This window comes from Notamacropus eugenii, chromosome 2, assembly GCF_028372415.1.
Source record: "Notamacropus eugenii isolate mMacEug1 chromosome 2, mMacEug1.pri_v2, whole genome shotgun sequence".
Taxonomy (NCBI): Eukaryota; Metazoa; Chordata; class Mammalia; order Diprotodontia; family Macropodidae; genus Notamacropus; species Notamacropus eugenii.
Window position 1 is genome coordinate 533760956 of NC_092873.1, and position 72089 is coordinate 533833044.

The following is a 72089-nucleotide window of genomic DNA, read 5'->3' on the forward strand; positions in this document are numbered from 1 at the left end:
GCAATACTATTGTGCTATAAGAAACGATGAGCAGGCAGTCCAGAAAAATCTGGAAAAAATGTATCAACTGATACTGAGGGAAATGAGAAGAAACAAAAGAACCCTGTACACAGGAATAGCCACATTGTGCAATGATTAACTTGGATATACTTAGCTCTTCTCAGCAATATAAGGATGTAAGAAAATTCCAAAATATTCATGATGCTCTTCATATCCAGAGAAACAACTATGGAGTCTGAAAGCCGATCAAATCATACTATGTGCTCTCTCTCTCTCTCTCTCTCTCTCTCTCTCTCTCTCTCTCTCTCTCTCTCTCTCTCTCTCTCTCTCTCTCTCTCTCTCGTCTGTTTTTACTAATTCTTTTTTGTGCTTTCTCCCATTCATTGTAATTTCTTCCTTACAATATAACTAATGTGATAATATGTTTAATGAGAATGTATATGTAGAGCTGTTATCAGATCACACACTGTCTTGGGGAGGACAGGAGAGGAGTGAGGTGGAGAAAATTTAAAACTCAACACCTTATGTAAGTAAATGCTGAAAACTAAAATTTAATTAACTTTTAAAAAAATGAAAAGGAGCAGGCTGAAATAATCTTTAAACTGCTTCTAGCTCTTACTATATAGTATACACATGTGTGAGGTTGGCCCTGGTACCCTGTAACTGGGAAAAGTCAAATGACTGCAGAGCATTTAGACACTAAAGCAGATGATTTAGAATCACATCAGCTTATGTGTTTCAAAAACATATCAGGACAAAAAAACACGATGAGGAGGAAAACTGTTATTACCAAGATATGCATCAAAACTCTAGTCACCTCTATAACAAACTCTCATTTGGGGGCTCAAAAGAATTGAACTAATAATAATTCGTTTCTCAACCTAAAACATGTTGTATATGGTTTCCCCCTGGGGAAACGGATGTTAGGCTAATAATTGAATAGCCTAAGAGGAAAAGGGATGCTTGTCCTTTCATTGTACACCATTACTTTTCCAGTGAAATTTTACTTCTCTCTTTGTTCCTTGTTCCAAATGTCCCTATGGCAGTCTGATGAAATCTATGGATCCCTTCCCAGAAAAAAAAAATTAAATGGATGAAATAAAATTCATAGGGATTTCAAAGAAATCCAATTTTTGTTAAAATGTTTTCAGTCATAGACACCAGATTAAGGATCTGTATCCTCAAAGAAAATAAAATTTAAATGAAGTCTAGGTAGGATAGTATAATTTCATCTGTTCACTTGAATAATAGCTAAATTTTATCTTTCTATTCAATTTTTTTCTTTGCTCCCTTTATCCTGACAATATCAATTATGAATGTCAGTTTTTCTTCATTCCTCATCCTTTCTTTCTACCTCTCTCGCAAAAGAAACTCTGACTCTTTAAAGAGCCAGAGAAACTCTGACTCTTGAAATATTGGTACTCCAAGAATGGTACACTAGATGCCTTTTTGTTAAAGTTCTTAATTGCAGAACACAATACGATGGTACTAAATTTGATCAAAAGGTGCAAGGAATATCTGATTTTGTATTTGTGTGGCTATTTGTTCACAATTCCATAAATTTTCATTTCGCAATTTGGAATTGTGCTTAGAAAGTTGCTTAGTTGTCCATATTATTTGACCCATACATCATATTGCTGGTATACACACAAGGGAGGTGAAAAGTATGGAGATCTCATAATTACCTTAGAAATCTCCTCTGCAATTGACCCAACAATGGACAGAAAGCCTTTATTTGAATAAGTGCTGGAAGAAAGAATATACTACTAGGCATGACCATTGATGCTATACGTTAACATCACTGTTGAGAAAAATTTATTTAGGTCCAAATTAAATCTCTCCTTGAAAATATAATCCCATTGTCACTCCTTTGTCTGTCAAACTAATCCAGTTCTTCTATGTGATCAGTCTTCAAATATTTGAATGGAGTTTTCTTGTTCTCTCAGTTCTTCTCTTTAGAGTCCCAATTTCCTTTATCTAATTATCACATGATGTGATTTTAAAGTATTTCAACATCGTAATGTGGTCAAATTATATTTTAATTAGTATCCTTTCTAAAGTAGAAACCCAAACTTAAATACAATCTGTCAATATATTCTAAGGGTAAGAAGATATGAACTGTGTCTGTATATGTATGTGGTATATATATTCATATATATGCATATGTATATGTACATGTGTATATGAATATATCTATATAATTTTGAATATATGTATATGTGTTTGTCTCTGCATCTATATCCATATCCATTTTTAAATTTACATGTGAACATATAGATATAGATAGAGAAACATAGATATGTGGATAGAAACAGGATATCTCTAAAGAGATACCTACTTATGTATGGATAGAGGGATAAAGATAGATCTATATATGCATAAATATGTACATGCTTATATGTATGATCTATCCATATCTAAAAGTGCATTTATTAGTATGTATATTGATATAAAAACATTTCTCTATATGTATTGATTTAGATATCTCCTTCAATGTGGTACAAAAGATATCTATTTATATTTAAATATGAGTATACAAGTAGAGATATAGGTGCATTTGCATCAGGCAGGCAATCATTGAAATTTTATTGAGCTGCTAAACACCGGAGATATAAAAATAGGCAAGAAATAGCTTTTGCTCTAAAGGAGCTCACAGGCAATTGAAGGAAACAACAAGTAAATGAAAATGTAAAAACGACCTATATGGAGGATAAATAGTAAATAATTATGAGAGAGAAAATACTCAAATTAAGAGAGATTTGAAAAGTGTTCTTATAGAAGGTAAAAATTTAGTTAGTAGTTGAAAGAAACCAGGGAATTCAGGAAGTAGAAAGGAGAAAAGACAGCATTCCAGAAATGTGGGATTGCAAGAAAAAAATGCTTGGAGCTGAGAAATGGACTTTTTTGCTAACCCAGTTTAACTAGATAGTAGGGTAAATGGAAATGGCAAAGTCGAAGGTGTATGAAGTTTGAAAAGGTATGAATTATGAGGGGCTTTAAACACCAAACAAAATATTCTGAGGCTGATTCTGAAGGTTGAGAAAAGCAAATATCAATTTAGTATTTTATATTTGATTTTATTCTGTTATTTCTTGAGCCATGTTTCTTTGTCTGAGTTAAGTTCATGAAAATAGACACTCCTCTTTTCATTTTAAAAGTTATTTCAGCATAAATCACTTTAATTGAATGCAAAATTATCCTTGGACCACTAACTGCCCTTGTACAGTTACAAGATATCTGCTATCCATAGAGGGTGCAGGTGGATGCCAGGAAATCTGGGCTATTATCTCTTCGAAACTAGGGGTCTTTCAAGAAAGTTTGGCCTTTTATTGTTTTGACAGTAAGTAGTCCCACAGGTGGATTGGGCCATAGCAACAAGTCATGCACTCTAGACCTCTAGCTCATGATACTGCTTTCCATCATTTATGACTCTTCAGACTTTGTAACCAATCACATGGTTGTCTGTGATGTTCTTTATTCTCTTGTACTTCCCAAAACTATATAAGGGCAAACAAGTCTCACCTTGTGATCTTTTTGCTCACCAAGACAAAGAGAGGCCTCATTATTGGTAACTGTTAACATTACTAATAAATCGATCATGTTACAATCTTGTGCCTAAATCTGCCATAATTTTAATTGTGACAAGATGATAGGGAGTCACAAGAGTTTACCACACAGAAGGAGTTACATGTTTCAACACCTACTTTAGGAGTATCACTTTGGAAGCTGAATGGAGGATAGATTGAAGTGAAGAAAGATTTGAGCCCATTAGGACATTGAAAGAACCAAAGTGTGAGATGAGAAGACCTATAACAATGTTGTGGAAGTGTTAGAGGAGAGAAGGCATATTTGAGATATATTCGAAGGGTGAAATAATCAGACCTTGATATGAGATTGGATATATGGAATGAGAGTGAAGAGTTTTTGATGGCACCTAGTTTTAAGTGTGAGGGCCTGGAAGGACAATGTTGCCTTCATCAATAGTAAGGAACTTCGGAGGTAGTGGAATTGCATGAAAAGATAATAAGCTCTGTTTTAGATGGGTTGAGTTTACAATGTCTCCTAGACATTTATTTTGAAATATCTGTAAGGTAGCTAAAGATGTGAAATCAGAAGTAAGTCAGACAGTTTAGGGCTGGATAGGTAGATATGAGAATTATCAGCCTAAAGATGGGAATTAGATCATGGGAGCTATTAATATAACAAAGTGAAGTGTTAAAAGGGGAGAAGAGAAAAGGGCTTAGAATCTACATATTGGAAGTCCATAAGTAAATACACACACATATGTATGTGTGTGTATATGTGTGTAAGGATGGATGGATGCATACATATATGCATATATATATATATATATAGTGTATGTATGTGTATATGTGTGTGTGTGTGTGTGTGCGTGCATGTATAGGTCATTGGTTAGGTGGTTAGAGAGCAAGTTCCAGATAAGGATCGAAAAAAGAAGATGCGTAATGAGTGGTCAGGTAGGCAGAAGAAGTATTTGGCAATCGGAAAACATAGAGAAAAATGACAGCAACAATATCAACTATGGTAAAACGTTCAAGACCAACGAAGATTTATAAAAGCCCTTGAAATGGACAATGAAGAGATCGCTCTTAACTTTAGATAAAGTATTTTCCATAAAATCATGATGTTGGAAGCCAGATTGTAAGTAGTTCAGGAGAGAAGACAAATTGAAGGAACCTAATGTAGATTATTTTTTCTAGGATTTTAGTCAGAGAAGGTAGAAAATATGTGAGATAATAATTAGCTAGGATAGAGGATTAAATAAGAAAGTTGTTTTTGTTTTTTGAGATTGGTTGATAGGAGTGATAGAGTGGGAATGAGTGAGGGAGCAATCTATTGAAGGAGATGGTATGGAATGTGGTCACTTGAAGAGGTAGAGTTCTTATCCTTGGTGGTAATCAGGCCGTGCTCTAAACTTTTCCATAAAACATAAGACAAAATTCTCAGCTAAACGAATGGGGAGGGGGGGATGACTCATGGACCATTTGAGAAGGGATGAAAAGGTTTGGCAGAGTCACTGTGGAAAATGGGATGATGAGTTCATTAGGGATACATAGAAGGATTGATTCACAGTAGAGAAGGTATAAATGAGCTTGTATAATACATATTCATAGTGAATCCAGTCACAATGGTTACATTGTTTTATCGATCTTAATGAAGCACATGTGTCACAGGGAAGATGACCAAAAGGCAAAGACATTCAAGGCTGTCTTGAGAGGTAGAATTAAGGATATGATAACAGTCCTCAGGACTCAAGAATGGAGGACAAAGTAGAGCTAAACTGGATTACCAGGGGGTCAAATTGAGAAAAAAAGAGATATAATGGCTAGTGCTAGGTAGAAAGACTGGAAGAGAACTGAGAGGTTGAGAGATTGGAAGACATGCTGTAAATGAAGAGTAGTATTTGATAAGAAAAGGCAGAAAGAAAGATAAAAATGATCATAGTAAATCTGTGATCAGAAAAGGGGATTTTGGTATTTTTTTACAGCCTATTATTATTATTATTATTATTATTATTATTTTATTTCTTTTCAGTGTTCTACAATCATTTTCATATAATTTAGATTTTTTCCCTCCTGCCCCCCTCCTTCTCCCCTCCCTCCCTGAGACAGTATACAATTTTATATGCGTTCTACACACACTTTCCTATTAAATAGATTTTCACCTTAGTCATGTTGCATAGAAGAATTAAAATGAAAGGGAGATATCATGAAATAACCCAAAACATAATTCAAAAGAAAATGATCTGCTCCATTCTGCTGTCGTATTCCATAGTTCTTTCTCTGGATGTGGAAAGCATTTTGCCTTAAGAAACCACTGGGAATTTTTTAAGTCCTTTCATTGCCATGAAGTACTAAATCTACCAGAAAAAAATCCTCACACACTGTGGTTGTTGCTGTGTACTACGTTCTCCTGGTTCTGCTCCTTTCACTCAACATCAGTTCATATAAGTATTTTCATGCCTCTCTGAAGTCTTCCTGTTCATCATTTCTCATAGCACAATAGGATTCCATTACATTCATACACGAAATCATATTCAGCCATTCCCCAATTAATGGGCATCTCCTTGATTTCCAGTTTTTGGTCATCACAAAGAGAGCTGCTACAAATATTTCTGTACATTTTTTAACTTTTTTCATTTTTATAATCTCTTGGGTATACAGTCCTAAAAGCGGTATTACTGGGTGAAAAGAGATGCACATTTTTATAGCCCTTTAGGCATAGTTCCAAATTGCTCTCCAGAATGGTGAGATCAGCTTACAGCTCCACCAACAATGACTTAGTGCTCCAACTCTCACACATCTTCCCCAGCATTTATCATCATTCTGTTTTGCCATGTTAGCCAATCTGAGAAGAGTGATGTTGTATCTTAGAGTTGCTTTGATTTGCATTTCTGTAGTCAATAGTAATTCAGAACATTTTTTCATATAATTATAGACGGCTTTGATTTATTCCTCTGAAAACTGCCAGTTCATATCCTTGAGCCATTTATCAAGCAGGAAATGACTTGTATTCTTGTATATTTGACTCAGTTCTCAATATGCCTTAGAAATGAGATCTTTATCACAGACACTAGCTGCCAAAATTCTTTCCCAGTTTTCTGCTTCCCTCCTAATCTTAGTTGTATTGGGTTTGGTTGTGCAGAAACTTTTCAATTTAATGTAATCAAAATTATCCATTTTGCATTCATAATGTTTTCTATCTCTTCCTTAGTCAAAAATTCTTCCCTTCTCCAAAAATCTGATAAATACACTATTCTTTGCTCCAATAATTTGTTTATAGCATCAGTCTTTATATCTAGATGGTGTATCCATTTGGATTTTATTCTTGTGTACGTTTTCAGGCATTGGTCTATGCCTAGTTCCCACCACACTACTATCAAGTTTTCCCAGTAATTTTTGTGGAACACTGAGTTCTTATCCCAGAAACTGGGATCCTTGGGTTTATCAAACAGTAGATTGATATATTCATTGAATAACGTGTCTTGAGTACTTGTATATCCTTCTGTTTCTTAGCCAGTACCAAGTGATTTTGATAATTGCTGCTTTATAATACAATTTGAAATCTGATAGAGGTAGGCGACCTTCTCTAGCACTTCTTTTCATTAGTTCCCTTTATATTCTGGACCTTTTGTTCTTCCAGATGACTTCTCATATTATTTTTTCTAGTTCAAGAAAATAATTATCTGATAGTTTGATTGGTATGGCACTGAATAAGTAAATTAATTTAGGTAGAATTGTCATGTTTATTATATTGGCTCAGCCCACCCACAAGCAACTAATATTTTTCCACTTATTTAGATCTGATGTTATTTGTGAGAAAAATGTTTTGTAATTGTGCTCATATGGTCCCTGGGTTTGTTTTGGTAGGTAGACTCCCAAATATTATATAGTATCTACTGTAGCTTTAAATGGGATTTCTCTTTCTATTTACTGCTTTTGGGCTTTGCTAGTAATACATAGAAATGTAGAAGATTTGTGTGATTTTAATTTGTAACCTACAACTTTGCCAAAGTTGCTTATTATTTCAAGTAGTTTTTTACTTGATTCTCTGGGATTCTCTAAGTATATCATCATATCATCGGCAAAGGGTGATAACAGTTTCTTCTTTGCCTATTCTAATTCCTTCAATTTCTTTTTCTTCTCTAATTGCTACAGCTAATATTTCTAGTATCATATTGAGTAATAGTAGTGACAAAGAACATCCTTGTTTCACTCCTGATCTTATTAGAAATGAATTAAACTTGTCCCCATTGCATATAATGAATGCTGAAGGTTTTAGTTAGATACTGCTTATTATTTTATGGTAAGTTCCATTTATTCCTATGTTCTCCAGTGTTTTCAATAGGAATTGATGTTGTATTTTTTCAAAAACTTTTTCTGCACCTACTGAGATAATCATGTGGTTTCTGTTAGTTTTGGTGTTGATATGATCAATAATGTTGGTAGTTTTCCTAATATAGAATCAATCCTGCATTCCTGGTATAAATCCTACCTGATAATAATGTATTATTGTTGTGCATCTAAAAAGTTTTGCATCTATATTCATTAGAGAAATTGGTAGTCTATAATTTTCTTTCTCTGTTTTGGTTCTTCCTGGTTTAGGTGTCAAAATCATACTTGTATCATAAAAAGAATTTTGGAGGACTTCTTATGCCCCAATTTTTCCAAATAGTCTATATAGTATTGGAATTAACTGTTCTTTCAATATTTCATAAAATTCCCTAGTGAATCCATCTGGCCCTGGAGGTTTTTTCCTAGGGAGAACATTGATGGTTTTTTCAAACTATTTTTCTGATGTGGGGTTATTGAACTATTCAAATTTCTCTTCTGTTAATCTGGGAAATTTTTATCTTTTAAAATAATCATCCATCTCATTTATATTGTGGAATTTATGGGCATATAGTTGGTCAAAGTAATTTCTTGTTATTATTTGAATGTCCTCCTCATTCGAGATGAGTTCATCCTTATCATTTTTGATACCCGTAATTTGGTTTTCTTCTTCTTTTTATTCAAATTGAGCAAAGGTTTATCAATTTTATTGGTTTGTTCATAAAACCAACTCTTAGTTTTATTTATTAGTTCAAGAGTTTACTTAATTTCAATTTTATTAATCTCTCCTTTGGTTTTCAGTATTTCTAATTTGGTATTTACTTGGGAATTTTCAATTTGTTACTTTTCTACCTTTTTCACTTGCATGCCCAATTCAATAATCTCCTCTCTCTCTATTTTATTCATATAGACATTCAAAGATAGAAACCTTCCCCCAAGAAATGCTTTTGAATCAAATAAGATTTGATAGGTTTTCTCATTTTTGTCATTCTCTTGAATGAAGTTGTTGGTTATTTCTGTAATTTGGTGTTTCACCCACTCATTATATAGAATTGAATGGATTAATTTCCAATTAGTTTTTCATTTTTATTTCCATGGGCTTTGATTATATATAATTTTTGTTGCTTTGTGCTCTGAGAAGGATGGATGTACTATCTCTGCTTTTCTGCATTGTATTGAGAGGTTTTTATGGCCTAGTATATGGTCAGTTTTTGTATATGTGCCATGTACCACTGAGGAAAAAATATATTCCTTTCTATCTCAATTCAGTTTTCTCCAGAGGTCTATAATATCTACCTTATCCAGAGTTCTATTCCTCTCTTTAATTTCGTTATTGTTTATTTTGAGGTTAGATTTATCAGGTTCAGAGAGGGTGAGGTTGAGTTTCCCCCAGTAGTATAGTTTTGCTGTCTGTTTCTTTCCGTAACTCCCTTTATTTCTCCTCTAAGAATTTGAATGCTATACCACTTGGAGCATATATGGTTTGCAATGAAATTTCTTCATTGTTTATGATACCTTTCAGCAGGATGTAGTTTCCTTCCTCATCTCTTTTGATTAGGTCTATTTGTGCTTTGGCTTTGTCTGAGATTAGGATTGCTACCTATGCTTTGTTTACATCAGCTGAAGCAAAAGATATTCTGCCCCTACCTTTTACCTTTACCCTATGTGTCTGCCCCCATTTCAAATGTATTTCTTGTAAACAATTTATTGTTAGATTTTGGTTTTTAATTCATTCTGCTATCCATCTCAGTTTTATGGGATAGTTCATCACATTCTCATTTACTGTTATGATTCCTATCTGTGTCCTCTCCATCCCCTTTCCCCTTGTTTATGCTTTTAGTTCTCCTTTCTCCCTTCCCCTCCACATTGGAGTGCTAATTTTTGATGACCACCTCCCTCAGTCTTCCCTCCCTTCTTTCAGTCCCTCTCCCTTTTAATCTCCTTTTACCTTACTACTTCTTCCCTCCTTTTCAGGCCCCTCTCTTTCTTCTTTCCACCTTCCCCTCCTACTGCCTATAGAGCTCATTGTACTTCTATACTACTCTCCTTCAATTCAATCAGATGAGAGTACTTCTCGCGCAATGCTCATCTCCCTTCCCTCTTTCCCTTCATTGAAATATATTTTTGTACCTCTTCCTATGATGGAATTTACTTTTTTCTGCTTCTTCCTTTATACATCTCCCATTACAATCCCTTCTCACCCTTAAATCCCATTTTTTATCATCACATCATTTAATTTATACCCACTCCCTGTTTGTATGTATATCCCTTTTACAGTTCATAATAAATATACAATTTTCAAGTTTAAAAGTATCATCTTTCCTTATAGAGATAAAAATAGTTTACCTATATTGGGTAACAAGTTTCTTTTTTTTTCCTTTGTTTACCTTTTATCCCTCTCTTGAGACCTGCAATTGAAGATCAAATTTTCTATTGAGTTCTGGCCTTTTCATCAGGAAGGTCCAGAATTCCCTTATTTCATTGAATGCTCATCTTCTTCCGAAATATCATGCTCATCTTTGCTAGGCAATTAATTATTTGTTGTAGTCCCAGTTCCTTTACTTTATGGAATATCATATTTTTGTTATTTCGATCTTTCAATGTAGAAGCTGAAAGGTCCTGTGTGATCCTGACTGTAGCTCTTCGACATTTGAATGGTTTATTTCTGGCTGCCTGCAATATTTTCTCCTTCACTTGATAGTTCTGGAATTTGGCAACGACAGTCCTTAGTGTTTTGAATTTGGAGTCCCTTTTGGGAGGTGAACGGTGGATCCTTTTGATGACTATTTTGCCCTCTGCGTCTAGGAATTTTGGGCAATTTTCCTTGATGGTTTCTTGGATGATATTGTCCAGGCTCTTTTTATCATCGTGGCTTTCTGGTAGACTAATAATCCTTAGATTTTTCTATCATGGATCTGTTTTAGATTTTCTTCTATCTTTTCATTCTTTAGCAATTTGAGGTTATGCTAAACAAAGTGACTAAAATGACTATATAACTATAAATCAATAACAGAGTGTTATCAAACCTGTCTTTGCATAGTTCCAGCATCATTGTTAATATCGTCTGTCATCTTGTCAGTTTTGTCAGTCTTGTCATATATAATATTGAACTGTAGAGTTGTTTTGGATTTCACTTATGTTATTACTCATTTGAAGCAACTTTTTGCAAAATTTCTAATGATGTAATGTTTAATACTTTCTATTACTTAAAGGTTTTTCTTATCAGAACTGTTACTTCGTGCCCTTTGACTGTTTATGTTAGGGAATGTTTTTATCTCTAAATTTTAAACTCTCCTTATCTTTTGGCTTCTGCCCTGTTCCCTAAGAATGTGATTACATCCAGTACATCTTTAAAAAAAAGCATGGGGTCAAATGCAACCTGTAAATTTCTTATCAGCTTTTTATTCCCCTTTTACAGAAAGTTATCTGTAATAGATCTTTCCTCCATTCCCTCTGCCTCATTTCTCATTCCTTTGCAGTCTGATTCCCGATTTTATCACTCAATTTAAAAAGCTCTTCAGTCTTAGTGGTGCTTTTTTGATTGTTCGTAGATCACAAATTGAGAGATGGAAGGAACCTTAGAAGGCCAGCTAGTCCTAATTCCTAGTTTAGTTGTCAGAGATATGATTTGGACTCTGACCCTAGTGCCTTTTCAGCTGTGCATTTTTCCCCTTCTTTCCTTGTTTTTATATTGCTTCCTCCTGGGTCATGTTCAGTCATCCTGATTCAGATGACTCTGGAGTAGAAGTGAGGCTGCTCACCTGCACAGCCCTCCCTCACTCAAAACAGTCAAATGCAAGTCGTGGCATTATTTCTCTGATGACATGGTCTTCTTTGGCAACGAAGGACGAACCACATTCTTTAGGTTCTGTTTGAATGATTCTTGATGTCTCATAGATTCATTAGATTCTACTTGCCCAATTGTATTTTTTATTAAATTGTTTTCTTCAGTTAACTTTTGCATCTCCTTTTTCATTTGTCCAATTGTTCCTTTTAAGGAGTTATTTTCACCAGTTTGGTTTTCTACTTCCATTTCCATTTGTCCAATTTTCCTTTTAAATTCTGTGATTCCATTTTTCATATTTTTAAAGTCATTGGTCAGTTGTTCTTCTCTTTCTCCTACTTGGGTTTTAAAATCCTTCCTGTGTTCTTCCAAGAAGGCCCTTTGTGCTTCCAATCAGTTCATATTCCCTTCTGAAGTTTCAGATGGGAATATAGTCTCAATGTTGACCTCTTTGGTATTTCTGTTTTGGTCCTTGTCCCTATAGAAAGATTCTATGGTCTTTTCTGTTTTGCTTCTTACTCATGATAATAACACTTTTTTCTGGCTTTTAAAGTAGATCTCTGTGTCTGTGGCACAGGGAGCTCTATCCCACAATTCCTGTGCCTAAAACTTGAAGCTTTGTGGGTTATGGCCTCTGGCGCTTTCAGCTAAAATACTGCAGCTTACCTGGTACTGAGCTGACTGGTGTTGGAAAGCAGAGGTAAGGTGAGGTCTTTTAGAGTTTCTGCACAGTTACCCTGGAACTAACTCATTAAATATTGAGGAGGGGTGGTCTGGATGCCTGGAGGTCTCCTCTGTTGAGTTAGAGCATATGCAAGCTCATCTGTCTGCTCTAGTGTCTTTCCAATTCCCCTGTGGTGCTGAGGCATGCCTGGGGTCCTGGTGTTGGCAGTTGCTGGCTTTGGGAATTCTTGAACATAGTGTTGATCCATTTGTGAGTGATGGCAAGATCAAGGAGACGAACATCTTTGTCTATGGCTGAGGATTGAAGAAATATGTCCTTGGAAGTGAATAATCTTTAGGGTGATTAAAAGTATATGAATTGAAGTTCCCTAATAAGAGACCAGGAGTAGAGAAAGAGAGAACAATTAGTAATCAGATTGTATTAATCTCAAAGGAGAAGAGGTTACTGAGTGAAGGAATTGGTAGAGAACCTGAAAATGACATTGGAGAAACACGAATTATTTTAATACCCTGCCTGAACCAGTGAGGCAAGGGCAATAAATGATTACGCAGCCACTCCTGGACAGGGTGGTCATGGAGAATATGTCATGGGGGACAGTCGGGTTTCCAGTGATTATTATTATATGGAGGAAAAATTAGTGTTTAAGAGGAAAATATTGTTTCCTGTGGAACAGACATTTGAAAGGGCAAAGTAGAAGGGGTAAGTGCTGGTTGCTGGAACTTAAGGTAGAAGGGTTGAGGGGGAAGGGAACAAAAAAATGACTCCTGAGGAAAGGAGAGTGGAGTTTGAATGATGACTTACGGTTTAAAAGAATCACCGAAATTTTATTTGACCAACTGTCAAGATATTCATAAAGGAGTAGAAGATACTCTTCTCAGAAAAGAATACAGTTCAAGAAGGAGAGAAATAGAGCCCCAAAGAGAAAGAAATGGACAGATTTAATACTAAAGTCTTTGTTTCTTTTCCTTTCTACAAAGGCTGAATATTAAGAAGGAAATGACACATGAGGTGATGGGAAATCTAATTTCTTCTTCATATTCCTGAAAAAGAGTGGAACAGTAAATAATGAAAGGCTGGAGGCTAGAAATAGTTCTGAAACAGAGGGTGTGAGTCTCATACTTTCTATAAACACACAAGCACACACACACACATGACACAAAACACAGATAGTGGAAGAAAGATAGATAAGCAGATAATCTTTGCACTATCACTTTTAACAAGATCTTTTTTTAATAACTAATTTTAATTTCTTTTTGCTGATACCACAGGATTGAATCATATAACCTTAAAATATTGCTGAGATGAACTTCTGTCTTGCCACCTTACCCTCAGGAGGTTGATTTTGTAGGTCAACAATATCTTACACTCTTTTTATAAAGTTATATTCAATTAAACTTGACCCAGTTTTCTAGATTATTGCAATTTTTCCCCTCTTTTTACCCAGACTGTGTCATCCAATCTGTTAGCCATGGCTCTTATATTTCCACTCACCCCTTACTCAGCTGTTGCTTCATATAAGGCACTTCACAAGGTGGTCACAATACAAAGCCAAAATAAAATCTTCTCTCAGGGGGTTCAAACTGGCTTTCTATAAACAACAAAATTGATAAACATGCAACTTGTTTATTTATTCAAGTCAATTTTAATATGTTTTATTGATATTTTTAATTCATTTTACTTCCTCCCCCATTATTCTTCTTCTCCTTCCTAAAATGTCCCCTGTGTTACAATTACAGAAAAGATACTGTTTCATTGGGTTTATTGCTTATTGATTTTAGAATAGTATTTGATTGATTAAAAAAAAATACTGCCTTAAAGGTTTAAGTGAAGTTTACTGGAAAATATCTATGCAAGATATTTATACAGAGATAACATTGTTGAACAATCCACTTAGTATTGACATTAACTGAGATGTGATGCAAAGAAATATAAGTTCGTTCAATAAGGATGTTGAACAGTAGCATAAATGATTCTGTTTAAAATCCAAATGAAAGACAGTTTCACTATTGGTGAATAGTCCATCTAAATGTTCTGATTCACAGGTAATTTTGTATTAGTTATACAGAGGTCCAGATTAGTAGGAAACCTCTTCAGTGTAATAAGCATCAATATGAAGAAAACTGTGTAACACAGTGTGTAAGCATTATTCAATATTTGAGAAAACACATACTATTTAATACAGACTAACAACTTCATCTCTTCTTCTGTCATTGACAGATCTAAGGATATAATAAATTTAGCTTAGAATTGAATAAGTGAAGAAAATTACATTTTACTCTATCCAAAAATATATGTGTGTATACACCTATAGGTGTATGTATATGCATGCATATATATCCATATATGTATACGCACATATATACATATACATGTTATGATAAATATTTCTTTCCTCTCTGTTGATATGACATGATAAATCAAGTAACACTATCACATTGGAAGATTAAAATTTACATATATCTGTAATAGCAAAATAAAAGTGTATAAGTAGTCGATATCATGTGGCCACAGAATCTTATCAGGGGAGCCTTGTGTATGAGAGTGGTTTTAAACTATATTAGCGATGATACATATTAGTAAAAAAGAAATTTGGCTAGACTGTGGAGAGAGAGTGAGAAAAATGGTATTGGAGATTGTTGCCTTTTAATGATTGTTACCTTTCAGATATTAAAATAGTAAGAGACAAATGTCCATTAATTGGATATATCCTCAAGGGAAAATTTATTGATGGTTTTTAAAGTAACAATTTCCAGTAGCCCATTCTGGATTAAAAGATCCATACTACATGAAGGTGACTTAAAGACGCTGAGCATGATTAGTAGAGAATAGGAGATTCAAGGGGAAATATCCTGCACGTCCTCAAGAGTGTCAAATATTATTATTTGGAAGATGGGTTGAATTTATTCTGTTTGGCAGCCAAGAGAATGAATAGTGGATGAAGATTTCAGAGATTCTTAGATTTCTGGCTTTCACACTTCTTTCTTTTGAATTCACATCAACTTCCATTTTCATGTTTATTATATATTTGCAGTAAATTTTTTTCATATTCAAATGTCCATTGTTTAAGAAATAAAAATAAACATAGAAACTCATTACTATTCTTTAATAGATAAGCTGTCAAAAGTTACGGTCCAAAAATAATAGCAAAACGGAAAGGAAAGTGGGGAAATGAAAACAAATACTGATTATGTGCCAGGTACTGTGCAAAGCATTTAAAAAAATAATTTGATCCTCACAACAACTTTGTGTGGTAGGTGCTATCATTCTCTCCCCATTTTATAATTTAGGAAACCGAGGTAGATAGAGATTAAATGACTTACTCATGGTACCTAATGCAGCACAACTACCAATTAGTCTCTCTGAGGCCATATTTAAATTCAAGTCTTTCTGACTCCACATCCAGCACTTCACCCACTGTACCACCCAGATATCTAGAATAGAATTAAAATTTTAATGATTCCATGAATGTGTACTATAAATTAATAAAGACAATGCAAACTAAAAATAATCATGGTTTAAACTCAAATTCATCATATTGGTAAAGAAAAACAATGTGAAATTAATAAATGATAGAGACATTAATGTAATTATACTGGAGTTTTGACTTTGTTCAAACATCTTGGAAAACAATGTGGAATTATACAAGAATAAAATAAACAACACCTACCTTTGATTGATTTTCTCCTTTCTTTTTATAATGAAGTTAGAAAATGGTTTATTCTTATTGTTAGTTTATTTTTCCATGAAACCAAGTCCTAGTTTTATGAGTTCATTTTTTTAAACTTTCAGTATAATTAATCTTTCGCTTTTGAAATTATTTGCTCTACTCTTTTTTTTAGTGTTTTGTAGTTGCATATCCACTCCATTGATCTGTTTCTTCTCTCTCTTATTAATGTAAAGTTTTAGAGATATGATGTTTCCACTAAATTCTTCCTTGAGTTCATCCTATATTTTCTCATTGTTGTAATTATCTTTCATGAAATTGATCGGTTCTATGATTTGATCATTGGCCCATTCATTCCTTAGTATGGTACTATTTAATTTCCAATTGATTTTTAATGTATGCTTCAAAGCCACTTTATCAATTGTAATTTTCATTGAACTATAGTCCAAAAAGGGAGTGCTCGCTATTTTTGATATTTTGCATTTGTTCCTGAGGTTCTTAAGCCCTAATGAATGCCAATTTTTCATAAGATAACACTAAAACTGAGGAAATGCATACTCCTTTCTATTACCATTTAATATTCTCCAGAGATCTAACATACGTGACTTTTCTAAAATTCTATTCAATTATAACTTTACCTTCTTTATTGTTTGTGTGTGTGTGTGTGTGTGTGTGTTCAGATTTATTTGGGCATGAAAAGAGTAAACTAAGGGCTCTACTGGCATAATTTTATTATTTATTCCCTCCAATGATTTTCTAAGCTTTTCCTTCAAAAATATGAATGCTATGCCAGTTGATGACTATCCTGTTCCATGTTTATATTGCTTCATTGTCTTTGGTACCTTTTAACAAAATGTAATTTCCATGAATATTACCTTTAATTAGATCTTTTTTTTCCTTTGTCTGAGATCATGATTGCTACTCCTGACATTTTTTTTTTTTTACTGCAGTGGAAGCTTAGTAGATTTTGCTCCATGTCTTTATTTTAATACAGTATGTGTCTTTCTGTTTCAAGTATGTTGTATGTAAATAACATTATTTTATCCTGGATTTGAATCCATTTGCTTTTTCCTTCATTTTTTTATGAGTGAAGTAATCCCATTTTCATTCACACCTATGATTGTTACCTTTTTATTTTCATCAATTCTATTCTTTTCTGTTTATCTTTCTTTTCTTTAATTTGATCCCTGCCTCTCTTAAAGTATCTTCCCTTTTAAAGCCATCTTTTTGTTGTTTTTCCCTTCTTAGACCTTCTCCTTTGGCTTCCAAACTGAGTAAAATGAATTTCTATTCCCTGATGTGTGTGTGTGTGTGTATGTGAGTGTGTGTGTGTTCACACACACGCATTTTCCCAACTTTGCACTGGTTCAGGTTAAAGGGTATTTCAGTCATTGCCCATTTCTCACTTCATCTTCAGCTCTACTGTAGAAGCTTTTTTAAAAACACCTCTTTTATATGAGATAGCTTTCCTCTATATTCCTCTCCTTTTCCACTTCTCCTAGTCCATCCCTGTTTCATAACCTTCCATTTTTTAGATGCTCCTAACATGAAAGATTCACACCAAAGCCATCTATCTCTGACTGCATTAAAATGGCATAAGTAACTCCATTTTATCTTTCAACCACTATTTTGTGAAGTTATGTCTCAAAATCCATGTAAGTCAACTGATTTTGGAGATTGCACAAGATTACTCCCCATCCTCCTTTTCACCTAACCATAAGAGTACCCTTCTAACCCTCAGCTGAGATTCTACTGATGCCTTTACCAATAAGAAACCAGGTGACTTAATCCTTCCATCCTTTTTATCACTCCTTCCAAATTGAACACTAACCATACAGAACCTCATTCTACTGAGAATCTTGGGCTCAATTTATTTCTGAAACTACATGACTTGATGGAAAAAATAAAATCCTCCTCTGGCGAAACTTGCTTCCTTTATTTCAGTATAACAATATATATTCCTTCTAATTGCCTTAATGATGAAAGCTTTTGGAATTGAATGTATCCACATCTCATAGAGAAATAAAAAATTTAACATTTTTATTCTTCATTGTTTACATTTTTACAAGTCTTTTCAATCACGTATTTGAATGTCAAATTTTCTATTCACTTCTGTTTTTTCATGAGGAATGCTTAAAAATACTATATTTCATAAAATGTCTGTCTTTTCGCATGAAGAAGTACACTCAGTTTTCTGGGTGTAATTTTTTTGGTTGCAATCTCATAGCTCCTTTGTCTTCCAGAATATTATGTTCAAAACCCTCTGTTTCTTTAACAGGCTAAGTGCTAAATCTTGTGTGATCCTACCTGTGCTTCCACGGTATTAGAATTGCTTCTTTCTCTGTAGTTTCAGGTTTTTCTCCTTGACCTGAGAGTTCTGGAATTTGGTTAAAATATCCTTGACAGTTTTCATCTCTTTGAAGTTGTTTAATTGGGTTCTTTCAATTTCTACTTTCCCTCCGGTTTTATGATATCTAGTCAGTTTTCCTTTGTAACTGCTTGAAATATTATGACTACGATTTTTCAGGTAGTCCAATTTTACAATCATTTCTTTTCAGTCTTCCCTGGATGAGGTTTTTTTTTAAAGTGAAATATTTCATGTTATCATCTTTTTTCAGTCTTATGGCTTGTTCCATTCTAATTTTTAAGAAGTTATTTTCTTTAGTAACATTTTCTTCTTTTTCAGCCAAGCTCTTAATTCTCTTTCTACATTTTATTTTATTATTCTCTTTCCTTTTCCAATTTTTCTTTTGCTACTACTATTTGATTTGTTAAAAGTCATTTTCCCCTCTTTTTATGTCTTTCTTTAGCATTTCTAAAAATTCTTATTTGACTAATTCTCTCTCTATAATTTTCTATGATGTTTTCTTTGCATATATTTTCAAGTAACTGTTTCCTTCTGATTTTGTGCTTTGAGCTATCCCTATCACCATGGAGATTTTTATCTTTTGTTGTTGTTGTTGTTGTTGTTGTTGTTGTTTATTATCTAGCCTATTTCTTGACATTGGACTTTATATTACTAGGTGTTGTTCCCCCTTGGAAAAGGAAGGAATAACAAACCTAAGCTTCTCTTTCTAGATCCAAAGTTTGCAGCTTTTGATGTTTCCAAGGTAGCGTGATAGGAAAAAAAAGAGTCACTATTCTAATCTGTGTTCCATTCCTTACACAGGTAAGACCTTGGCTTCCTAGCCATTATAGTTTGTATCCACTTCTATCCAACAAGGAACTAGGTATTGGGTAAAGAATCTGACAAATGGAGCCTGAACTTACTACTACTGTCTGCACAAGGGTCTCCTGTAATATCTTTCAGAACAGGTGTTTGGTCTCCATATCTTCTTTGAGTGCTGAACTCTCCTGGTATTGCCATCACTGCTGCTGCAAACTCCACAGCCAGCACTGCTTCCACTATTTGATGTTCCCCACCAGCTTCCATCCAAATGTCTGCAGACTTTTCTTTGTATCCTCCTAATCCGTACAATGACAAATGAGTCATTGTGCTTTTTGTAAATCTGTTTATTATCTTGCTAAGAATTCAATTTTACTTCTGAAAAAGGGATATAGAATAAGAAGAAAAAAAGAAGGAGGAGGAGGAGAAGAAGGGGAAGAGGAAGAAGAATTAGGAGAAGGAGGATAAAGAGAAGGAAGAAAAGCAGAAGAAGAAGAAGGAGAAGAAAAAGAAGAGGAGGAAGAAGAAGAGGAAGAAGGAGAGGAAGCAGAAGAAGAAGGAAGAGGAAGAGAGGAAGAAGAAGAAGAAGAAGAAGAAGAAGAAGAAGAAGAAGAAGAAGAAGAAGAAGGAGGAGGAGGAGGAGGAGGAGGAGGAGGAGGAGGAGGAGGAGGAGGAGGAGAAGAAGGAGGAGAAAGAGAAGAAAGAGACCTGAACACTTCCCCCTCTCTCATAAAAAAGAAATACATTGACATTTGCATTTGCAACAATCCCACCTTCACAAAACTTACAAGAAAACTAGGCTAATTACCAGGGAAATGAACATACATGTGGAACCCAAATAGTTCCCAATCAATACAGTAGTTTGCATTTTTATAACAATGTAACGAATGAAAGAGGAGGTCCCAGAAATCTCCACTTAAAGGAATGTGGCATGGGAGAGGAAAAGGTGCAGTAAAGGTGGGAAAAGGACAAAATCCTGCCCGCAGGGGAGGAAAAACGTGATGGCAAAGCCATATTCTTTTTCCTTCAGAACTACAAGATAGAATGGTTGGCTTATCTACACAGGTCGCAACTGCACAAGAAGATTTTCCATCTAGTATAGATTGATTGGTACTTTTCTTCACTCCCAAGGAGATACAGGGAGTGCAAACAATGAATTGTTTTAAGTTGGGTGGGGGCTTCATTCTTGACACATTCAAAGCTACTGCATGATCCAGTTTCAATGTTTCTGGAAAATATGGTAACTCAAAAGGCAAGTTAAAGGTATTCCTAAGAGTCCTTAACACAGTTCATTTTAAAATTCCAATGTGATTTATTATTTTACAAACTGATATTGGATTTCTTCATGTTAAATGTAGAAAATAGAATTATGGTTCTATGAAGACAATAGTGTTTTGCTGTACATTTTTAGCTAAATTAAAGACACAAATATGTGTGCCATTTTAGAAACAATATGGGATATTGTTTAAAAAATAGTAACTCTAATAAAATAATGCAAATTTTATTGAAAAAGATATACTCGATATTTGTTTTCTTTTGCCCCTTTAAGATGAGATATGTCTAAAAGTATTGAAAGTAATACTATATTCTACAGCTTATGTATTTATGAAGTTTTAGTTCAATATCAGTATAAAATGTTTATTCAAATAACTAAATGGCTCTTAAGCAGGAGAGGGATATAATTTACTTTTTGTTTTGACCCCAGAGGAAGAGGTGTGTTGCTTGCAACCAACAGGAGGCCACTTGACCTTAACTAACCCCATGATTGATTCAAAACAGTTGGAGCCAATTTGCGGTTTCACTAGAAACTCCCCATTGCTCCTCCTGGAGTCTACTCTTTTAACCAAATGGCACAATTTCCCGAGCTTCACTAGTCTTCCCCATGTAATTTTGGCTACTTTGTAAAACAACTTATGTAACAGCTAAGAGAGTCTGTGCCTTTCATCAGAATCCCTATTTGTTAAAATGTAGTTAAACCCTGTCCCAAAATCCGGAATTGCAATTCTCTTGCTTCCATTAAAGACCTTTGTTATTAGTTCATTGGTAGCCCTCTTTATTTCAGGTTGACAGACGGAAGCTGCAAGGAGCTCAATTTTGCTTTAATGTCCACAAAACTACAGCCATAAAATATTTCCTTCCATTGGGAGACATCTGCAAGTTAAATGGTTTGTCTCAGAGAGGAATGCATTTCCCCTTCTTTCTGGTCTTCCAGTTAGACTGACTCCCATTTTTATGTAAGTTACAGTGGGGCTACATTGGTGTAGAATTTAGTCTAGATAGACTCTGTGACATAGTGAATTCTCCCATTCTGTAAATTACAATTTTTTTTTTTTTGGTCACAGATGGTTCCTTTCTAGTAAGTGTAAGGATGAGTTCATTTTTTTCTATCTAGTCCTGGCAGAAACATTTTTTTTTTAACCTGGCTTCAGAATAATATTACCTGCCTTGAATTAAAGAGTAGCATTTTTATGTGTGTAAAAGATGGGAAGATAACTGGAAGATATTATTAAAAGTCCTTAAAAAGTCCTTAACATTTACATAAATGTCTTACTTTACACTAATGTCCCCCAACTTCAGTCTGTAAAAGGTTCAAAAGCTTTTAGCGCTAAATTGGGTATCTCTTAATGAAGGCCCCTGGCCTCTCAAAGGCAGTATACAGAATCAGACAGAAATTTCAATGGGTTTTCCAGAACAATGAAACGATTTAGTGTTCACTAGCTGATGCATAACAAGAAATAGACACGCAGTCTTCTAAAACTTGCTTAAACTGGCTTAATTTATGGCTCTCCATAGTCGCTGCTTTTAAACATGCTTCTCTTTTCAGAATATCTCCCTTCATACCTTGTAATCCTCCTATCCCGTCCATTCCCTCTAACAGCTACATAATCTGCATCTCTCTTGTATCCACCTATATCAAAAAGCCTCACCAATTGTAGATGCACCATTTTTCCTCCAAGTTTTATCTCTTAAAGGTTGCTGACAGAGGGAAATAATGGTGAATGAGGACAGAGAGGGCAAAGGTCCAAGGCTATTTCTTTATGAGAAAGTTGAAGAATAAAAAAAAAAAAGAGAAATACATTTGACTTGAAAAGGGACACATGGAGCTACAAAGGAAAAACTTTAAGAATCAAAAGGTTGAATGATCATAGATTTAGGAATGGAAAGGATACCAGTGACCACCTAGTCCATACCATTCAGGAAAATATTTAGACAAGAAAGGCCATGCAGGTCATTCCAGCACAGACACTGAAGGAGGTCCAAGTATTCACCGGATGAAGTAATGAGATAAAGAATTGAATATTGAATTAAGATTTTGCTACGTAAGGTATAGAACTTGACACTACCAACAAAATCTCTGAAAAATAAAACCAGTCAAATGGTAGGGGAGGAATTCATGAGACAAGAAGAAACGTTAAAATACAGCTAAATCAGTGATAGAAGTAGGAGAAAATCTATGATTTCTTATGGCAAGAAAAAAATGACTTTGAAAAAAAATTGAGGACAGAAAATTTAAGAATCAATATCTTTTGTAGAAGTCATAACCAAAATAATGAGCTTCAACCTCATATTTCAAGGTATCAGGAGAGAACACTGTTTAGCTCTCTTAGGAACATACGGCAGTTTGAAAATAGATAGAACAACAAAAACAACATTTATATAGTGTCTTAATTTCTTCAAAGGAGAACTGTACAACCTTTTGAGATAGGTACTATTATTATTCCCATTTTACCAATAAACAAATTGAGAAGAAAAGAAGCTGTGATTTGCCCAGGATCTTACAACTAGTAAGGATATGAGGTGGGAATTGAACTCATCTTTTCCTGACCACAAACAGAACTTTTTTATCCACTGCCTCATATAGTCTACTAGTCAACTGCTGAAAATTAATTAAAATGTCCAATATTAGCACAATCAAATTCTAGAGACTCAAAATTAAAAAAAACTAGAACATAAGCAACTGAAAATCATTCAAATATGAAACACTCACTTCCAGAATGCCACAAAATTTAGCATCTACCATCTTAAAATAATGGAGAGTGGGGACAGAGCCAAGATGGCAAAGTGAGAGCAACTACTCACCTAAGCTGTTAGACAAACTTCTTCAGATACCTCTATAAAGAGAATCTGACCAAATTTTGGAGGTGCAGAATCTAATAGAAGACAGACAGTGGCAGTTTCACAGTCCAAGAAGATCGACAGGAAGAATCTATTCAAAGAGAGTGGAAGAGCATACAGCACACAGCACAGCATCCCTGCCGAATCATGGCTGAACTGGAAAGCTCAGGGTTGGCTGGAGGAAGCAGCAGCATGGCAGGACAGATGGAAAAGGAAATGCAAAAGTTACCTGAAAAAAAATTTGATGAAAATTAGATTTGGAAAAGTAGGAGCTTCATGGAATGACTCCAGGAGACATCAAGAATTAGTCAAACAAAATCTAAAGAGTGAAAATACAGAAGAAAATGTAAAATATCTAATTGGAAAAACAACAGACCTGGAAAATAGATTCAGGAGAGAAAATTTAAGAATTGTTGGCATACCAGAAAACCATGATGAAAATAAATGAGTCTGGACAATATCTTCCAAGAAATTATCAAGCAAAATTGCCCAGAAGTGCAAGATCCAGAGGACAAAACAGTTATCGAAAGAATGCACCATTCACCTCCCTAAAGGGACACCAAACTAAAAACACCAAGGAATATAGTTGCCAAATTCCAGAACTATCATTTGAAGGAGAAAATACCACAGGTAGCCAGAAAGAAACCATTCAAATATCGAGGGGCTACAGTCAGGATCACGCAGGACCTTGGAGCTTCTACATTAAAAGATCGAGGAATTGGAATCCGATATTCCATAAGGCAAAGGAGCTGGAAATACAACCAAGGATCAACTACCCAGCAAAGTCCAACATAACATTTCAGACAAGGATATGGACATTCAATGAAATAAAGGATTTCCAGAGCTTCCTGATAAAAAGACCAGAGCTCTAGAAAATTTGATCTTCAAACGCAGGTCTCAAGAGAGACATAAAAAAAGTAAACAAGGTAAAACAAAAACTTGTTACTCAATTTGGGCAAACTGTTTATCTCCCTATAAGGGAAGATGATACTCATTAAACTAGAGAGTTGTACATCTACCATGAAATATGAAAGAGATATTCAGAGATAGATTGAACGAGTATAAAGTAAATGATGTGATGGCAAAAATGTGATTTAAGCATGCAAAGGGATTGTAACAGGAGATGGAAAAGGAGGAAGCAGAAAATGGTAAATTGCACTACAGGAAGAAGTACAAAATTATATTACAGTAGAGGGAAAGAGGGGAGGGAGATGAACATTGTTTGCAAGGTACTCTCATCTGATTTGGTTCAAGGAGGGAACAATAAACTTAATTAAGTATATAAATCTAACTAGATCTATAGGCAGTAGGAGTGGAAGGGGCAAAGAAAGGGGAGGAAAGGGTAAAAAGGAGGGAAGGAGTAGTAAGGGTAAAGGGCAGTAAAAGGGAAGGGGATGAAAGAAGGAAGGGAAGACTGCAGGAGCTGATGGTAAAAAATTAAAACTCTATTGTGGAGGGAAAGGGAGAAGTGAAAACTAAAAGCACAAATGCTGGAAAAGAGGTGGAGGGAAAGACAGAGATAGTAATCATAACTGCGAATGTAAATGGGATGAATTCTCCCTTAAAACGGAGATGGATAGCAGAATGGATTAAAAGCCATAATCCAACAATATGTTTTTTACAAGAAACACATTTGAAATGCAGGGATACACACAGGGTAAAGGCAAAAGGTTAGAACACAATATATTGTGCTTCAGCTGATGTTAGAAAAGCAGGGGTAGCAATCCAAATCACAGACAAAGCAAAAACAAAAATAGATCTAATCAAGAGACAAGGGAGGAATCTACATCCTGCTAAAAGGCACCATAGAAAATGAAGCAATACCATTACTAAACATGTATGTTCCAAGTGATATAGCATCCAGATTCTTAGAGGAGCAGTTGAGGGAGTTATAGGAAGAAACAGATAGCAAAACTGTACTAGTGGGGGACCTCAACCTCCCCCTTTCTGAACTTGATAAATCTAACCTTAAAATAAACAAGAAAGAAATTAAGGAGGTGAATAAATCTCTGGGTAAGATAGATATGATTGATCTCTGGAGAAAACTGAATGGGGAAAGAAAGGAATATACCTTTTTGTCAGCGGTACGTGGCACATGTACAAAAATTGACCACGTACTAGGGCATAAAAACTTCATAACCCAGTGCAGAAAGGCAGAGATAATCGATGCGTCCTTCTCAGATCATAATTCAATAAAAATGATATGTATTAAAAGGCCATGGAAAGATAGAACAAAAATTAGTTAGAAAGCAAATAATCTAATCCTAAAAAAGGAGTGGGTTAAACAACAAATCATAGAAACAATCATCAACTTCTTTCATCAGAATTACAAAGATGAGACAACCTCTCAAATCTTATGGAATACTGCGAAAGCAGTTCTTAGGGGAAGCTTTACATCTGTGAATGCCTATATGAATAAAATAGAGAAAGAGGACATCAATAAATTGGACATGCCACTGAAAAAGCTTGAAAAAGGACAAATTGAAAATCCCCAAGTAAATACCAAATTAGAAATACTGAAAACCAAAGGAAAAACTAACAAAATTGAAATTAAGAAAACCATTGAACTAATAAATAAAAGTAAGAGTTAGTTTTATGAAAAAAAATCATTAAAATTGAAAAAAAACATTTGGTCAATTTGATTATGAAAAGATAGAAGAAAATCGAATTACTGATATTAAAAATGAGGAGGAAATTTAAAAAAATAATAATTAGAAATTTCTTTGTCCAACTTTATGCCCATAAATTTGACAATTTAAATGAAATATATATGTATTTTTAAAAATATAAATTGCTCAGATTAACAGAAGTCTATGTTGAATACTTAAACAAAACCATGTTAAAAAAAGAAATTGAACAAGTCATCAATGTACTCCCTAGGGAAAAATCTCCAGGTCCGTGTGAATTTACAAGTGAATTCTTTCAAACATTTAAAGAACAGTTAATTCCAATACTATATGACTATTTGGGAAAATTGGGGAAGGAGTCCTCCCAATTCTTTTTAAGACAAAATTTGGTTTTAATACCTAAACCAGGGAGTGCAAAATGGATAATTTTGATGACATTAAATTGGAAAGTTTTTGCCCAACCAAATCCAATGCTACCAAGATTAGGAGGAAAGCAGGAAACTTGGAAAAAATTTCTGCAACTAGTGTCTGTGATAAGGGCCTCATTTCTAAAGTATATATAGAATTGAGTCAAATGTACAAAAATACAAGTCATTCCCCAATTGATAAATGGTCAAAGGATATGAACAGGCAGTTTTCAGCGGAAGAAATTAAAGACATTTGTAATCATATGAAACAACGCTCTAAATCACTATTGATTAGAGAAATGCAAATAAAACAACTCTGAGATATCACATCATACCTATCATATTGGCTAACATGACATGACAAAATAGTTAGATGATACATGTTGGAGAAGATGTGGGGGAGTTGGAACACTAACTCATTGTTGGTGGAGCTGTGAGCTGAAACAACTATTCTGGAGAACAATTTAGAACTATGCCAAAAGGGCTACAAAAATGCGTGTACCCTTTAACCCAGCAATACCACTTCTAAGACTCTATCCCCAAGGGATCATAAAAAATGGGAAAGGGTCCCACATATACAAATATATATATTATATCCTTCTTTGTGGTGGCCAAAAACTGAATATCAAGGGGTTGCCCATCAACTGGGGAATGACTGAATAAATTATGGTACATGAATGTAATGGAGTACTATTGCACTATAAGAAATGATGAAGAGAAAGACTTCAGAGAGGCCTGGAAAGACTTACACGACCTGATGCTAATGAAAGGAGCAAAACCAGGAGAACTTTGTGCACAGCAACCACCATAGTGTGCAAGAGTTTTTTCTGGTAGACTTGGAACTTCATTGAAATGCAAGGACTTTAAAAAATTCCCAATGCTCTTTTAAGGCAAAAAAACCTTCAATACCCAGAAAAAAGAATTTTGAAATTTCAATCACAGAACGTAGCAGATCATTGTGTTTTGTATTACATTTTCTGTTTATTATATAATTTCTCTCATTCATTTTAATTCTTTAATTCAACCTGCCTATAGTGAAAATGTATCTAAAAAGAATGTATTTATAGAAGCTATAAAAAATTGTATGCCATCTCAGGGAGGGAGGGGAGAGGTAGGTGGCAGGCAGGAGAAAAAATAATCTATGTTGTATGGAAGTGATTGTAGAACACTGAAATTATATAAAGTTAATAGGAAAAAATAAATTTAGCTACAGAAAAAATAAATACTTGAAACTATGGGCAACTTGCTAATTTGTTGGGGTGCCCATGAAATATAAAAAAAAGTAATGGAGAGTTCAGAATGTGAAATTACAAAAGTTAAAAGATGTAGGCATACAGCCACTTGTAACTTTCTCAGAAGAGCTTAGTAAAATGTGTTATTGTTGAAAAATAGACATTTAAGTAAATATAAGGCTTCTTAGAATTTCTGACGAAAATATAAGAGCTACATAACAACTTTAAAATACTCACACAAATCAAGTAAGTTTAAAACATAAATATGAGTGGCAAAGTATAATGTATTAAACATGGGGAATCTGTTTGTATTCCAATATAGAGAGATATGCCCATTCAGAACCCAATCATTATCAAGGATTATAGAAAAATTGTAATCAGATAGAGGGCTTTGGGAAGATTTTTGACTAGAAAAAGAGAATGGAAAGTTATGGAAAATATTAATACACTGGAGTATGTGGAGAAATACATGGAAAATTTTCTAGTACATATAATATATATATATATATATATATATATATATATATATATATATATATATATATATATATATATATATATATATGTATCAGTAGAAGACCAAACAAAGAGAAAGGAGTGTTCTGAGTCATGAATATTTGAAATGCACTCTTACATGAACTTGTGAAGAGAGGGATGAATATATGCATGTGTGTACATAAACAGATACACAGTGATGGAGAGAGAAATCCATTTCACTCAAAAGATAAACAGGTGGGAAATGGGAAAGGGAAGAGGGCAGGGGAGTTAGAGGGTAGATTAAGAGAAGGATCGATTCTGAGTAAAATGAATTCTAGCAAAGGATTGTTACTAGGACATGGGTTAAGAAAAGAAGAAAAACCTTGAGACTAGAAGCAAATTTTACTTAAGCTAGAGTGCTGCGTTTGAGCATATTCTTTTTCTCTTGCCATCTTTTCCTGATTGATAAAGAAGGCATAGAAAATAAAGTGAAGGAAAAGTATAATAGGATTGAATGAAATTAAATATAAAGTTAATGATGACAACTGTGAAAATTTCAATGGTATGATTTCACCCACAATGAAGAAAAAATGTAACAGCTTAGAAAGCAGAATTCACAATAAATAAAAATAAAATAAAGCAAAATTTAAAATAAACAGAAGGAACTATACATAGTCACACAGATGTACAATAAGGGCTAGAGTATACTACAGGAGCTTTTTTTCAATTTTAAATTTTACAATTTGAGTGATAGACACATAAATCACAGATTAGAATTAGCAAAGTATTTGAGGGCTATTTAGAACTTCTTCAATTATGATGAAGAAAGAAAGAAGAAGGTTACAAAGTATTAAATGCTAAATTTTGGATGTAAATCCAATTCTTTGGCATCTGAATCCAACATTTTCCCTACTGAATCTCTCTCTCTCTGTCTCTCTCTCTGTCTCTCTCTCTGTGTCTCTGCCTCTGTCTCTCTCTGTCTCTGTCTCTCTCTGTCTTTCTCTGTCTCTCTGTCTCTCTCTGTCTCTCTGTCTCTGTCTCTCTGTCTCTGTCTCTGTCTCTGTCTCTGTCTCTCTCTCTGTCTCTCTCTCTCTCTCTCTCTCTCTCTCTCTCTCTCTCTCTCTCTCTCTCTCTCTCTCTCCATCTCACGTGCTCTCTTTTTTGCTCTTTCTCTCAGTGACTCTTATTCTCATGAATGATGCAGATGTGGGTAATTTTTTTGAATCTAGATATTTCTGAATCTCATCCTCATCTATAATTGGGGGGAGATAAAATGTATCTACTTGTTTAACAAAATATTTTAAACATAAAATGAATCAATACATTAGAGAAATGAGAAGTACAAAATAGGATTCAACTATTTTGATAACGTCAACTAAATTCATAATGTTTCAAATTAATGCCACTTCAAGATATATTCATCAAGGTTTGATTATTTTGCATGTTTAACTTGATTGTTTATAAGCTAATTGGTCATTAATACAACAAAGCCATTAGGTTTGATTGCAACTATTCTTTATTCATTCAATAATAACCATCAAATATATACATATATATGTATATACACACACACGTGTGTGTGTGTGTGTGTGTGTGTGTGTGTGTGTGTGTAAAGCACTAGGAAAGATACAAAGGTAAATAAGAAATAGTGCATGCTCTCAAGGTTTTTATGGCCTTATATTCAAGATAACAGATGCATACTTAGATTCTCTACAAATCTGCAATTTTGGTGGTGAGATATTTAAGTCCATAACCACAGATTCCACGTCCAGAGTTTCTACATAAAGCCAACAAGCAAAGAGAGATGACATCCATGTTAAATTACTACGGAATATATACAATACTTGGAAATTTACTGTCCAAAATAGACATCAAACGTGAAAACAATTACAAACAACTGTTCCCCAAAAGATAGACCTAAATAATTAGGGAGAAATATATATATATATATATATATATATATATATATATATATATATATATATATATATATATATATATATATATATATATATATATATATACACACACACACACACATATATGTATGTATATATATACATATATATATATAAAGAACACACACACACATGCACACACACATATAGCTCATGTATAGGATGAGCAAGTTAATAAAAATGGAAATAGTAATTGAATTAATTTATTTAATGCTATTTGAGTCACAATATCAAAGGATAACTTCATAAAATTAGAAAAACAAGAAATTTATATGGAAAAAAGTCTAGAATGTCAAGAGAAAAATAACTAGACGTAGAAACTAATGGGGCATAGCAGAGCCTGATTTCAAATTATAATACAAAATAACAATTATTTAAAAAATCTTGGCAATGGATTAAAATGATAGCAAAATAAATTAATGGAATGAATGAGGTACACAACATATAAAATCAAACACATTTCATACTTTAGCATTTGAATCTATCAAGTACATTTATTAAATGTCTGCTATATACTAGGCATTATGGTAAGCACTTTTTGATTTAAAAAATTAGATACCGGGATAAGAACGGTGTGTGTGTATACACACATACACACACACACGTGTGTGTGTATGTGTGTGTAATGTATGCTTTCTTATACAAAGATAAGCTCAAAAATGTATATATAACCTACCTTTACAAGGTCATATCATAAGTAAACAAGAAAAATATTTAAAATTCTTTAAAATCTATGAACATGTAAGTTTATGAATAAATAAAATAAAGGAACAAAGAAGATACAATGCATAATTGCGAACAAATGTAATTAAATTCTTTTTGCAGAAGGAAATTCTATAAAGCTAAGATTAAAAGGGAAACAACTGCGTAAACAATCTGTAGAACAAATTTCTCTTACAAAGGTAGCATTTCTAATATATACAAGGAACTGATTCAAATTTATAAGAAAAAATATGTCATTACCAAACTGATAAATTTTCTAAGTTTCTATAAAGACAGACATCAAATGAAAAAAAACCAGGTCACATTTTGTTTTAAATTTAAAAAACATGTTTCAAATTTCTTTTCCAATAACATATTAGATAATCTTTGAAATTTTGTAGCTAAAAACACAAATATTACCCTTTGGGGACAGCTGATGGCTAGCCTCTCTCACCTTACCCTGGCAAAACATTGCAAATTAGGTTTCTCCAGACTCCAGACACCTTTCCTGTTAAGCTGGATATTTTTCAATATAGTCCTTTTCCATGTCACCTTCAGGAGTTCAGCTTCACCATTATACCATTACGAAATAGAGGAGACATTTTCAAATAAACATAAAAAAGATTTCAGTTTGACATATTCAAAGTACAGTTAGTTAAAAGTGTTATATGAGTTCAGATGAGAAATAAATCTTTTTCAGCTTATGATAATCATAGAAAATTTTATTCAAGATAAGATAGATGGGCTGGAATTTGAAGAGTATATATGATAATAAATGACAACATAGTGACGGAAGAAATTAGTGACGGCGAGGATCATTCTAGATAAAGAATCCTGAGTGAAAACTTGAGGAGGCTAGTAAGCATAGGTGTGGTAATATATGAATGAAAAGGTAACCAGTTTGACTGAGAGAATATACTAGAAGAAGAATACTTCAGGGTAAGATAGAAGAGATAGGATGAAGTCAGTCTCATTTAGTGTATTACCACTTTATCATTCCCTAGGATCTTTGGCATATGTTCTTTAAATCACCCCCAGGAGTCAGTGAATGTGATAGGAGTTTTGCTCTGGGCTTTTTGATATTATGTGGCTATGGATTAACAAACAGTTATTCCATCTATTATCTCTTTTCCTCCCAGTTACACATCCTTTCTGAGTCATGTATACTTATTTATGATAAATTTTACCTGAATATTTTGTGGGAATATCTTAGCAATATGTTACAACATATGGTCAAGCCAAGATAGCCCTCAGTTCATGAGTTAGAGCACATATCATTAAAAGCCTCCATTCCATATTGTTACAAGTGAAGTCTGGAAGAAACATCAATTGGCACATGGGGAAATAAGTTGTTTGCTTTATATGTAGACAAGTGAGTTCCTTAAAAACATAATTTTCCATAAGTCCTTAAAATAACAGAAGAAACATAATCATAAAAGGTTCCTGCCCAGTCAGACACTGGACTGGGGGCAGTTTGTTGTGTTTTGAGGAAACAGCAAAAACACCTTAATCCACAAGTCTTTCATTGGCATTTCAGGCGGCGGGGTGGATTCTGACTCTTTGTCTTCCAAAATAACCAGGGCAAAGAATGTGGAAACGTGGGGTTAGATAAAATGGTCCATTTAATAAGATAATACAGTATTGCTTATATCAGGAAAGGAAAAATGCAGTGCCACCCTTTAGGCTACAATATTACAGAACACCTAAACATGTTTCTTCATTGTCCCTTCAGTTGTCGGTAACTTTTATTACATGCTGATTGTTAAATTTAATAATCTATATGCACATACCATTTCTGGAAGAATTTTGATTTAAAAGGCATAATTTTGACGCTATTGTTCCAACTAGAACCATAAAGTTATAAAGATATATATATATATACACATATATATATATATCCAGACATATCATTCACTTATTTAAGAAAAAAATTGATATCAGGAGAGAGGAGAAAATACTAAATTCAAAAATCTTCCAATTAAAATGACTCTAGTCTGAATAGTTTTCCTGTTGTTTTTTTTTTTTTTGGAATCATCAAGGAATGTTTCAAATACTCATTCCTTACTACCAAATCTTTCATTTTGCAGAATAGAATGCTTGGATTATCCACCTCAGTGATAGGTGGGCAGGAATATCAAGGAATAGACAGAAAGACATAATAAAGACAGAATTTGATTTATCCAAACATGTTCATCACAAACATTATGGGTAAATTGTGTTATTGTAAAGATGATTTTTTTCTTTTCCAGTGCTTCGTCTCCTTACTAAGTTATAATAGTGCAGTAGTTTATGTTTGAGGGGGAACTGTTTACAGGGATGAAATTAAAGATCCCTGAAGTATTGAAATATATGCATGTGCATGTATGCAAAGATACCAAGGTATATTTGTACTGATAAATATACATGCATATAAAAATATGTCCATGTGCATATGTGTGTACATATGCATTTGAGCACAAATGGAATGCCATCTCCATATGTCAAAATTGTCATTCATCCAAAGGGCAATATGGTTCCCTAGCTATCTTAAGGGAGTATTTCATATCTCTTGCGATCGGTTCTCAGATTTCATTGTAATACATGGTGAAAATATTCTTTTTCCAAAGGAAAAAGATAGATTTTCTGCAAAATGCAACCATAGAAAAATGCCTAGACCACAGAGTGTTTAAGGAACTTGCTCATTGTCACCAAGACAGTAATGACCAAGGGCAGAACTTAAGGTCAACCTTTCCTCCCTTCCCGTTGAAGCCAAATCTCTATCTACTTTGCAATGCCGCTTTAGATATAAAGATGATACTGATTGATGATGATGGAGGTGATGTTGATAGTGATGGTGCTGGTAATGATGATATACATACATATGAATATGGATATATAGCCATTAAAATATATACACATATACATAGGCCTATATATGACAGACATAAGACTATATCTAGATCCAGATATATAATTAGGCTTATACCAAGACCTAGACCTAGAACTAACCTAGTCTTCAACACAGATACAGACTCAGACACTGACATAGGTCCTACTCATACAGCTGGATGTAGACGTAGAATTAGGCCTAGACTGTCTGTCTGTCTTTCTGTCTACTTACCTCTCTATCTATTATCTACCTCTAGACTTTCTCATTATATGACATTTATGTTTATTTTCTCTTTGAATCACCCACAGGAATATGCCCAACAAGGTAAATACCTTCTCCTATGTCTTTCGAGGTATATTGATACTAAAGCAGCACCCCATTTGTATTCATATATGTACATTCATTGAAGGACATGTATGTATGAACATACGTGCACATGTGCATCTTTATCATTGTCATACACACATGCATTTAGGTAGGGATGAATGCATGTGTACATTGGCTATACACATGTATGCATTGTATGAGGGTGTATATTTTCCTACCCTAGGAGATCTCCCCGAGTAATGAAAACAAAGATCTCTATTAAATAAGAAAGCGTATTAACATATACACAAATAAGTTAATGAACAAGTGAATATTCGCATGTTCCCAGGCAAAAATATTTTTTGATAAGTTGACATTAAAAGTACAAAATTGAAATCTGATAAGTAACAAAATATTGCATTGAAGTTCCTAAGAAAAAAATAAATAATTGTTCTCTTGGGGAAAAACAATACTCTTGCTTGCAGCAATGGCTAAGATTGCGTTAAATTGTCACAATGATAGGACCTATCAGTTAAGTGGACAATTTCCCATCACTGGCAAGAATGAATTTCAACGTTTAACGGAAATAATTCTGAAGCTAATTTTATCCATAAAAAAAAATCGAGGGGAAAAATTCACCTGGCAAATCCCCCTAAACTTAATCAAGAGTCTTATGCATGTCCTGTTCATTCTTTTTTTTAAAACAGAATATCAAGTAACCCATGATTGGAGAGCAAACTTTAGTTATAGCCTAGACCTACTTGACCTTGTAAGTGTTTCTTGATTTTAAAAGATGACATTTAATTAAAACTGCCTTATTTGAGTATGGTAATTACTGGCACAGATAAAAAAAAGATTTACAGAAACACAAGGCAGAGGATGGGTAAAAGTGATACTGACTTTTAACATCCTGATATACAATTTACAGAATGTGATCTACTATCTAGCCTTGTATCATTTAGAAACACATCAAGTTTGCTGGTTGAATTAACCCACAGGATTGTGGAAGAGGCATTTCAATTAAGCCTGCAGTCAAACAACCTTCACAAATATTCTACTTTTATTTGCAGAGATGCAAATAAAATCATTCAAGCATCCCACCGAAGAATGAGAACTCCTGGAGTATGAAATCGGACCAAAGTCTCTGTCCTTAGTAGATGATATCTTTTCCTCCTAATACTTTGAAACTCTTCAGCAAGTGACATTTTGTAATGTGCGAGAATAATTGCTGAGTTTACTGCTCATTACCTCTTTAAAATTCAAGGAAGTAGTCAGAGCACACTGATTTTTTTTAATAAAATAGCTTTCATTATAAGGTTAAAACGAGTCATCCTTCTTAACACTTTAATTTTAACAACTATTTACTTTTATATTTGTAAAGCATTAATCAGAATTTTGACTCTGATTTTATGCTTAAAAGAGACTTCCAGGAAAATTTCAATTTTATCATTTCATATATGAAAATAGAATTTTTGCAAACCTATAGTTTACCATCTGAAACTTTCTCTGTGTAGATTATATCATGCTGTTTTTCCAATAGATTTTAAGAATTTTTCTTTGATAGCACTATACTTTAAAAATTAATTATCCTATGCAAAAATTAAATATAAAATCAAATATACATGTGTTCACCCAATGAATTTTAAAAGGATGTTCATATTTCCCTTCTGATGCTCTTGCTAACAGCAGAGAGTGTTGCAGAATTCTATCCAAGAATGATGAGTTACATGGTTGTAACCACATTCCCTACAGATGAGTAAGGTGCAATATTGATTTAATATTATTCTAGTTATTCAACCATTCCAAACAATCTAAAACAGCACATTGCATATGCTAGTTAAATACTTTATAGTTACCTATTATTATGGTGTTTTTTCTTCATCTACAGATTATATGACAGATGTTCAGTATTCTGTTCTCTGAATTAACACTAAAGTATAATGAATTCCCAGCTTCTCAAGATGTTTAATTGGTATTAGTCGAACCACTCTATTTACCTAGATGATGAATGTTTTTTTCTTGTTACCTGTGCCTAACTGTAACAGCTTGTCATAAATAATTTTCTCTAAGAAAATGTCAGGTAATCACTTTTGTTTCTGTATGAAGAAGGAAAATTATATGATTAATTTTAATAACTGTATATATGTGTATGTACACACATATTTGTCAAAACTTTGATAAATTTAAGGTACTATTATTGCAGTTTGATTATTTTTATTTATTTTTTTCTAATTTTATGAGAGAAGAGATACTAAGACAAGTTGCTACTCTGTTTTTAAGTTCAAGATTTGGCAAACTTTCATTGGTTTGAAAAATGCTCCTTGTTGTAACTGATTAATAATATTAGAGTGTAACCTCATCTTGTACATGCTAATGGCAACTATCCTGACAATACTATTAGCAAGTAGAATGAGGCCATAATATGTACATTATTCTGTTTCCAAATGATTTTTCTTCAATTTCTTTCTTTAGCTTCTACATTCTTAGAGTTTTTCATGACATGTAGGTTGGATATTATCAGTTTTTGATATGGTAATTGTGATATACCAGTACGCCCACTGCATATGTTGTTAGATCTGCTTTTCTAAAAGGAAAGGCAACTTTTGAGGGATCAAGAATCACTTCAGTCAAGCACATACATCATTCACTTAGTTCACTGGAAAAAGTCAGCATCCTGAACTTCAGAAAGATCAACAGACAGGACTTCCAGCTGTCTGACCATAAGCAATACACACACCACAGATTAACAGACAAATCAAACTGTCTGACTTACCAGAGAGAGAGGCACCAATATCTGTGTTTTCAAAGCCTTGTGGTGCAGGCAGTCCTTAGCAGCTGCCCAAAGCTTTCTCTGACCAAATATTTCTTTCTTTCTTCTTCTTTTTAAACCAAATAAAACCAAGCTTATTAAAGATTCACCAAATTGGGTTGCCTCTTAAGGAGCCTAAGCTTTTGTAATGCTTGTATTCACAAGCGGGCCAGATAGAATCCTAGCTAGACAGAGTCTGAGCTGGATTGCATCTGAGTGCCTTCATAGAGGCAAGATGGAACTTAAATACAGAAAAGAGTATAGGAGGGATCTGGGGAGTGGTCTGGTAGTTGAGAATGATGGGAGGAGGGGTTTAGGAAGGGTCTTGAGGAGAAGTCCAAGTAGGGTCAAAGCCTGGAAACAGCTGGAGGTTATCAGGAGATATCAGACTAGGGGGCCCCTAGGAGGGAAGCAGGTGGGGCAATCAAGAGATAACAGACAATGACCACAGATTTGAGTATGAAAAGCCAGATTCTGTGGGGAGATACAAGGGGAGCTCAATTTGAGTGTGACAAGGAGAGCTCAAGGCCAGATTCTGTGAGGAGATGCAAGGAGAGCTCAATATGAGTATAAGTCAGGTTAAGTGAGGAGATTCCAGGGGAGCTCAAGGAAATTCCCAGAGTCTGAACCTCATCATTTCCCCCTCAAACAGATTGAAGTCAAATTCTTTTGGGGTAAAGGGTGAAGGTCTGAGTTTCTGAAACTGCTTCCTGCTGGCAAAGGGCATAGAGCTGTTCCTGCCTTGATGGGTCCTGTTCAAGGGTTTAGAACCTGGGTGGTGCCTGGTCCAGTGGGCTGGAGTGGAGACCTTGGATTCAGACAGAGGTTGGTATATAGCCTGGGCTGTCTTGTGGAAGCTGATGGCTTGCACTCTAGAAAAGACAAACCTGGCAAGGAGGTTAAGCAAACAAACAGGTACAAAAGGAGTATAAAGAAAAGACAATTTCCCTGGCATAAAAGATAATTTCTCTGGAGAGAATTAAAGATGACTGTGGCAAGGCCAAAACATAGAAGGGCATGTTTGATAGGGGAGTTTATTTCTGTCAGATATCCCTTTTCTTTTGAGATTGCTCCATGGGTATGTAGAACAAGGAAAGTATATTTTGAGTAAATAAAAACATCAACTGGCCTGGGGTCAGGTCCTAAGGAATGAGTTAAGACTCCCAAAGCCTGAGGGGTGGAGCCAAGATGGCGGAGTGAAAGCAACAACTCACCTAAGCTCCTGGACAAACTCCTCCGGATATCTCTGAAAGGAGAATCTGACCAGACTTTGGAGGTGTAGAATCCAGTGGGTGACAGACTTTCACAGATTCAGAGCCCAGGTTGGACTGGAAGGTCCACGGGAAGGATCTGTTCTGCGGGGGTAAGCCCCCAGTGCACAGCGCAGCACGGTCAACGCAGCAGGGTGGAAGGAACCTGAGAAGCCCGAGAGTAGCGGGCGAAACCAGCGGAGCAGGAGACAAGCCAAACCGAGCCGGTGAGAGCCACTGAGCACCAGATACCAGCGCAGCAGCCCTTGAAACCTTCAGCCTGAAGACTAAACTTTGGTAAGTCACCTACTTGAACTTCCAGGAGCTAGGATGGCGGAGTGATCAGTAAATGCTCTCTCCTACCACCCGATGACTGTGAAAGAACCATAAAATTCTTCCCCAGATAAATCCTGGATCAGCGGGAACAGCAGAAGGGGGCAAATAGTCTCATAACACCAGAGGCTAGAAAAATAGCAAAGGGGGATTCTTCCTACTGTGGCGGAGGCGATCTGGAAGGACAGACAACCCAGGGCAGAGAAAATTCGCACTGAGACCCAGGCAAGCCTCAGCGCCGGGAGACGAGCCCCAGGAGGGGCAGGAACATGCGTTAGCTTCTAGGCGTGCCCCAGCCCTCCAGGGGAAAAGGGAAGACAATAGGGAAGCTGGGATCACCATCCCCTGACCTTGCCTTTGCCTCAGGTCAGCTGAGAAGATCTCCTGAGACCAGACCACCCCTCCCACACACCTAAAAAGCTAACCCCAAGGTTGATCTGGGAAACAAAAAAAAAAAAGCCTGCTTTTAGCCTAGACACACATCAGCTCAACTTAAAGATCTGTACCTTCTGACTGAAAGAACCAGAAGCTACAACACTCAGCCAACATCATGAATCGGAAAAAGCAGACGAAAAGTGAAAAAACCATAGAATCTTTCTATGGGGATAAGGACCAAAAGACAAACACCAAAGAGGTCAGAGCTGAGACTGTACTTTCATCTGAAACCTCAGATGGGACTATGAATTTCTCACAAACACAACTAGATTACCTGGAACATCTGAAGAAGGATATAAAAGAAAAACTGGCCAATGATTTTAAAATTATAAAAAAAGAATTCACTGATGAGAACATCACTCTGAAAAGGAAAATTGAACAAATGGAAAAGGAAGTTCAAAAATTACCTGGAGAGAATAATTCCCTAAAAGGAAGAGTTAATCAAACGGAAAAGGAAACCCAAAACCTAATTGGGAAAATTGATCAGATGGAAAAGGAAACACAAAATCTAACTGTGAAAATTGGTCGAATGGAAAAAGAAGTACAAAAATTAAATGGAGAAAATAGCTCCTTAAAGGGAAAAATTGGTCAGATGGAAAAGGAGATGCAAAAGCTAACTGAAGAAAACAATACGATGAAGATTAGAATTGGGCAAGTAGAAACTAATGACTCAATGAGGCAACAAGAATCAGTCAAACAAAATCTAAAGAATGAAAAGATAGAAGAAAATGCAAAATATTTAATTGGAAAAACAACTGACCTGGAAAATAGATCCAGGAGAGAAAATTTAAGAATTATTGGCCTGCCAGAAACCCATGATGAAGAAAAGAGTCTGGACAATATCTTCCAGGAAATCAAGGAAAACTGCCCAGAAGTACTAGACTCAGAGGGCAAAAGAGTCATCGAAAGAATCCACTGTTCCCCTCCCGAAAGGGATCCCAAACTCAAAACTCCAAGAAATATAGTTGCCAAATTCCAGAGATATCAAGTGAAGGAGAAAATACTACAAGCAGCCAGAAAGAAACAATTCAAATATCAAGAACACAGTCAGGATTACACAGGACCTTGCAGCTTCTACATTAAAAGATCGAAAGAATTGGAACCCAATATTCCGTAAGGCAAAGGAGTTGGGACTTCAACCAAGGATCAACTACCCAGCAAAGTTCAGCATAACATTTCAGGCAAGGAGAAAGTCATTCAATGAAATAAGGGATTTCCAGAGCTTCCTGACCAAAACACCAGAACTCAATAGACAATTTGATCTTCAAATGCAGGTCTCCAGAGAATCATAAAAAGGTAAACAGAGGGGAAAAAAACAAAAACAAAAACTTGCTACTCAATTAGGGCAAACTATTTACCTCCCTATAAGGGAAGATGATACCTGTTAATCTGGAGAACTGTGCAGCTATTGTGACAAAAGGGATATATGTAGAGGGAACGGGCATAAAGTAAATGATGTCATGTCAAAAATATGATTTAAGTATGAGAAGGGATTGTAATAGGAGGTGTGAAAGGGGGAAGCAGAAAATGGCAAATTATATCACAGGAAGAAGTACAAAACTATAGTAGAGGGAAGGAGGGGAGGGAGATGAGCATTGTTTGAGAGGTACTCTCATCTGATTTGTTTAAAGGAGGGAACAATAATCTTAAGTAGATAATCCTAACTAGCTCTATAGGTAGTAGGAGGGGAAGGGGGAAGAAAGGGGATGGTGGCTAAAAGGGAAGAAAGAAGCAATAAGAATAAAGGGGAGTAAAAGGGAGGGGGGCTAAAAGAAGGAGGGGAAGGCTGCAGGAGGAGGGGGAGAAAAGTGAATACTATTGAGGAGGGGAAGGGAGACGGGAGAGCTAAAAGCACAAATGGTGGGAAAGAGGTTGGAGGGAAATACACAGATTGTAATCATAACTGTGAATGTGAATGGAATGAACTCTCCCATAAATCGGAGACAGATAGCAGAATGGATTAAAAGCCATAATCCAACAATATGCTGCTTACAAGAAACACATTTGAAACAGGGGGGATACACATAGGATAAAGGTCAAAGGATGGAGCAGAATATATTGTGCTTCAGCTCATGTAAGAAAGGCAGGAGTAGCAATCCTAATCTCAGACAAAGCAAAAACAGAAATAGATCTAATCAAAAGGGATAAGGATGGAAACTATATCCTGCTAAAAGGCACTATAGACAATGAAGCAATATCATTACTAAACATGTATGCTCCAAGTGGTATAGCATCCAAATTCTTAGAGGAGAGGTTGGGGGAGTTGAAGGAAGAAATTGATAGCAAAACTATACTAGTGGGGGACCTCAACCTTCCCCTCTCTGAACTCGATAAATCCAACCTCAAAATAAACACGAAAGAGGTTAAGGAGGTAAATAAAACTCTGGATAAGGTAGATATGATAGATCTTTGGAGAAAATTAAATGGGAATAGAAAGGAATATACCTTTTTCTCAGCGGTACATGGAACATTTACAAAAATTGACCATGTACTAGGACACAAAAATCTCACAATCCAGTGCAGAAAGGTAGAGATAATCAATGCATCCTTTTCAGATCATAATGCATTAAAAATTACATGTAATAAAAGGCCATGGAAAGAGAAACCAAAAATCAATTGGAAACTAAATAATCTAATTCTAAAAAGGGTTGGGTTAAAGAAGAAATCATAGAAACAATCAACAATTTCATTCAAGAGAATGACAATAGTGAGACAACATACCAAAACTTATGGGATACTGCAAAAGCAGTTATTAGGGGAAGTTTTATATCTTTGAATGCTTACATAAATAAAATAGAGAAAGAGGAGATCAATGACTTAGGCTTGCAGTTGAAAAAGCTAGAAAAAGAACAAACTGAAAATCCCCAAGTAAATACCAAATTAGAAATACTGAAAACCAAAGGAGAGATTAATAAAATTGAAATTAAGAAAACTATTGAATTAATAAATAAAACCAATAGTTGGTTTTATGAAAAAACTAATAAAATTGATAAACCTTTGGTCAATCTGATTTAAAAAAGACAGAAGAAAATCAAATTACTAATATTAAAAATGAAAGGGGTGAACTCACCTCCAATGAGGAGGAAATTAAAACAATAATTAGAAACTACTTTGCCCAACTTTATGCCCACAAATTCGATAATTTAAAAGAGATGGATGAATATTTTAAAAAATACAAATTGCCCAGATTAACAGAAGAGGAAGTTGAATACTTAAACAACCCCATCTCAGAAAAAGAAATTGAACAAGCCATCAATGAACTCCCTAGGAAAAAATCTCCAGGGCCAGATGGATTCACAAGTGAATTCCATCAAACATTTAAAGAACAGTTAATTCCAATTCTACATACACTATTTTTGAAAATCGGGGAAGAAGGAGTCCTCCCAAATTCTTTCTATGATACAAATATGGTTTTGATACCCAAACCAGGAAGAGACAAAACAGAGAAAGAAAATTATAGACCAATTTCCCTAATGAATATAGATGCAAAAATTTTAAATAAGATTTTAGCAAAACGAATACAGCATCTTATCCCGAGATTAATACATTATGATCAGGTAGGATTCATACCAGGACTACAGGGCTGGTTCAGTATTAGGAAAACTATTAGCATTATCGACCACATCAACCACAAAGCTAACAAAAACCACATGATTATCTCAATAGATGCAGAAAAAGCTTTTGACAAAATACAACACCCATTCCTACTAAAAACACTGGAGAACGTAGGAATAAAGGGAACTTTCCATATAATAATAAGCGGTATCTATCTAAAACCTTCAGCAAGCATTATATGCAATGGGGATAAGCTAGATGCATTCCCAATAAGAACAGGGGTGAAACAAGGTTGTCCATTATCACCACTATTATTCAATATGGTACTAGAAATGTTAGCTGTAGCAATTAGACAAGATAAAGATATTCAAGGAATAAGAATAGCCAAAGAAAAAACCAAGTTATCACTCTTTGCAGATGATATGATGATTTAGCTAGAGAATCTCAGAGATTCAAGTAAAAAATTACTTGAATTAATAAACAACTTTGGCAAAGTTGCAGGTTACAAAATAAACCCACACAAATCTTCTGCATTCCTATATATTAGCAACAAAGTCCAACAGTAAGAGATAGAAAGAGAAATCCCATTTAAAGCTAGGGTAGACAGTATAAAATACTTAGGAGTCTACCTGCTAAAACAAACCCAGGGATTACATGAACACAATTACAAGACACTTTTTGCACAACTAAAGTCAGATTTAAGTAAGTGGAAAAACATTAGTTGCTCATGGGTAGGCCATGCTAATATAATAAAAATGACAATTCTACCTAAATTAATATACTTATTTAGTGCCATACCAATTAAACTATCAGACAATTACTTTCTAGAGCTGGATAAAATAATATCAAAATTCATTTGGATAAACAAAAGGTCCAGAATATCAAAGGGACTAATGAAAAGAAATGCTTGGGAAGGTGGCCTAGCACTACCAGACCTCAAACTGTATTATAAAGCAGCAATTATCAAAACCACTTGGTATTGGCTAAGAAACAGAGAGGTAGACAAGTGGAATAGACTTGGCACTCAAGATGCAGTAGGCAAGGAATATAGCAACCTTCTGTTCGATAAACCCAAGGACCCCAGCTTCTGGGATAAGAACTCATTGTTTGACAAAAATTGCTGGGAAAACTGGATAACAGTGTGGTGGAAATTAGGCATAAACCCATACCTGGCACCGTACACAAGAATAAAGTCCAAATGGGTACATGATTTAGGTATAAAGATTGATACCATGAATAAACTGGAGAAGCATGGAATAGTGTATTTATCAGATCTATGGAGAAGGGAAGAATTCTTTACTAAAGGTGAGATAGAAAGCATTATGAAATGCAAAATGGATAACTTTGATTACATTAAACTGAGAAGTTTCTGCACAAGCAAACCCAATGCAACCAAAATCCAGAGGGATGTAGTAAATTGAGAAAAAATTTTTACAGCTAAGCTCAGGGATAAAGGCCTCATTTCTAGAATATATAGAGAACTGACTCAAATGTATAATCATACAAGTCACTCCCCAATTGATAAATGGTCAAAGGATATGAACAGGCAATTTTCAGAGGAAGAAATTAAAGCTATCTATAATCATATGAAAAAATGCTCTAAATCACTATTGGTTAGAGAGATGCAAATCAAAACAATTCTGAGGTACCACATCACACCTATAAGATTGGCAAACATGACAGAACAAGAAAATGATAAATGCTGGAGAGGATGTGGGAGAGTTGGAACACTAATTCATTGTTGGTGGAGCTGCGAGCGCATCCAACCATTCTGGAGAGCAATTTGGAACTATGCCTAAAGGGCTACAAAAATGTGCATACCCTTTGACCCAGCAATATAGCTACTAGGACTGTATCCCCAAGAGATCATAAAAATGGGAAAGGGTCCCACATGTACAAAAATATTTATAGCAGCACTCTATGTAGTTGCCAAAAACTGGAAGTCAAGGGGATGTCCATCAATTGGGGAATGGCTGAATAAATTATGGTATATGAATGTAAGGGAGTACTATTGTGCCATAAGAAATGATGAACAAGATGACTTCAGAGAGGCCTGGAAGGACTTATATGACCTGATGCTGAGTGAAAGGAGCAGAACCAGGAGAACTTTGTGCACAGCAACGACCACAGTGTGTGAGAGTTTTTTCTGGTAGACTTGGATTTTTGTAATAACGCAAAAACTTCTTATAAAAAAAAAATCCCAAAGGTGGTTCTCAAGGCAAAATGCCTTCCACACTCAGAGAAAGAAATATGGAAGTCACTCACAAAATGTAACAGATCATGTTTGTGTATGTGCATGTGTTTGTGTATCATGTTCTGATTTGTTATATGATTTCTTTCATTTATTTTAGTCTGACTACATAGCATGACTATAGTGAAAATATATTCAATAGGAAAGTATATGTAGAATCTATACAGAATTCTATGCAGCCGTGGGGAGGGAGGGGGATAATGGGGGATAGGTGGGGGGGGATAAAATCTCAAATGTATGGCAGTGATTGTTAAACATTAAAAAATAAAAAAAAAATAAAAAAAATAAAAAAAAAGACTCCCAAAGCCTGTCCTCTCCTTTCATCAACATACAAAGAGAAAGGTTTTCCCAGATTGGGTAGGTCTTTGATGGGGTGGTGGTCAAATTAGTTTTCAGAGTCTCAAAAACTTTATCCTGGTCCCAGTCAGTGCCCTGAGTAGGGTCATAAAGGGGTTTAGCAATAAAACCAAAATTAGGAATGCAGAGTCTATAAAATCCAGTTATGTCTAAAAACACTCGAACTTGCTTCTTAGTGGCTGGAACAGGAGTAGACAGGATTGTCCTTTTTCTTTCAGAGGTTAAGGAGAGAGAGGTAGGCATCAGCTCATGGCCCAGATACCTTATGGAATGGTGTGCTATCTGGACTTTGTTCCAAGAAGACCCTATAGCCTCGAATGTCTAACAAATTAAGGCCTTCTGTGGCAGCAGCCAAAGAACCTGCCTAGGTGGGACTACAAATAAGACTATATCATGCACATATTGGGATTCTTAAGGCAAACAGTAACTGAGGTGGCATGAGTAGCTTTCCCGGGAATTCCTTGGTCCCAAACAATTGGCTTAACTGTCTCCCACACTCTCAAGCACACCAGGGAAGAAGTAGTGAACAGAGACAAAAGGGAGATGGGAGGTTTAACTAGAGAAAACTGGCTCCCCAGTTTCACCATCAAGCCTCTTCCCAACCAGGGGGCAGGGTCAGAGGAGGGCTTAAGGAAGAAGTGTTTAAACAACAGATCCTCAAGTAGGCTGGGGAGGGGGTATGTCTGTAGACATTCCTTAGTTTCCCCTTCAATGCCTAACACCCAAGGCGTCAGGGCATGGGTAGGGCCAGAGTGACTGGTTAAAGCAGAGAACTTAGCAATGTTAAAGTGGGTAACCTTACCTTCAGCCTTCGTTTTTGCCCAGGGCTTGGTGAGAGAGGTGGAGAAAGTGGGAGCACTGCCAGCACCAAGGCTTTCCCTACATTCCAAGTCTGGAGAAGACTTGAGGACAGGGTACTGGGGGGCAGCTCCACCACTTTTCCAACCTGAGGGACAATCTTTCCTCCAATGTCCTTCCTGGTCACATGGGCACAGTTACACAAGCATTGGTTCCTAGGGCTCCCTCTGGGAGGGTGCCATGGAGAAGCACTCCTTGGACGAGTGACCGTCCTTGTGGCAACGAAAGCAGGTTTCTTCACTGCCCAAGTAGGCAGCCTTCCCCCAAGGGGGTACCCTGGAGGGATGCTCCCTGAGTCTTTTCCTGGCCAAGGCAGCAGCCAAGAATTGAGCCAGCTCCCTGGCCCTGGCCCTTCTCCTTCCTTCTCTTTCCTCTGCTGCAAGGAGGCCTCTGTTGCTAAAGACTCCAAAGGCCGTGTCCAGTAATTGGGCCTGAGGTGTTTGGGGTCCCATTGCCAATTTCTGCAGTTTCCTCTGAATATCTGGGGCAGACTGATTAATAAAATACATGCTAAGGATTGCTGCCCCTTCTATGGAGTCAGGATCCAAATTTGTATGGTTTTTAATAGCTTCTACTAGCCAGTTTTGAAAAAGGGCAGGGTTTTCCTTTTCTCCCTGAGTAATTTCCCTAATTTTTTGAAAATTTGTTTTTGAAATGCAGTTTTTAGGCCTTCTAACAGGCAAATTACCATAAGGTCTCTCTTTCCCCTGGCCTCACTCTTTTGATATCCCATCTAGGGTCACTTGTGGGAACAGCAGCTGCTCATGGAGGGTATTTTATGGGATTATTGCTAGCCATACGATCCCCAAACTTTTGGGCATGTTCCCAAATTCTCCCCTTCTCCTCAACGGTACAACAGACAGAGAAAAGAATATGCAGATCCTTCCAAGAAAGTTCAAACTGTAGGGATGTGTCCCTAAAACCCTCAGTGACCTAGTGGGGTCTTCCAAGTGTCTCCCCAGTTTCTCTTTAATCTGGGGGAGATCCGAAAGAGAGAATGGAACATGTACCCTGGTTGTCCCACTGGGTGGGGTAAGCATTTCTCTCAAGGGAAATGGCACAGTGGGGACAGGGGTTTGTGGAGGAAGATAGGAAGTCCCTCTTCTTGTGAGGGAGGGGCTGGGGAATATCTGCTGAACGGGATTAGGCTGCAGGGCCAGGGGATATGGCTGGCAAGGGAAAAGATGCGCTGGTACCTGAAGAAGAGTAGGGATCAAAGGGGGAGATGCCCCAGAGAATGCCACAGGAGTGAGGCCTAAGGCCTGAGCGAGAGGGGCTGCAGAGGGAAGCACCCCAGCAAGGCCAGTAGTTGGGGCCAGAGGTGAAGTCCCCAAGGAGGTGTGGGTTACGGGCATTGAAACTGTAGAGACTGCCTTGGGGGTGGGGCCCAAGACCTGAGTGAATGTTGCCCCAGCAAGAGGGGCTGCAGAGGGAGGCACTGCAGCAAACCCAGTGGCTGGGAACTGATCGGGAGTTACTGAGGGGGGGAGGGGCACAGGAGGAGATACAGGTTAGGCAAATGAGGCACGAATTGAGCGGGGTTGGGGTAAAGGAAAAGTTGGGGTAAAGGTGGCTGAGGGGGAGGTAGAAGGACTCAGGGGGCGTGGGGGAAAAGTAGGAGGTTGGGGAGCTTGAGGAGGGCTCAGGAAGGATTGAGGAGGGGGAGGGGGTCGGGTGGCGGTAACAGAAGTAGAGAAGGGGGTGAGGTTGAGACCCTAGGAGCCACAAACAGGGGGTCATCCAAAACATCCAATTCACCCCCATTTCCCTTTTGTGGGACGGCTCCAGCTATAAGCATCTGACAATCTTTTCTGAGAATGGGGTCCTGAGAGAGTTTGACAAAGGCCCTTATGTAAGGTGTTTCTATCCATTTTTCCTTTTGGAGACAATATAATTCTAACTGTAAAAGGGTACTACATTGTAAAGTCCCAAACATGGGCCACACTTCGTTGTCCTCCAGGTGATACTGAGGCCAAAATGTGTTGCAAAAGAATACCAACTTTTTCTTTTTAAGTCCTTTAGAGAAGCTAATTTTTTTTCCAATTTTGTAAAAGACGAATTTCTTGGAATTGATGAATTCTGACCCTTTTTTTTTTCTTTGCTGTGGGGCTGGAAGTCTCCCGTCCTTAAAGGAGGACATGGAAGTAAGCCTTGAGAAAACAAAACAAAACAAAACAAAACCGAGAGACAAAAATAATCAAGTTCTCCCTGATTTCCTTGCACCCAGGAAATCCAGAGAATTGGGCACCCACTTTTGGAGGGTATGCCCAGGTCCACTGCCCCAAACACAACCAATGGAAGGACAACCTGAGTCTCTAACCCTCTAGAGCCCAGAAAGTTCAGACTTTGGGTGATACTGGGACCTGAAGCCAGGTCCGAAAATCTGCTTCCAAGGTGCTTGGAGAGCAAATAGGGGATAGGGAAACGGGGAGGCTTACATACCTTCCAGTTTTAGCAGAAGAACTTGAGATTACCAGCTTTTCCAGGTCGGGGAACCATAAATGATGAGGTTTAGGGGTGATAGGAGACCCCAGAATACCAACAGTCCAGGTTGTGCTGGAATGAATTCTATTCAAGCCTTCTTAAAGCCAAAGAAAGCAAAGTTTATTAAAGATTCACCATTTTGGGTTGCCTCTTAACAAACCTAAGCATTTGTAATGCTTGTATTCACAAGCGGGCCAGATAGAATCCCATCTAGACAGAGTCTTGAGCTGGATTGAATCCGGGCTTGGCCAAATATTTCTAATGAGTAAAACCCCCAAATAAAAACTCAACTAAGAAGGGCAGCTGGTCAACAAAATTATCAGGGTGTGGGTATTGGGGGTACATGGCACTTGCCCCCACCCACCATAGACAACTTCACCCCCTGGGTTCTCCTTCTACAACAGCAGCCAGCCACTCCCAGGCCCTGCCTGGGTCTGAGCACAGTGAGCTCTCCACTCTTGTTCTAGAGCTTGCTGCTCCAAGGTTAGTACATAGGCCCACTAAGAGATGGGGAAGATATTTAACTCTCATAATTGCCATTACATTATATAATTTAAAACATGCATTTTTGTGAATCAACATTGTGTTCTAGTGATGATGGGCATTATTTATGTCTTTGGTTGACCCTCTGATTCCACTACAATTCATTTTTCAAATTCTAAAGTATATTTTGTGTTTGTATTTGTAATACGGACATTTGATATTGTTTAGTTTACAAACTATAATGCCCTCTTGCAAATCTATTTTCTTAGATATTTTGCCAACGATATGTTTCTAGTATGTCCTTGAAAAATATGTTGCATTCCTTAATGATTTTTGTGTAATTTCTTATAGCCATGGAGTAACTGTAACAAAAGTCTTCTATTCCTATTACAAGTTCTGAGAAAGACTTTTTCATTTTTGACATTTCTAATTATTAGGAACATTTGTTCAAACTGGACTCAAAACTGTCTCCCCATAATTTCTAGACCTTGTTCCCAGTTCTTTCCTATGGACCTAAAGAGAAAAAATAATCTAATTTCTCTTTCATATGACAAGCTTTCTGTCACTGGATGACAGCTATGTCAGATTCATTGATGTCAGTGTGATCATGGTTACTGGGTACAATCACAAAACATATTGGAAAATATAACTAATAAATAAAAAAGGACAAAGTCTGAAAAATTACTCAAAAGATGTATCTATAATTTATGAATATATTCTTTGAAAGTGATTCATAAGACATTGGCTGTCTCCAGAACAGAATGACAACAGAAAAAAAAAATGAAACATTCTATTTCAATGCATGGACAACTAGGAAACAGTATAGCAATAATTTTTGAATGACCTGTGTAGGTAGCCTGGCAACAATCATTTATTAAGTACTTACTATATCTCAAACACAATGCTAGGCATGGAAGGTAATACTGTAAACAAAATTAAAATTGTCCATGCCCTCAAGTAGTTTAAATTCTCATGAGAGAATAAAACAAAAAAAGGAAACTGATTAAAGTAGGGAAAGAACGTATCCATGGGAAGACATGACAATGATGTCCAGAGAGTCAAAGACTTAGTCAAAAAAGGAATAAAGAATGGCTGGCCTGTTCCCTTCCCCCAAATGAAGGTCCTGGCAGAATATTGATGATGGCAAAACAGTGACGTAAGAGTTGAGTTATCTCACAAGAAGAGAAAGTCCCCAGTGTCTGAGAGAAGTCCCAGGGTAAGTGAAGCCCAAAAAGTTAAAAGCAGAGCCAGGAGATAATTGAAGGATTGGGGCCTGGGCCCCTGTACAAAATGGCAGTCCTAAGAGAATAGGTATTTCAAGGTGAAAAGTTCCCAGGTGCTGAGAGCTGTTCCAGGGTAAGAATGCAGCTGAAGAATGGTAGCCAAGTCGGAAGAGTCAGCTGCAGTGCTGCAAGAAGAATGAATACAAAGTGAGATCATTGATTAACTGGATGAAAATTAACCAGAGAAGTCATATTAAAAGGAGAGAGGAAAATGAGAAGATAATATTGTGAACAATTACAAAAGCTCTAATCAGACATTTTTATGCAATCTTTTGCTTCAGGAAGCAATAGGAAATGGGCAAAATTGAAGTACTAAAGACATTGATTTTGATTATTACCATTTCTCAAGGAATAGGAAGCAATATAAAAGTTGTCAAAACAAATGGACCAAAGGAGCCAAGAAAATAGCTCAGCAGGCAATGCTTGGACTATTTGTTCATTGAAGGAACAAGAATCAATGACAAATCTAATCTTAAGATTAAGTTCCTTTATAAAGCATGGTGTATGAGAATGGCAAGAGGTTATTAGTATTGTCTTATAAAACAAAGCAATGTAGTCAAGAGGAATTTCCCTGTGACTGGACATGAGTCTCATAAAAAAAAAAAAAAGAAAAAAGAAAAAAAACAATCATTTCCCCAAATTCAGAGATAAAATTCAAAGTGAGACAACAGATATAGTGTTATTCAGCTGGAGTTTCTATAGAGATCTAGTTTTATTTCAAATAATAATGGAAACAACAAGTATGCCTTGACTGCAGTTGGTCAGGACATTGTTGACCATATGAGTAAATGAATTCTACCCTTTCAATAAAACACTTCAAGTCTTTTCTTCCCCTTTATCAAGAGAATTTTTGGTTTTTATCTCCAGAATTTCAATCTTGAAAAGAACTTATTTTTGGGGGGTAATTTTCCCTATATGGTTTAGGCAATTTAACCCTCCCAGACTTTCCTACAATCCCTGTTTCTACAAATGGACATAATTATTATTCCCTAAAATCAATATCCCATTTTCTACATCCATAACATTACAGAAGCTATACCCTATACTTTGAAAGACTGATGGTGTCATTATTTTAATGAGAATGATATGAGTAAAAGAAAGAAAATAATAGGCAAGGGTCAATGTCATGTTTCATATGGTAGCATATAATTCCTACAGAACTACACTGGGCTGACTCCATCCTAAAAATTTACAGGAAGTCATAAGAGATAACAACAGTTATGGGAAATCAAAGAGAATAAAAACCACTTGTATCAAACCACAGTATCCTTCTGTATACATAATTGATATATAACCAATTCTATATTTATAGGGCAAATGCACATTGGAAGTACTTGCCAAATGTCTTTTTTTTTTCAATATGCATTCTGTTCTTTTCATTCACAATGCTATTCTGTATATGGCACAGTGTCTGGTGTTTAGTAGGAGCTTAATAGAAGCTTGTTGGTTGATTGACTGATGCTGTTCACTGGAGAAAATGTTGGGCTCTTCAATTATTTTTCCCTTTATTCCAATGATAATGAACTTTAGTATCATTACAGACATTTGTATCCTCTCCTTATTCAGGTAAATGACAGTTTCCCTGAATCAGATCATGTGTATGTCATTAAAACTGGAGTTATCTGTTTGAGCCTTAGAGGACTCAGCATCTCCAAACTCAAACTGCAAATGCTAGTTAGACATTTGTGCAAGTCCCTAAGAATCACTAGGTAAATCTGAAGACTCCCTTTTTTCAGCACTATAGATCTATGCCTATCTTTACGCACATATTTAAAAGTATTATTTTGAGACGTGGTCCATGAACTTCATAAGATTGGTCAGTGGTCCCCAATACAAAGGAATATCAAGAATCCCTGTATTAAATGTGAAACACTCTTTGACTCACCAATTCTACTAGTAGGTATGTACACCAAAATGATGAAAGACAGTGGAAAAAGTTGTATATACATGTAAACATTTACAACAGCCTTACTGTTGTACCAAAGTACTTGTAACACTTGTGGTACCCATCAATTGGAGAATAATATGACAAAACGTGGTACCTAAAAGCAATAGAATATTGTAGCACCAGAGGAAAAAAATTATTTTTAAGGATGTGGGAATTAAAGGGTACTTAATTTTTTATCTATCTATCTATCCATTTATTTATTTATTTATTTTTGGTATTGTTCTTTGCCACCTGTGCTTCATTGATATTTAGAATTTCCAGTAAAGAAACTGCTTTGACAAATGCATATCAACAATTAGTCTGCAATTGAAATTCTTAAAGAATTAATTTTCCAGGGTAATGAGATGTGATGACACACTGTGGGTCATAGCATATGTGTCAGAACCCTAATCACTCTAACTTTGAGGACAGCTGCCAGTAATATGCCTTTCTGAAGTAAAGAAGAAAAGGAGGAAGAAAGGAAGGAAAGAAGAAATGAAGGAAGAAAGAAAAAGGAAGGAAACATTGAAAAAACATTAAAACATAAAAAAGAAAAAGATCAAAAGATTATGTAAAAGAGCAACAATTTTGTTCCTATTTTATTTAGTTCAATACACATTGTAAAAATTATGTGGAAGTTCTTAGGTAATTTTGGAAATTTCAGTGAAAAATCAGTGGAGTAAAAGTAAATTTCTAACCTGAAGCACAAGAAGAGAACGATGATGAAGAAGTCTAAGATTTTTGGCTATTCTAACTACAGAAGTTACATGAGAAGCAAAGGAAAAGCAGACCTTTGGTTATACAAAATGAAACCTGTAAAAGAAAAAATCCTATCTAGGTGTACTCTGGGAAATGTTTAACAACTAAGTCTCCAGAAAACTAAATCATACATAACCCACTTTAATTTTATTGTTTATATTTTTCTATCTCTTTTTTATTTTAATAAATTTATTTTCAATTTTCAACATTCACTTCCACAAACCTTTAAACTTCCAATTTTCTCTCCATCTTCCCCCCTACCCTCACCCCAGGAAACCCTATATTCTGATTGCCCTTTCTTCAGATCTGCCCTCTCTTCTCTCACCCTCCCATTATCCCTTTCCCTTCTGTTTTGCTGTAGGGTAGGGCAGATTTCTCTACACTATTGCTTTTATCTTATTTCCTAATTGCACATAAAAACAACCTCTAATATTCATTTTTGAAGCTTTAAGTTTCACATTCTCTCACTTCCCCTATTCCTACCCACCATCCTGTAGAAAGCAGGCAATCCTACATTGACAATACATGTGTGGTCATGCAAATGACTTCCATAAGAGTCATGTTATGAAGGACTAACGGTATTTCCCTTTATCCTGTCCCACCCACAATTTGTTCAATTCTTTCTGGTCACCTATCCTCCGCAAAAGTGTTTGCTTCTAATTACCCATTTTCCCAATCTGCCACCCCTTCTGTTATACCCCCTCTCTTATCCCATTTCCCGCTGCTTTCCTGTAGCATAAGATAAACTTCCATACCTGATAGAACGTGTATGTTATTTCCTCCCAGAGCCAAATCCAATGAAAGGAAGGCTCACTTACTCCCTCTCATGCTTCCCTTCTTCCCCTCCATTGTAAAAACTCTTTCTTGCCTTTTATGTAAGATGATAAACTGCATTTCACCTTTCACTTTCTCATTCTCCTGATGCATTACTCTCAATTCATAATTTTCTTTGTTAAATCTCATCCCTTCATATTCAGCTCCTCCTGTGCCCTCTGTCTCTCTCTATACATACATACATATATACATATATATATATATGCATGTGTGTATAAACACAAACACACATACATATACATATATACACATATAAACACACAGTATATACATATGTATATACACATACATCCATGCACATATATACATGCACACATGCAACATATATGTGTGTTGTATGTATATATGCATATGTATACATATATTCCCTCCAACTATTCTAATACTGAGTAAGGTCTCATGAGTTACAAATATCATCCTTCCATGTAGGAATATAAACCCTTCAACTTTAAAAAGTTCCTTACGGTTTCTCTTTACTTTTTACCTTATTGTGCTTCTCTTGATTCTTGTATTTGAAAGTCAAATTTTCTATTCTGTTCTGATCTCTTCAACAAGAATGCTTGGAAGATTGCTGTTTCATTGAAGTTCCATTTTTTTCCCTTGAAGTACTGCACTCAGTATAGGTGATTCTAGGTTTAATCCTAGCTCCTTTGACCTCTGGAATATCGTATTCCAAGCCCTCTAATTTCTTATTGTAGAAGCTGCCAAATCCTGTGTTATCCTGACATGTTTCCACAGTACTTGTTTCTTTCTGACTATTTGTAATATTTTCACCTTGACTTGGAATTTGGTCAAAATATCCCTAGGAGTTTTCCTTTTGGAATCTCTTTCAGCAGGTGATCAATGTATTTTTTCCATTTCTATTTTACCCTTTTGTTGTAGAATATCAGGATAGTTTCCCTTGAAAATTTTTGGAAAGATAATGTCTAGGCTCTTTTTCAGTTCATGGCTTTCAAGTAGTCCAATATTTTTAAATTATCTTTCCTGGATCCATTTTCTAGATCAATTGTTTTTACAATGAGACACTTCAAATTGTCTTTTACTTTTTCATTCTTTTGCTTTTCTTTTACTATTTCTTGATTTCTCATAAAGTCATTATTTTCAATTTGCTCTTTTGAATTATTTTCTTCAGCGAGCTTTTGGATCTCTTTTTGCATTTGGTTCATTCTGCTTTTTAAGTCATTCTTCTCCTTATTGATTTTTGAACCTCTTTTGCCTTTTGGGTGAGATCAAGTTTAAAAGTGTTACTTTCTTCAGCATTTTGGGGGTTTCCTTTAGCAAGCTATTGACTTGTTTCTCATGATTTCTTTGCATCACTTTCACATATCTTTCCATTTTTTCCCTCTATTTCTCTTTTTTGTAAATTTAATTTGATTTTAATTAATTTACTTACTTTTTAGCTGTCAGCACTAATTTCCACAAGATTTTGACTTCTAAATTTTCTCTCCATCTCTCTCCTCGCACCACCCCAAGATACTGTGCATTCTGATTGCCCCATCCCCAATCTGCCTTCCTTTCTATCACACTCTTCCCTTCATCCCCATCTTCTCTCTTTTCTTGTAGGACAAAACAGATTACTATACCCCATAACCTGCATTTCTTATTTCCCAATTTCATGCAAAAGCTATTCTCGACAGTCATTCCTTAAACTTTGACTTCTAAATTCTCTCCCTTCTTCCCCCCTCACCCATCCCAACTGAGAAGGAAAGCTATTCAATATAAATTTATACATGTGTAATTGTGATAAAGACTTGCATAATAGTTATATTGTGAAAGACTAACTATACTTCCCTCCATCTTATCCTGTCCCCTATTTACTCTATTCTCCTTTAGACCTTGTCCCTCCCGTAAAGTATTTGTTTCTAATTATTCCCTCCTCCCATTTGCCCTTCCTTCTATCATCGCTCACCCCACTTATCCCTTTCTCCCCTACTTTCTTGTAGTGTAAGATAGATTTTCATACAAAACTGAGTTTGCATGTCATTTTCTCCTTAGGCCAAATGTGGTGACAGCAAGCTTCAATTTTTCCATCTCACCTGCCCCCTTTTCCCCTCCATTGAAAAACTTTTTTCTTATCCTTTAATGAGAGATAATTTGCTCCATTCCATTTCTCCCTTCCTCTTCCCAATATATTCCTCTCTCACTCCTTAATTTTACTTTTTGGGATATCATCCCTTCCTAGTCAACTCACCTTGTGCCCTTTGTATATTTATATATACATAACTGGTGTAAGTGTGTGTGTGTGTGTGTGTGTGTGTGTGTGTCCATAATCCCTCCAATTACCCAAATACTAGAAAAATTTCAAGAGTTACAAGTAGTATCTTTCCGTGTAGGAATGTAAAGAGTTCAATTTCAATAAGTCCCTTATGATTTCTCTTTCCTGTTTACCTTTTCATGCTTCTCTTAATTCTTGTGTTTGAAAGTCAAATTTTCTATTCAATTCTGGTCTTTTCATCAGGAATGTTTTAAAGTCCTCTATTTCATTAAATGACAATTTTTTCCCCTGAAGTATTATACTCAGTTTTATTGGGTAGATGATTCTTGGTTTTAGTCCTATTTCATTTGACTTTTGGAATTTCATATTCTAAGCCCTTCAATCCCTTAATGTAGATGCTGCTAGATCTTGTGTTATCCTGCTTTTATTTCCACAATACTTGAATTATTTCTTTCTGACTGTTTGTAATATTTTCTCTTTGACCTCGACACTCTGGAATTTAGCTACAATATCCCTAGGAGTTTTTCCTTTAGGATCTCTTTCAGGAGCTGACTGGTGGACTTTTTCAGTACTTATTTTACTCCCTGATTCTAGAATATCAGGGTAGTTTTTCTTGATAATTTCATGAAAGATGATGTCTAGGCTTTTTTTTTGTTGTTCGTGTCTTTCAGGTACTTCCATAATTTTTAAATTGTCTCTCCTTCATCTATTTTCCTGGTGAGTTATTTTTCCAGTGAGATATTTCACATTGTTTTCTACGTTTTTCATTCTTTTGATTTTGTTTTGTAATTTCTTGGTTCCTCATAAAGTCATTAGCTTCCATCTGCTCCATTCTAATTTTTTAAGAACTATTTTCTTCACTGTGCTTTTGAACCTCCTTTTCCAATTGTCTAATTCTGTTTTTTAATGCATTCTTCTCCTTATTGGCTTTTTGGACCTCTTCTGCCATTTGAGTTAGTCTATTTTTAAAGGTTTTATTTTCTTCAGCAATTTTGGGGTCTCCTTTAGCAAGCTGTTAACTTGCTTTTCATTATTTTCTTGCATCCCTCTTCTTTCTCTTCCCGATTTTTCCTCCACCTCTCTTACTTGATTTTCAAAATCCTTTTTGAGTTCTTCCATGGCCTGCAACCACTGCGTATTTCTTTGGAAGGCTTTGAATGCAGAAACTTTGCCTTTGAAGTCTTCCTTGGTGGTACGCATTGTTCTTCCTTGTCTGAAAGGATGGAAGAAAATAACTCTTCACCAAGAGTGTAACCTTGTATAGTCTCATTTTTCCCCTTTTCTGGGAATTTTTCCAGTCAGTTACTTGAATTTTGAGCTCTTTGTTAAGAGGAGGGTATACTCTGGGACCCTGTAAGTTCTCAGATCCTCCAAGGTGGCACAATCAAGGAACAGGAGTTTATTCCTCTCCTAACCTGTGCTCTGGTGTGGGAGCTATGGCAAGGCTTTTCTGTCCAGGATTCTCTCCCATGTTTCAACCAACTCCACTATGCCAGCACCCCTCCTCACTCCAGGACCACCACGTATTGCTGAGATCCAGATCAGCAACTCAATTCCTCCAGAGTCTTTAGATTGAGGGCTCCAAAAATGGATGCTGCTGATGAATGGGGCTGGGGCTAGGGTAAGACCCTGCTCCCTTCTCAGCCAGAGCTTTCTCACTTACCTCTGAAGCTGTCTTTGGCATTTGTGGATTGAGCGATCTGAGAATCACAGCTGCTTCTTGGGATTCCGCACCCCAGTCTGCTTCAGTCCTGTCCCTGATGCATGGCACAGTCAAGGCCAGATTGTATTCTGCTCCATGCCAGGGGTGAGAGACTTTTCCTTTTGGCCTTCCAGGCTGCTTTGGGTTGGAAATCTCTTACACTCTGTCGTTTTGTAGCTTCTGCTGCTCTAGAATTTGTTTAGATTCATTTATTACAAGTATTTTATGTGCTGTGGTGGGAGAGTATCTACAGGTCGTCCTTCTACTCTGCCATCTTGGCTCCACCCCCTCTTTATTTCTCTTAATTGAATTTGAACATCCTTTTTGAGCTCTTCCACGACTTCAGACCAATTTCTATTTTTCTTGAAGACTTTGGATGCAGTATCTTTGACTTTGTTGTCTTCTTCTGGCTATATGTTTTGATCTTCCTCATCACCAATGATGTAAGAAAATAACTCTTCACTGAAAAAAAGAAGAATCTATCATCTATGTCTTTTCCCCCCAATTTGCTCATTTGCTTGACTTTTGAGCTTTGTTAAGTGGAGGACTCCAGAAACATCTTTTGCTTCAACAATTGCTGCAGTCAGCTGGGACCTGGCCTGGCCCGAGGTGGGGCTGGGGCCTGACCATGCTCTCCTCTCAGCCAGAAAAGAGGTCATTCCCATTGACTTTTGAAGCTATCTTTAGCATTTGTGGGTTGAGAAGTTTGGAAACCACAGAAGATGCCAGTGATTTGGTTCCATAAGACCTGCTTTTACTCTGTCTGGACTGGCAGGACCCTTGACAAAATACACTCCACTCCCAGCCCAATGTGATAGACCCTTCTTGTCAACCTTCCAGATTGTCTAGGGCTGACAACTAGCTTTAGTCTGCCATTCTGTGGCTTTTGCCTGGCATAGAATTTGTTTAGAGTCATTTGTACAGATTTTTGAGAGGTTTGTGGGGGAAACTTAGCTGGTCCCTGCCTCTACTCTGCCATCTTGGCTCCCTCTCTATCACTTTCTGAAGGCTAAGCAATCAAGAAAACAATAAACTAAACTCTGATTTGTAGTGTTTGCTAATTTCTAATATAAATGTGCTTATACTGAAAATGAAACAAATAGCTCCCCTATGCCATTATCACCTGAATTTTGTATGCCTTCAACCTATGGAGGATGTTACCAAGTCTGAAACTTGATTAAGATCCCTTAGCTCCTATGCCTGATAAAGAATGAATACTGTCTTGTGAATCATTCTTGAAAAATGATGTTCAGTCTTTGAGAGCAAGATCTACCAGTCTAAAATCAATTCACTTTTTTGGGTGGTATGTAACTTCTTGTCATTCTGAATGGATTGTTTTCTTTGTGACTAAAAGCAGCATTTCTATAATAAGTCATCTGTTACTCTTCAGTCATTTTTCAGTCTTGTCTGATACCTCATGACACTTATTATCTTGGTAGAGATAATGGAGTGTTTGCCTTTCTTTTTCCAGCTAATTTTACAGATGAGAAAACTGAGACTAAAAGGGTTAAGTGACTTTCCCAAGATCACACAGGTAGAAGGGTCTGAAGTCAGATTTTTCCTCAGGAAGGACTCCAGGCCTTACATTCCATCCAATCATCTGCCCCAAATTATCTCTACTCTCTTGCTGTTGAAAAGTTGTGTAACAGAATCTCAAGGCTAAATACATGTTTACCTTTATAAAAATTCTTCATTTAGTGAAATGTTCATGTTTGTGGATTTTAAAGTCATTCCAAAAAAGATTACAGAGAAGCAGAGTTTTAGAACATTACAAAAACAAGCCTCATTATATCCTCAAGTTCATGTCTTAGTGAGGAGGCTCAAGTGGCACCTAAGGTACAGAACATCAAAATGTAGAATTATAAATAAAGGGATAAATAAAATGGGGTTAAAAGAAACATTAAAATAGCTATTTCATTTTTTATGGCAATGAAACCAATTTAAAGCAGTTGATACCACATGGAATCATTTGTACCAGCTGGTACATATGCAAGTTCTTTAGCAAATCTAGTAGATTCAGGAATAATATCCATTTTCATCGATCTTTGTTTCTTTTTTAGAACTAATTCTAAGTATTCTGCTTTGTCATAAAGAAATTGTTTTAAATGTTTGTGTACTGTATTTCTATTTAATTAGTATTGTGATTTTTCTCTAATATACCAAATCTATATTTTTATTGAGGGAAAATATAAATGCCCATATTCAAAACTACATTTATATCTATCTATAGCTATATGCATATCTCCATCTATTTTTCTACAGCCTCTTTCTATTCTGTCATACTGCATCCAGTCCTTCCAATCCTTCTTCAGGTAGACATGGAATCAACATATAATGCTCCCCAGAATAAGAGCTGTCAACTTCTTGTTAACCTGTAACTCTGACACTAATTATTACATACTAACAGTTGAATATAGAGTCTGGAAAAGAGGGCAGTAAAATCAATAGTGTCCCATAGGATTGGATCATTTGACTTCTGAGGGATGATCTCCTTATATAATTCAAATTTCTATCCTTCCAAACATCATCGTTATATAGATATTCTTTCTCTATTTCTCTCTCATCATCATAACATATTTTATTATGGTGTTTAGGTTTTGTTTATGTTTTATTATGATGTGCAATTATTGCTATTATAATACATTGCATATATTCCATTCTTATGGAATACCCCATATTATTATTGCTATTTCTATTATTGGAGACAATGGTGGTAGTGATAGTAATTATGGCAGTGTTGAAGGTGGTTTTTGGGAAGAAATCTCTCACTGAGGTCCAGTACTGGTCACATATTATGGGCATGCCAACTTTCACAAGTAAATATGTGGTACGCTTGTGTTGATTAGGGAAATTAAACAATAGAGAGCAAGGCAGTCTTGATAGTTGGGAAGACTTGTTCTAAATGAAATATAATGTAATCTCATTCATTGTGACTCTTTCTTTTGGTGTTCCTCCTTAAAAAAATTGACGTGTTTATTTTTATTGACTCTTCTGAGTCTTTCAAAGGAATAGATCTAATGAGAGTTGTCAGACCTCTCTCTGAGCACTTGGAAATAGAATTGTATCAATTAATCTGCCTGAATTTTTCAGTGGTAATTTTCCTAGTATTTCATTTCACTTATCTTTTGTAGGCATGAAAATTGGCATAACTCAGTAAAAAAGAGTAGGTTTTTTTTTTTTAAGTTCTAGTATCCCCTGGTGGAGAACATCATTTTGAATGATTCTAGAGGGAAACAGAAATAAATGAACCTAATCCCTTTCATCAAATTAAAGAGATCCCCATATAGGATTCTGATAAATATAACCATGATTGTAAATAACTGTTTAAGATCAATTTAGTATTTGGTTTCAAATAAAAATGATCTGTCAGGGGGAGTACACAGCAAAAATGACTGCACATCAAAGTATTTATCTGAAAAGACTTAAGCGAACTCTGCATCCAGAAGTAACATAACCAAGAAGATATAATACACAATGCTGCAACAAAAAGAATCATTGAAAATGATAGCGAAATTTGAGAAATTACAAAAAAATGGATGTCAAAAGGTGTAGAATATTCTACATATTTCTCTCCCTTTTAGACATTCCTTGCTTTTGATGTTTCTTCTCTTCATTCTCTTTTTTCTTTAAAAATATTCCTTTACACATATATTTGTATTCACACAAATATACACAGGTATATATTTGTATATGTATATGAATATGGTGATTTTCAAATTGGGATATGTGGGAAAGGAATGGGGAAATGGAGACTAGGAAAAATTAAGGTGATGCAAAAATGACATCAACATAGATTCATTTTTAAAGAAACAGCTAGATAAATGAATTAATCGATGGATGTATGCATATTCTAATAGTTACATGGGGATGAATTGCAAACATATCATCTGGCCTGCTGTGAGCAGGAAAAAATTGCATACAAATGGAATTCAAAATGTGGAAGTACATTTGGGAAAAGAGCCATGGTGGTCATCATATTGTCATATACTATCTGAGGTCTTTTCAGAAGGGGCAAAATATGTAGAGGTCTCTTTGTACTTCTAGCATCATTGACGTGGGTATTCACTTTGATAATTACAGATAGTTCCCTCTCTATGTCTACAAATCTGATGTTATCTCTCATCCTTGACCATCTCCCTCTAGACAGGGCTTACCAAAGAGAATGCAATCAGCTCTAAACAATTTATAAAGTCTGAAGTTTGTGCTGAAATGAATCAAGAATTATCTCTCTTTTCCACATTCACATGGAAAATTTCCCCCCCTTCATGCATCATGATCAATATATTTTTCATACTATTTCTCCTGTGTAAGGTGGAAACATGCTATTGCTTATTTAAGTCTCTCAAGTGACTCTTCACTGGCCTTTTTGTAATTCTAAAATTCAAATCACTGGAGAGTATAGAAACATGTACACAAAAAATGAAAATGAGTGCACTAAAATGAAATTATAATTTGTAATTTAGTTTTATTTTTACAAACAAGATTTGTAAACAAAATTATGCTGAAATTTAGGTTAGAGCTGTAAAAGTGAATTCAATGGCTAAAAAGAATGCTTGGTTGAGGTAATTCCCTCTACTGAGACACACTCTATGCCACCTATAATCTTGCAGAATTGTCTCAGGGACTGAGTAGTTAAGTGAATTCTCCAGGGTCAAACAGTAGCTATGTGTCATAGGCATAATGTGAAACGAGGTTCCCAGCACTGTATCCATTTTGCTATGTTGTCTGTATATAAATATCTAGAATATGCAGACAAAATGATGTTTTCTGAGAAAACATCACTTCTTAGTCAGAAGATAAAATGTAAGACAATTTGTCTAGCATTTCCATAACTATATTGCAGGTACTGTTGATAATCTGTATCAGTGGTTTTCAAAGGATTACCATAGACCCTCTAGTGCTCTAGAACAGGACTTTAAAGGCACTATGATACACTCCCAGTGTGTGCATGATCAGCTAATAATAATCAGTTAATACAGATTAGGAAATAGGTGGCATAAAATCCTCCCAGTAATAGTCACCCATTGACTTGTCTTCAATACAACTCTACTCTCCATTTCCCCACATTATAACTCCATTCCTTTATTCAACTCACTCTCACCACTGAAGTCAATAACAACTTATGGCTATAACAGACACTCCTCAGGAGCTTGGCTCTGTGAGGTAGCTTAATATATGAAGAATTAAAGCCATTTTATCATTTTTTCTATCACCATTTTTGGGGGGAAGTGGGAATTACCAATTTAACATCATCATCACTTAAGTACTAAACCAAAATGCAATTAAAACTTTAGAATGCAATAAGAGAAATATAATATCCATATAAAAAGGCAATATTTCCATTATTAATGAATCTGTTGAGTGCACTGAGCACTATGTTTTACTAAAAAACACAGAAAAAATTCAGCATATTTAGGAGAGGGTCAAAAAGATAATCAGAAGAATCAACACCACACCATATTATCATTAGCTAAATGGAATGGGATGATTAATCTGAAGAAAACTCAAATGTTATACTATTGTTATCAGTTACTTTAATCAATCAATTAATAGATTCTATAATACCACTTAAATATTTAATACATCTGATCACTGTGTTGAGTTATGCGGTACAGATTTAGGTCAGCAAAATGTCTATATCCTCAGGGAGCTAAAATTATTTTAGCAGAAGACAGCACACATAAGAAAGTGGTGAAAAGGGAGTATACTTTGAGTAGAGAAGTCAGAGGAAGTGGTGATTGGAGTCATAGGGAAATCATTTACCATTTTTATATTTTATTGCAGTGATTTTTTTCTGACCACTCCTCTGAGTAAGAGTTGGAAAGGGGTGAAAAAAGCAAGACATGTGCTATCATGATATGGAAAAGATCAAAAAATGGAATGGCTGGAGAAATATGGTAAATCATGACAAATCAGAGCAAATGCAGTAAGACTTCTGGACCTTCAAGGACTATCGTGTAATGTATGGAGCATTCTAGTCACTTTACTGAGTATTATGTAATAGTATTAGATTTTTGTAAGAGCTATATTGAATTATAGACTACAGTTCAATAGTTAATTTTTTTTTTCTGAAACTTAAAGGTGCTTCAAATTAGAATGAGATATCCAAGGAAGCAGGGAGCTGAGATCTTCTAATTAAAAGTTTCAAAATATATTTTTATCATAAATATTGACAAAATCCTTTTACTTTTCAATTAGTCTTGCTCGGGTTGTAAAAGAAGGAATTCTGGGACAGGTATTATTTTGAACTAGACAAATGATGGTATCCTTTCCTACGCTGAAGTTTCTTTTCATTACCTGCATTATGTCCATATATGAACAATTATTGATTCTGCCAATTTATTTTAGTGTCTACAGTGGGCTGCATTCAAAGTATTTTAAGAAATATTGTCTATTTTCACCTTTTATCTCTGAATCCTGACCATCATGTTATAAAGATGTAAACAATTTTACCCCGAAGACTTTCAGTACCCTCGGAAAAAGGACTAAGAAAAATGTGAGTTCTAAGTTTAAGATGAAGAAAGAATGTTTGAAAATGCAAGGATAGCCTAGAAATACAGTTTTAAAATTAACTCCGTCACTCAAATGGTTACACATAAATTTATGTGTTCCCTCCAATTAGGTAGAACCCAGCTCCTTCATACCTATCCACCCTGTGCATCCACATTCTCCCTATATCATCAAAAGAATTTACTCAATGTGTAAGGACCTTCTCTGATTCACCCATCATTTTGAGGGTACCAGTGGCATGTGGTAGCCATCACGTAAATGTTTGCATTGAAAAGATGGATCTTTGTTAATATCACATTGCTTTCCTTTTAGTGCTTCTAACTAAACTCATTTTCCATCTGTATTACCTTTAGAGATATACATGTTGTTGGAAAGCAATGAAGAGTTTCTATTCAGAGATATATGGCAATGCCATTGATAGATCACTGGTCCTGGAGTCAATAAAATCTAAATTAAAATACTACATCAAATTCTTACTAACTGTATTACCATTTGTATGTCATTTAATTTTGTCTGTTTGTCTCAATTATTTCTTAACTTGTAAAATGAGAAAAATAATATCATCTTCCTTCCTCCAAGGGTTGCTGTGAAGATAAAATGAGAAAACATTTGTAAAGTTCTTAGGACAGGGTTTGACACATAGTATTCCTGCAGTTCAGTCATTTCTGTTATATCTGATTTCACACCATCCCATTTGGAGTTTTCTTGGAAAAGATACTAGAGTTGTTTGCCATTTCTTTCTCTGGATCATTTTTACAGATTAGGAAACTGAGTCAAAGAAGGTTAAGAGATTTACCTGGAGTCATGTAACTTTACGCATCTGCTACCAGATTTGAGCTTAGGAAAATGAGTCTCCCTAACTTTAGGTCTTGTCTACTATCCACCATGCCACCTAGCTGCCCCTGACACAGAGGAGGTGCTATTTAAATTACTCCTACTTCTATTACTACTCCTACTCGTACTTTTCCTACTCCTACTGCTACGACTTCTACTACTGGTACTGCTATTCTTACTGCTGCTGTTGATGCTGCTGCTGTTGCTACTGTTATCATTACTACCACATTGCATCAAAAAAAAAAAAAAAAACTTTGGCAATAAACATTCTTCTTCCCCTTGTTCCCTCTTATGTTGATAAATAAACCAAAATCCTTGGATTCATTACAACTGTCTTCCAGGAGACACTAGTGTATAATATGTTGGATGTTGGTGAAATCAACATTATGTTGTATGTAAACAGGTGCATCTGGAGGACTTTACCATCCACAGAAAAGCCTTTCTCAACCTGGGTTCTATTAAATTATTTAATATAGTGTGAGTTCTATTCATACATGACAGATTCATTATGAAGTACTAATACAAAGTAAAATGTGTAGAACATATTTGTCTACATTTGTTATTGACATCTCAAAAGACAATAATCCTTTTCTGCAACATGCCTTTTTGTTCAATTCTTAGAGAAAATTCTTTGTTGGACGAATTTGGGGGATGATTAGAATTCTTATTATCTGACTAATTATGCTAATTTTTATTTTTTTGCGTTCTCACGACAACCATAATTCTGACCTAGATTTGGGCGGCATGGTCTGGTTAATAATAATAACAATAATATTTGTATCTATTTTGGAAGAATGACAATATATGTATGTAGATTTTCTAACAAATTTCATGCAGATATGATCGTCAATAATATGTGTATAACCCAGCAGACAAAGTTAAAAGTGTATTTATCTACTTCATTTAAATCTGTGTATAAATATTAATATATATACTTATATGTGTGCATATATATATATATGTCCATGTTTTTACATATGCATCATATATGTGTGTTAATGTCTGCATCTGTGCCTATGTTTATGGCATAAAATGAGACCATATGGCAAAGTGAGTAGAGAGCTAGCCTTAAAGACGGAAGACTTGAGCTCCAGTTTTTCCAGTGACGTAGTCATTGCAAATTTCTGAGCAAATAACTTAACTCTCAATGACTCTAAGGTGTTCTCACAGAATGGAAATTGAGAAGTAGTTCACAATTTGCTGTGGGAGGAGTTTCACTACCTGGATCCCCTCTAGAAGCAAAATCACTGGGAGTAGATCAAACACACACACACACACACACACACACACACACACACACACACACACACACACATGCACTAATGAATTCTACAAGTAAACAATGGTGGTAATGATTTTGCTGTGAGGAAGCTATTGATATGTTTATTATCAGGATTAGTAGAATTTAAAACCAGAGAAAATTGATCCAAGAGTTTCAAATAAGATGAAGAAGATTGTCTTGATATTGTCTTGTAGTAATTATCAAAGCCTCACAAATTTGTAGATGTAGAAAGTACCTCCATAAAGCATATCACAGATGTTAAAGATTAAGTATTTTGACCAGGATCATATTGCAGGTAAATGTTAGAATGTATACTCATATGTATGTCTTCTTGATTCCATATCTTCTATTCTATCCATAAAACCAAACATATGCTTTAAAAAGTATTGTAAATACAGGTTTACTCCAGTTTTATACTTAATTCAAAATCTTTATATGCATTTATATGTTTTATAGATTGTTAACCAAGTTGACCATTTTTTAAAAGAAATAAAACAGATTTTATGTATGTTAGAATTATTGTGTCCTCTGACGATCAAGTTGAATTCATGTCTTACAAAGAAAATTTCTTTCTACACAGAGTTTAAAAAAGACAAGGATATATAAAGGAACACATGAATGAATTGGTTCTTTGTATATTTAGCAGACTAAGTATCAGGGGTCATGATATGGTTCAAAGGATTATAGCTGTTTTGCACATCACAAGGCCAAAGCACGAACATACATATTTAATCCTTTAAATTAGTTTATGTTCTTAATTCTCTCATAGGTTCATAAGATAATAGTGCAGCACTTTCAACATGTCCAACTCTAAGAATCATTTTGAAGATGCGCATAATTATTTTTTCTTGGTAATATTCTTTCCAGGAAAGTGCAAACACATTGAATGCAAGGCTTGCCCTATGTGTGTCTTTATATTTCTTGTATTTAGCTCTAGCACATTTTAAAAATGCTCACTAACTTGAATAATTGAAATTTGTTCATTTGCCTTAGATTGAGAGATTGAGGAAAAATAGAGGGGGGGAATTATGGGATCTTTATTAGGCTAGCATAAATTATTTTAAAAATAAGTCCCAATTCAAAATTTGGCCTCTTTTAAAAATATATTTATAGAAAGAAAATAGGAGATGGAGCCAAGAAGGCAAAGTAAGAGCAACTACTCACCTAAGCTCTTAGACAAACTCCTTCAGATACCTCTAAAAAGAGAATCTGACTAAATTTTGGAGGTATAGAATCCAATAGGACAGTGGCAGATTCACAGACCAGGACAGACTGAAAGGTCAGTGAGAAGGATCTGCTCCACAGGCGTGGAAGAACCCACATCATACAGCACAGCATGTCCTGCCCCAGCACAGCTGAGCAGGAAAGCCCCAGGAAAACCTGAGGCAGTGGCAGCACAGAGGAATGGCACAGTGGCAGCCCAGGGTGGGAGACCAGCAGAACCAAACAAGTGACAGCTGCTGAGCCCCAGGTTTCAGCAGCAACTTCTCCTGAGACTATTAGCCAGCAGATTTAAAAGTCTGTAAATCACCTACTTGAACTTATGGGAGCCAAAAATGGAGGAATGATAAGTAAATACTCTCTCCCTCTCCCCTTGTTGACCTTGAAAGAACTATAAAATATTTCCACTGACAAATCCTAGATCAGTGGGACCAACAGAAGAAGGAAACAGTCTCGTAGTACCTGAGGCTAGGACAATCGCTAAAGAATATTCCTCTTACTGTGGGAGAGGAAAGGAGCTGTCGCAGATAGCAGGAGCTCTAAGGGGGTGGAGCCCCCCACTAGAAATCAGATATGCCTCAGTGCTCCAGGGGAAACAGGAATACAATAGAGCAGCCTGGATGACCAAGCATTGAGTTTGCTTTTTCGCTAGATCAGTTGAGGAGATCACCCATGAACAGAACACCCTTCCCACACACTTGACAAGCTAGCCCAAGGGCTAATCCAGAGAAACACAAGAAAAAAAAGAAAAAAGGCACCTACCCTGTGCTTTCTCACACCAGCCAACTCAACATTATCTTCTCCAGCTTCAAGCTGAAAGAATCAGAGACCACAACACACAAAGCCTCACCATCATGACCAAGAAGAAAAAGAGAAAGGAAAACATCATAGGATCTTTCTATGGGGACAAGCAGCAAAACACAAACACCAAAGAGGTCAATATTGAGACTGTATTCCCATCTGAAACGTCAGAAAGGACTATGAACTGCTTGCATGCACAAAGAGCTCTCCTGGAACAGCTGAAGAAGGAAATAGATGAATAACTGGCCAATGAATTTAAAAGCATGAAAAAAAAATTCAAAGAAGAGAAAAGCTCTTTGAAAAGGAAAATTGGACAAATGGAAAAGGAAGTACAAAAACTAAGAGGGCAAAATAATTCCTTAAAAAATCAGACACGTGGAAAAGAAGATACTAAAGTTAACTGAAGAAAACAATTCGATAAAAATTAGACTGGGAAAGTAGAAACAAACGACTATGAGACTTCATGAATCACTCAAACGAAATCTAAAGAACGGAAAGATAGAATAAAATGCAAAATATCTGATTGGAAAAACAACTGACCTGGAAAATAGATCCAGGAGAGAAAAATCTGAGAATCATTGGCCTACCAGAAACCATGATGAAAAAAAGAGCCTGGACAATATCTTCCAAGAAATCATCAAGGAAACCTGCCCAGAAGTGCTAGGTCTAGAGGGCAAAATAGCCATCAAAAGAATCCATCATTCACTTACCAAAAGGGATCCCAAACTAAAAATACCAAGAAATATTGTTGCCAAATTCCAGAACTATCAAATGAAGGAGAAAATGATACAGGCAGTCAGAAAGAAACCATTCAAATATCGAGGAGCTACAGTCAGGATCACACAGAACCTTTCAGCTTCTACCTTAAAAGACTGAAAGAATTTGAATGTGAAATTCTGTAAGGCAAAGAGCTGGGAATAAAACCAGGGATCAATTACCCAGCAACGTTCAGCACAACATTTCAGGAAAGGAGTTGGACATTCACCAAAATAAGGAATTTCCAGAACTTCATGAAAAAAGGCCAGAACTCAATAGAAAATTTGATCTTCAAACGCAGGTCTCAAGAGAGGCATCAAAAGGTAAACAGGGGAAAAGAAAAACTTGTTACTAAGTTTGGGCAAACTGTTTACCTCCCTGTAAGAGAAGATGATACTTGTTAATCTTGAGAATTGTACATCTATTATGAAACACAAAAGGGATATGCATAAATAGAGGGTATAAAGTAAATGATGTCATGATAAAAATGTGATTTAAGCATAAAAATTAATTGTAACAGGAGATATGAAAAGGAGGAAGCAGAAAATGATAAATTACATCACAGGAAGAAGTACAAAATTATATTATAGTACAGAGAAAGAGGGGAGGGAGATGAGCATTGTATGAGAGGTACTCTCATCTGATTTGGTTCAAGGAGGGAACAATAAACTTAATTAAGTACATAAGTCTAATTAGGTCTGTAGGCAGTAGGAGAGGAAGGCAGAAGAAAGGGGAGGGGAAGTTAAAAGGGAGGGAAGGAATAGTAAGGGTAAAGGGCAGTAAAAGGAAGGGGGGTGAAAGAAGGAAGGAAAGATTGCGGGAAGTGGTGGCAGAAAGTGAAAACTTTATTGAGGAGGGGAAGGGAGAAGGAAGATTTAAAACCACAAATGGTGGGAAAGAGAATGGAGGGAAAGACAAGGATTTTAATCATAACTGTGAATGTGAAAGGAATGAACTCTCCTATAAAATGGAGACTAGTAGCAGAATGCATTAGAAGTCATAATTCAAAAATACGTTTTGTTTTTTTTTTACAAGAAACACATTTGAAATGGGGGGATACAAAGGGTAAACGTAAAGGGCTGGAGCAGAATACATTGTGCTTCAAATGATGTAAGAAAAGTAGAGTTAGTAATCCTAATCTTGGACAAAGCAAAAACAGAAATAGATCTAATCAAAAGAGATAAGGAAGGAATCTATATCCTGCTAAAAGGCACCATAAAAAATGAAGCAATATCATTAGTAAACATATATGCTCCAAGTGGCATAGCATCTAAATTTTTAGAGGAGAGATTGGGGGAGTTGTAGGAAGAAATACAAAGTAAAACTATACTATTGGGGAACCTCAAGCTCCCCCTCTCTGAATTTGATAAAACTAACCTTAAAATTAGCCAGAAAGAAATTAAGGAGGTGAAGAAAACTCTGGACAAGGTAGATATGATAGATCTCCGGAGAAAATTGGATGTGGATAGAAAGGAATATGACTTTTTCTTAGTGGTACATGGCACATATACAAAAATTGACCTGTTATAGGGCATAAAAAACTTACACTGAAGTGCAGAAAGGCAGAGGCAGTCAATGCATACTTCTCACATCACAATGCAATAAAAATTATATGTAATAAAAGGCCAAGGAAAGATAAACCAAAAACTAATTGGAAAATAAATAATCTAATCATAAAGAAGAAGTGAATTAAGCAGTAAATCTTACAAGCAATCAATAGCTTCATTCAAGAAAACAACAGTAATGAGACAACCTAGCAAATCTTATGGGATACTGCAAAAGCAATTCGTAGCAGAAGTTTTACGTCTTTGAATGCTATATGAATAAAATAGAGAAAAAAGAGATAAGTGACTTGGGCATGCAGCTGAAAAAGCTAGAAAAAGAGAAAACTGAAAATCCCCAAGTAAATATCAAATTAGAAATATTGAAAACCATAGGAGACATTAAAAAAATTGAAGTAAAGGAAAGTACTGAATTAATAAATAAAACTAATAGTTGGTTTTGTGAAAAAAAAAACTAATAAAATTGATAAATCTTTGGTTAACTTGATTAAAAAAAGAAAGAAGAAAACCAAATTATGATATCAAAAATGAAAGGGGTGAACTCACCTCCAATAAGGAGGAAATTAAAAAAATAAGTAGAATTTACTTTGCCCAACTTTATGCCCATAAATTCGACAATCTAAGTGAGATGGATGAATATTTAAAAAATATATATATCAATTGCCTAGATTAACAAAAGAGGAAGTTGAATACTTAAACAACTCCATTTCAGAAAAGAAAAATTGAACAAGCCATCAATGAACTCCCTAGAAAATAATCTCCAGGGCAGATAGATTCACAAGTGAATTCTTTCAAAAAATTAAAGAATAATTCATTCCAATACTATATAGACTACCTGGCAAAATTGGGGAAAAAGGATTCCTCCAAATTTTTTTTATGATATAAATATGGTTTTGATACCTAAATCAGGGAGAGACAAAACTGAGAAAGAAAATTATAGACTAATTTCTCTAATGAATATAGATGCAAAAATTTTAAATAAGATTTTAGGAAAAAGAATACAGCAGCTTATCACAACAATAATACAATATGATCAGGTAGCATTCATACCAGAAATGTAGGGCTGGTTCAATATTAGGAAAACTATTAGCATTGTCAATCATATTAACAAGAAAACCAAGGAAAAGCACAAGATAATTTCAATAGATGCAGATAAAGCTTTTGGCAAAATATAACACTCATTCTTATTAAAAATACTGGAGAACATAGGAATAAAGGGAAATTTCATAAAATAATAAGCAGTATCTACCTAAAACCTTCATCACACATTATATACAATAGAGAAAAGATAGATACATTTCCAATAAGATCAGGGGTGAAACAAAGATGTCCATTATCACTGCTATTACTCAATATGGTACTAGAAATGTTAGCAGTAGCAATTAGAGAAGATAAAGAAATTGAAGGAATTAGAATAAGCAAAGAAGAAACTAAGTTATCACTCTTTGCAGATGATATCAGATGATATTCTTAGAAAATTCCACAGATTCAAGTAAAAAACTACTTGAAATCATAAGCAACTTTGGCAAAGTTGCCGGTTACAAAATAAACCCACACAAATCTTCTGCATTCCTATATATTAGTAACAAAGCCCAACAGCAAGGGATAGAAAGAGAAATCTCATTTAAAAATAGGGTAGACAATATAAAGTATTTGGGAGTTTACCTGCCAAAACACACCCAGGGACTCTGAACAAAATTGCAAGACACATTCACATTCACACAAAGTCTGATCTAAGTGAG